Here is a 53,012-nt window from a genome sequence, read left to right on the forward strand (position 1 = left end):
TTTGTTTGTTTTTTGTCTTCCAGTTATTGCCATGTTTTAAGAGGACTTACAGATATAACAACCTGGTATTGGGGCGCCTGGGTGGCTCCGTTGGTTAAGCGTCTACCTTCGGCTCAGATCTTTGAGCCCACTCATGCTCTCTCTTGCTGTCCCTCTCTCTCAAATAAATAAATAAAATATTTTTTAAAATGGGAATAGGGCTCTTCCTTGTTGTACATTTCAGATTTTTTAAAAAGATTTTATTTTATTTATTTATCTGAGACAGAGAGTGCACATAAGTGGGGGAGAGGGACAAGCGGACTCCCCGCTGAGCAGGGAGCCCGGCATGGGGTCTCCATCCCAGGACCCTGAGATCATGCCCTGAACTGAAGTCAGACGGTGACCAACGGAGCGATCCAGGCGCCTCACATTGCAGATTTTTGGCCCCTCGAAACACACCCCACCTACTTTACATTTCAGTGGGCTTGTACTGGACCTTCCCTGAGGACCCTCCCCGCAGACAGTGTTCTCACTTTCCTCCAGTATCGCCTCCAGTGAATTGAAATTCCTTTGGCCTCCATTTCCTTGGCTAACAAGCAAGGCTGATAACGGGAGGGGTGAAAGTAAGAGTGGAGAGACTCATGGAGCCTTAACTGGACCTTATAAAAAATAGCTCTAACTGCCCCCCCCCCCCGCATACTCACTGTTGTTTAAGGATTTTTACTGAGTCTCAGCCAAAATTGATACTCCCTTCGATTAGACGGCTGAGTGACTCTCTGCAAAGGAAGTGAGATATGGGGTGCTTGGGGTCCCCCGCTTGCGAAATCACCAGGACCCATTCTTCCAGCATGTTGTCTCCAGGCCGGCTCCGACACATGAAAAGAGGCCTGGGAAGATGCCTGGCTCCTGCCTTCCCATAAACTATTGAATTTGTTTGACACCTCTTACTGCTAAAAGCTCAGGTGAAGGGATTCTGTAGCGGGATGAGGGCTGGGATCTCTAAATATGTTGAAAATGTTATCTGTTTTTTCTCAGATACGTCTCTCTCATTCGGGTATTTGTTCTGTGATAGCCTTTTACCTTGACAGCCGCCGAGTCCCCGAGGCTTGCCTTGCCGATCCCCCCCCACCCCCAGGCTTGCCTTGCCGATCCCCCCCCATCCTGCTCAAGGGGAGCACTGGGGGAGGAGAGGCTATATGTGATCTCCGTTGTGCGGCCTCACTGCCTGTGCTCACCCACGTCCCCCTTGTTGTGGACGCTTTACGCATCTCGAGAAGAGGGAACAGAAAGGAGAAAATAAGTGGGTTTTCGCTGAGGGGCTCACACATGCCCTCTCTCATCTCCTTATCTGCAGACTTGGCAAATTCTTTACAACATGTGATCAAGGAAGGTTTTGTGTGTGTGTGTGTTTTCGTTTTTGTTTTTTGATGTTTCTGCATGCCCTTATCAGGAGCCCCTTCGGAGCTCTGCCAAGTCTGCGTATTTTTAAAGAAACAGCAAGCTAGTCCCAGAATGCAGCTTCTTTGGGGCTAAAGCAGCATTTGCATAAAGCAAGAGAGTAGATGCCAGACCCAAGTGTTCTACTGCCCCTACTCTGGCTCTATGTCCCTCAGGTCTCCGCTTCCTGTCTCGCTCCAGCCTCCCCATCATCCTATTGTCAGGACTCCTCCATAGGTCCCCAGGACCAGGGCTGAGTTCTAGGATAGGAAGCTGCTCATGGCCTCCGGCTTTCTGCCTTCCATCTGCTTCGTGTCTGCGTCTGCAGACTGGTGCCCAGAGGCTCACAGGTGGAAGAGGTCGGAGATTTGGACTTTTGATCAGCTTATTCCTCCAAGTCTTCAAAACCCTGACCTGTATGTCTACCATGTCTGGGGTCTCCAACAAGGCCCCGGGGGAGGGGGGCAGCAGGAAATGGGGAATGTGGAAGAGGTCTGATTCAAATGAGAGTAGGCGGGGTGCCTGGGTGGCGCAGTCTGTTAGGCTAAGCGTGGGACTCTTGGGGTAGGCTCAGACCCTGATCTCGGGGTCATGAGACTGAGCCCCGCTTTGGGCTCCGCGCTCAGCCTGGAGTCTGCTTGAGATGAGACTCTTTCTCACTCTCCCATTGCCCTTCCCGCTAGTGCTCTCTCTCTCTCTCAAATAAAGAAATAAAGAAATAAAGAAATCTCTTTTTAAAAAAAAAGGAGAATAGGCAGCTGGGCAGTGCTATTGTCTCTGACTCCAGGACTAAAAGTCCCTTCTTCTTAACCATCCGTGTATCATGACTCCCATTACCTGGGAAGTCATAGCTCCCATAGGCCCATTATAAGAATTTGGAAAGTTACGGCCTCAAAGAGCTCCCTTCCCAAATTCATGTTAAAACCCCCCTTCCCATCTTCCCCAGGCTTGCTGTAATATACCAAACCTGAATCTTTCAGCTTTGAGATCAGTCATGTTCCAAGTGTCTACATCTTTCCAAACTTGGAGAAGACCGCTCGAAGGGGAAGATCCCTAAAGCCAAACCTCCCATCATGGCCAAACCCTGGACCATCAGAAGTTTTCATGGAATCTATGAGTCAACCAATATTTGACTTGGATTCTATTTGCAGGAATTTTCAATCTTTAAAGGTTATGCGGAGAGAGAGATTCCCTAGTTGAATCTGGTGATCTTGTATACGTGGGTAATCTGCTTGATTCCTGTTCCTTAAAAGGAACAAAAGCAACGACCTAAGACCCTGAACAAGGCCTGGTGGTCTGATAGCTAAGGGTGCGGCTGGGGCCAGATGGGGTGGAGTAAAGGCCATGATCCCAAATGCATTGCATATCCCAAATATGTGGACTTACATATGAATTCTTGAGGGCCAGAGGCAGAAAAAGAAAATCAGGGGCGCCTGGGTGGCTCAGTCGTTGAGCGTCTGCTCTCGGCTCGGGGCGTGGTCCCGGCGATCTGGGATCGAGCCCCGCATCAGGCTCCTCCGCTGGGAGCCTGCTTCTTCCTCTCCCACTCCCCCTGCTTGTGTTCCCTCTCTCGCTGGCTGTCTCTCTCTGTCAAATAAATAAATAAAATCTTTAAAAAAAAAAGAAAAGAAAATCATACGTCGCTTTTCAGATATGCAATCTTGGGTATAGCGCTTATTTTCTCTGTGCCTCGGAGTCCCCATAGGTGAGAATAGCGACCGTACTAACCCCCCAGAGATGCGGTGAGAAGTAAGGGCTAATAGCAAAGTGCTATATGAATGTCAATAACAACAACGATAACAAAAACCATAACTACTGCCCTCGAGAAGGGAGGTCGGGGTGAAGCACCATGAAAGAGAGTTACCCGGACAGCAGTGGTAAGGAAGAGCCGAGCTGGACTAGCTGGCTGGCTTCGCCCGGGTCATCTGCGCTTCCTGCCCTTGAGATAATACGGCCTCTCCTTCTCACCTGTCCACCTTGTTTCTCTACCCCAGCACCCCTTTCCCTTCTCACTAATGACACAGGTTCCGCTCAGCAAATGTTTGTTCCCCACAAATGGCTGCCGGTCTGACAGCGCTCACCCTCCCAGAGCTTGGGGATTTGTATGGATTATGGTTTTGATGACTGATGCAGCCCTAGAGGTCAAGAAGATAAACACAAGTGGCAAGAGATAAAGGATTCCTCTCATTTCTCACCAGCCACCAGCCTGCCCCATTGGCTTTCCTGCTCAGACCCTGCTCCCCGTATCAACAGAAATATAGTGACCAGGACAAGGGATAGGATATTCCCACTCTACTTAGAGCTGATGCGATCACATTTTATATTTTCTGTTCCACTCTGGGCGTTTCATTTTACAGAAATATTAACTAAGGAAAGAAGAGCAGGATGGGAAAAGATCTGGAAATCTGGTCTTAGGAGAAACGAGTGAAGAAATCGGGAATGTGTATCTTTCTAGAGAAATAGCTAGGGACACACGTGACGACTGTTTTCAAATATTTGGAGGGGTAGCATGTGGAAAAGGAATCCAGAGTCATTCTGTTGAGTCCAGAAGGCGGCAAAGAAGTAAGATCGATGGGTTCAAGTCCCAAAGAGATGAGCTCCTAATCCATACAAAGAAATAGTTCCTATCATTTAGAGCAATCCAACATTAGAGGAATCTTCCTTACAAACAGGATTTCCCCATTGCTAGAGGCATGCGAGCCCAGCACGTTGTAGTAAAGATCCCGGGAGGGTGTAAAGATAAAGTCTATACAGTCTTTCCCATCACCAAGCTTTTTATTGTTCTTTTGCTTTGATTTGCCCTACCCTCGTTCCCTAAGGCCATCTCAGGTGGGCCCTAGTGACCCTGAGAAAAGACGGAAGTTCCCAGCAATTGTCAACTTCAGCACTGATAGGTGTCCGGAAATTCACTCATCTGACGGAGAAATAAAAGGCTCGTGGACTGTGTTCAGTGGTTCAGGGGGAAAGACGAAAGGGAAGAGAAGAGAGCTAGACAATGCAGATTCCTCAGTTCTCTCTGTGGGCCAGGAAGCAGCTAGATGGGCATCAAAATATCCAAAGGCAATATTATTCTGAAAGCTGGAGTAGAATCTCATTTGGGGGCAGGAACTTCTTTCCACATCTGCGAAAGGCCAGGGGAAAATACCTCTCCCTGTTACTAGAAGCAAATTTACAAGTAATTTACTCCTCTGTCTCTATTCCCTTAAACAAAACTCCTCTGATGAGCTTACAGAAGTGTGTGTGTGTGTGTGTGTGTGTGTGTGTGTGTGTGTGTGTGTGTGTTGGGAGAGAGGGAGAGTCCCTTCTCTCCAGGCACAGGTGGGATAGCACCTGCTTTAGAACCATCAGGGACCTGTGAACTTTTCTCTCCTCGTTGGGGAGTGGACCCTGGAACTCAGAAAACTGCTCCCAGTTCCAGACTGAGGTGGGAAGGGACTCTGGGGGTGCTGAGTCAGACCCTCTGTGACAGCGGGGAAAATGCTCTGCATCTTAAACCCTGCCTCAGTTGGAAGGAGAGGCTGGAAGAAGACTCCCCCAGGCTTCAACTGACCTAAGAGAAGAATGGAAGTTCTGTCTCAGGAACTGAGCAAACATTTACACTTGTCACAAAAATAAATTTGAAAACTAAATTTAAAAGATCTGGGGAGGGGACAAAAAGAGAGAATCAGGTCTTTTCTTGTTTTCCAAAGGAGGAATCTGACATTCAGCTCAGCTCAGCACCTGGCCAATGCAGAAGACATAAGAGCGAGAGATTTGTATCCTGACGATATTAAATTCAAACCTAGGATTTTATTTCCCGCCCCATCTTGGAGATTTGTGGAAAAGAGAGCTGGAGGAAGAGAAGGGAAAAAAGCAAAATTTGCTTTAAATTTTTTCCAGTCTCTTATATCTATTTGACTTAGAACGTAAGAAAGAAGCAGTAGGGGATCCATAGTTATTACAGATAAACCTCTTGTTCAAAAAGAGGAATTTTTAAAAATGGGATTTTCTCTGGTGAAATAGAGGGAGTTTTTCATAAAGGCGGGATTTGGAGACACACTCATTATTTTTGTTAGATTTATATAAAACACATTTGAAAGTTTGATTTTTTTTTTTTCTTTCCAAATAGGTTAGGGTGTTGAGGAGCCCAGATCTGGGGTTGGTAACAGACACTAACTGGATGCTACTTTTCTTTTACTTTTGTATCCGTCGCTTTGTTCCTCATTATTAAATTCTAAGGATAAGCACGAGCTCCTTTTCCTTTTCCTAGTCAAGGCAGGAAGATGCAGAGCAAGTCTACTGCATTGTCGGTCCAAACCCCCCCGAAAGAACACCCAGGAAAAAAAATCAGCTTGCCGATCTTCGGTATTCAATGAAGATAATGTAGGCGCTTGGGCACATTTGGGATGTTTTGTTTGTTTGTCTGTTTTGCTTTGTCTTTATTTTTGCTTTCCCTCTGAGTGCTTAGCCACGCGCCACCAAACTCGGAGAGCTGATTCATTTCCCACCCATTTCCTCTTCGCTTCCTTTCTGGGAATTCTGGAAAGATAAATGTGATTGAGGGATTTTTAGCAAAAGGCCCTCCTCCTTTTCACCTCTATGCCCAGAACCCTTCTGTTTTCCACTCACCCTTCTCAGAAGTGTTGCTTTGCACCACTTCAGTTAAAATACAAACTCGAGGAGCGGGAGAGAGAACCTTCCCGCGCAGGTAACAGCACCTGTCTCCTGGGGAGCCCACCTTCTCCAGCCCTGGCAGCCACGTCTGCAAAGCCGGGTGCTGGATTTTCGGTCGAGATCACACGTGACCACGCTAGTTTATAGACAGGTCTGCGAATGTGTGAGGGGGGCCAGCACGACTGTGGGGGATGTATCGAGGTGTGGATTTCAGCAGGTTTCCAAAGTTTCGCCCTGTAGGTGGGAGCCTGTAAGCCTGCAGAGCCTTTCAAAGGCAGCTTTGCAAGTCCCCATTTCCAATGCACCTGAATTACTGAATTTGAATTGCTGAATAGAGACCCCACGCTGGATTCAGCCCTTGGCCCCCACCCCCACTCCACCCATCCGCTGGGGTAGATGTTGCCTTCCTGCCTGACTCTGGCTCTTTGTAGCTTCAGCCCCCTGGGTAGGATCTCTCCAAACCCCAAAGGGTGGGATTGAACCTTGAGTTCCGGAAACTGATGGAGAGGAAATAAGAGAAACTGGAGGCGGTGGAGGGGGGAAGGAAGTTCGGGCCGAAGAAGAATGTGAGAGAGCTCTTCTACCACCTGCCAGCCTGTTTGCTTACATAGAGTTTGAAGACTTCCCCCCACCTCCGAATAGCCTGTAGTCCAGACTTTGCCTCTTCAGACTCCCCGTCCTAACAAACAAGATCACCAGGCAGAGGCTGCGGCCAGGCCGAGGTGGGGACGCAGAGAACCTTGGCCCAAGGCCTTAGAGCCACGCCCAGGACCCTTGGCCCTTTGCGTTCCTGCGGGTCGCTGCTGAGGAATTCCCTTCCCCCCAGCTTTGTTCCTCCCGATCTCGATCTCGAAGCCTAGCCCCAGACGAGCAGAGGGTGCAGGGGACTTTTCCTTCTCCTTGACAGTTTTCCCTTCCCTTTTCCTGACTGGTCAGTTCCTGTTTCTGTGGTCAGGATCCGTGTGTGTAGGTCTGTGATAGGAGTAAGCAAAAGGATGTCATCAATTGCCAACAATTTGCAGTGATGGCAACTGACCCTGCTGGACTGGGTGGTCCTCCCGAGGGCTCTGCGACCCTTCCAACAGGTGGCCATCCTTGCCCCGAGTTCCATTAAGCACTGAAAGTAACGCTTTCCCTCGCTATCCCCTTTCAGACCCAAGGAGCCCATCCACCACCCTGTGCCAATTCACCATATTGGCCCTAGAACGGGAAGACATCCCAAACATTTTTAGAAAAGATGAAACCTAGGTCCACTCGTGTATGGATGACCCTAGACTCCATGGGGTTGAGCTGGGAGATGGAGAGGGGAAAGAAAGGCTTAGGATCTCCTCACCAGGATCGCTCTGCAGAAGAACAGCTGCCTGTCCCTTTTCTACCAACATTTGTACCAATCTAAACACCCGGGGGCGCCTGGCTGGCTCAGTCAGTAGAGTTTTCGACTCCTGATCTTGGGATGGTGAGTTTGAGCCCCATGTTGGGGGCAGAGATTGCTTTAAAAAAAAAAAAAAAAAAAAAAGCAGCTGGGCCTTCAAACCCCTTACATTTCCAACGTTGAGTCTTTTCTTGAGTTTATTCTTGCTACGCTAAAGGAAGCCCGGACAAACCTCTGCGGGGGAGCCCTGGGGACAGACTCGCCCTGAAGCTAGGAAGGCAACGCACTCTGTCATTTGCCAGAGATCGCCACCTTAATGCAGGGGGGGTCGGAGAAGCAAATGCCTCCCAAGTCCCCTCCCACCCTTAGCCCTGCTTTCATTACCTCCACAGTAGGACACTGATTATGATAATACTGGTGGACTAATCAAACATCTGAAACTGACACCCTTCCAGAACACCATCTTTGGGGCACCCGCCTTCTAGACAGGAGCATTCTGCTTCAATCTTCACTTTACTCAACCAATATTTACTGAGCATCTCCTACGTGTCAGGCACCGTTCAAGGCACTAGAAAATAGAGCCATGAACACAACAGACAAAATCTCAGCCTTCATGGACCTTACATTCTAGAACGTTAGGAGGTAAGAGACTGTTTTCATAGACGGTTGCTGGGAATTGGTGTCACCTCTTGATTGTATGAGCTCTTTTAGTGTCTTTGGAAAAAAGAGTCCAAGCTATCACAACTTGGCCAGTGTCTCTACAATGAAACATAGTCTATAATACTAATAACATGCAGCTACGTGACCCTTTGCAGTCCTGGATCATCTCCACGACCCAACAGTTCCATTTTAGTCAATCTCCCTCCACTGCTTCCCCCAAAAGACAATCATTTGCTGAGTCGTCTCTCCTCTGGGAGGCCAGGGCTGCTTGCTGGTCCAGCAAGAGTGGAGAGACCAGGGCATGACCCCACGACCCGGGCCCTTCCCCCGCCCCTCTGGCCTCAGCAATCCCCTGGACAGGCGGCTCCAGCCAGGGCTGGGGGTGGGGGGCTGCTAGCCATTTTAGGGCTGAACTCTCCATGAACCAGGAAGGGAAGGGGGGCCGGCAGAGCAGAGCCAGTAGGAGCAGGCTAGGGAGGCCAGGCTTCTGGGCAAACCTCTCTGGCTGGGTAAATATTGAGCTGCCTCATCTCCAAGGTGGGGGTTGAAACAGAGCTGTCAGAGCAGAGTAAACTGAAGGGAGCTTCAGGCCCCTGAGGAGCAGAGAGCACATGCTTTGTGGGGCTCCCTCCCTCCCAGGTTCCCTTCCAGGCAGAAAGGGCTGCAGGGCTCGGAATTGTCTGGACTCAGGCCAGTGATTTTGAGAGCTTAGAGGAAATGGACTGGGGGTAGGAAGAGAAAGAGTGATTTTAATTAGCTCTAACTAGGCCAGTAGACTATATCCAACAGGATGCTTCCCCCACCCCACCCTCCCACCCTCCTATCCCCCACCAAGTTTTAACATTCTTTCTTACTTATGTCTTCTATCTCAGATGAAAGGATGAGTCAAGCTGCAGTGGGATAATTCAATTTACACGAAAGACTGGGAAAGCAAGCCCAGAGAGATTAGGTGACTTACCTGAGGACACACAGGAGTCACTCTGGACAGAGTAAACTTGGGTCTCCTGACTTCTTGCAGAATGCTTGCTTTTCTGAAGTGTCTGATCCATTTATTTCCTGATGAAGAGAACAACAGTGGACAGGCGCCAGGAGGCCTTTGAGCCTCTCTGTTCTCCCAAGAATGGACATTAAATATTTTTGCATCTCCAACTCCTGTCCCACCCAGGCCTCACTGTGATCATGGAAAGCATTTAGAGAGCCAGGGAAACAGCAAAAGCTGAAGCATCTGGAATATTGTGACTGAGTCATGCAAAAGAGGTCATCCAAGGGAGTCCTTAGAGTCAGGACTGAATCATCAGAAAAAAAAAAAGAAAAATCTGGTACAACTGCAGGGTGCGCCGATCTCATGGACAATAGTGAGAATGTGCTCGCAGACTTATGCAATGAGCCTGTCCTGCCAAGAGTATGTCTCATCATGACACGGTACCAGTATTCTGTGGGACTACCCTGAATCTTTTCATTCAGAATTATTTTATTCTGTAACAGCAAGTCCCACGGGTATGGTACCAGCTGGGCCTGTGGGTGCATTGCAGGAGGACCAGGGCTGAAGGATGTCTGCTTCCAGCATGCCAAGACCAAGAACAACTCAGTGTAAGAGAGTAAGAGAAATGTCTTATGTGAATATACATATACAGCAGAAAATCCCTACCAAATGCACTACCAGGCAGTGTGCTGAGCAGGTCTCGTGTATCTCATTTATTCAACACCCTCCATTGTATATCCGAAGAGCTGGAAGCACAGGGAACTTGAGTAACAGGTGTAAGCTCACCCAGCCAATACGAGGGGGCAGCCCTGAAAATTCAGTTCCACTTTAGAACCCTTGGCCTTCACCCCTCTAAGTCAGGAGCTCAAAGGGTCTGCCTTCAAAACTTCCTGTCCATCCTCCCATAATGGAGAAGGGAGGAAAGCGTGGGAGGCCCAGGTCCGCAGGTGAGTGCGGAGACCTGCAGGAAGTGACGGGGTCTCGGCCAGACCCACTGGAGCTGTTCTCAGCGTGGAAGAAAGGAATCCCTTCTGTAGCCCCATAACCTGCCACTAGTCCCATACGCTTATCAGGGATCAAACAAGTTGTGAGTGTGAGAAGTTAAGAGTGTGTGTGCGTGCCAAAAAGTCCAGATGTGTCCTGGAATACATTAGGGACCGAAGAAGTGGGAGGGGACATGTGCCTCCTATAATGAGAATTATGATTACAGCTCACATTTATTTATGAGAGACTGTTCCAAGTATTTTACACATTTTAAGTATTTTAATCCCAACATCAACCCTATGACAATAGGTACTATTACGATCCCCATTTGGTAGGTAATGAAACTGGTCGCAGGGAATTAGACAGCTTGCCCAAGGCCACCAGGCTGTGACAGACAGGGTTTGAAGGAGTTGAACCCAGGTATCCCGGCCGCTTCCCGAAATTCTCAGTCTTCCTCTTAGGCTCATCTGGATTGCACTCCCCCACCCCCACCCAGATCTCAGTCACCCCAGAGATGCCCCCAGCCTCCCCATCCCAACTCCCTTCCGGCAGCCCAGAGGTATGGGTGCAAGGAATGTTCGTAACAAAGAAACTAACTTAAAAGTAAGAAGACCTTCAGGGTTTTTTAAATCTTTTTCTTGTCTCTCTTGTCCAGGAAATCAAAGGGCTTCACGTTGGGAGAACAAACGCTGAAGAAAAAGGCAAATGAAAGAAGAAAAGTTCACACTTCAGGCTGAGAAACAGATGGTGTGGAGGGTTGGGTGGAGTGGAGGCTTGACTGCCCCCCCATGGGGGGGAGGGGTGGGGGTGCTCCTCAGAAACCTTGACAGACTTGCAACCAGCCCTGAGAAGAATTCTCCCTCCTATGAAGATTCAAGGGGGAAAGAGTCTCTTAAGATTTGAATTTTCAAAACAGGAGATTTTTCTTGAGATGATCTTGTTAAACGGAGGTGTGGGGGGTGGAGGGTTTTTCCAGTGCTGTGGAAAATGGGCCATCAGATCTCCTGGGACCTATACTGCCCCTCCTCCCCTGCCCCTCCACGCTGTGAAAAATCCACCTTTCCAAGGGCCATGGTGGAATCTCTGGGGGAAGCAGTTTGGCTTCTATTCTGGAAAGCCGAACAATGAACACCATCAACTTAATTCAATAGCAGAAAAATGTGCTTTTGTTTGTTTGTTTTACCCTCCTCTCTTTTGTCGGTTATGATAGGAAAACACACAGTGATCTTTTCTTCCTCCAGCTAAATGCCTTCCGTGCAGACCAGTCTGGAGCCTGAGGTTCGAAGTGGCATTTAGGAGAGCACAAGGTGGGAAAGAGGTCAAGATCTTTGCATCTAAAGAGAGGGGAGACTCGGATTTTTTTGTGGATTATTTTGAGCCAGCCCCTCTGTTAACAGAGAATTGATTTGCCCCTCACCCATCCCTGGGGGAATCTCATGGTTCTTTCTGCAATGACCAAAATCAAATGGGCCAGCCTTCCCCTTTCCTCCTGTCCCCTCCATCGCACTTCCCCCAGGACCTGTCAGCCCCATTCTGAGGCCCAACTCCACCAGCCCTGTAGTCTTGCTCTAACCACTGCTCTCTCCTCTTCCCTGCATTCCTGCCCATTTGCTGGTCCAGAGGTTGGAGGATCCACAAATACCCCAATCAGAAGGTTCTACCAGCTTCCAGTAAATGGCTCCAAGCAAGGGGAGTTTGGTTTCCACAGACACTCTCTCTGTCCCCTTTGTCACGGTGACCCTTTTAGGGAAGCCAGTCTTGGTGGTGGTGGTGGTGGTGGTGGTGGTGTGTGTGAGACAGCAGCCTCTGGGAAAGCTAGGCTTCCTCTAGCAACACACCTCCCTTCCTCCCGGCGGCTCTGTGCAGTTACCGATAACGCTGCCTTTCCTAGAATGGCACCGTTTTCATTAAGAGGCAAATGCTCAGCGTTTCTTACGTACACTCCTCATCCTTTTGACCGCCTCTCTTCCTTCGAGGTCAAGAATGAACTAGCTGGGGGGGATGGGACACCCCTTGCTCTCGCGCCACCGCCCCCCCCCCACAGCTGTCGGGGCTCCGGGGCCTTTGGACTCCCCGGGTGACCGGAATCAATAACCGGGGCCGGAGCCCCAGGCCCGTGTTAGCTCGACGGCACCGCGGGGCGAGTGAGCGATGGCGGTTTGTTGGCCGTCGCGAAGCTTCCTTAGCCCCGGCCCCCCGCCTCCGCCGACCAAAGGTTTGCCAGTGGGACCGGCCGGGAGACAATAGCTGCCCCCGCCGGCTCGCTGTGGGCTTGTTTGGAAAGCCCGGAGGCGCTTGGAGGTAAAAAGGTCAGCGCGGGACTGGGGCTTACCCCGGCCCTCCCGGCCCTCCCGGCCCTCCCGCGTCCCCCAGCTGGCCCGCCGGGTCCCCTACCTGCCCGCCTCCCGCGCCCCGCCCCACCGGGCCAAGCGGCGGCCGCCTCCCCCCTGCCGTCCAGCGCCCGGAGACCCTGGACGTTCACCTTGAGCCCGGGAATGGCCCTTTGGAGGCGCGCCGGCAAGGGCCAGAGCGTCCCAGCTACTTTGGCTTCACTTGTCCCGACGTCCCGGTCCCCATTGCGTGGAAGAGCCCCGCTTTGGGGGCGGGAGTGGGCGGGACGGGTGGGGTGGGGGGTAATCTGTGTGCCAGTCTGCTGTTTGTCAGGCACCCAGCCTCTGCCATTCTCTGAGCAAGAGGTGGAGGGGACAGGGCACATTATACAGCCTCCCGACCCCCCCGGGGTTCACTCCATCAACCTTTATGGAGGGCCCACTTTATGCCAGGCCTGGCTTTGGGCCTGGGGGAGAGAACGGGGGAGGGGGCAGAGAGCCCTGGCGTTCCCCCCACACTTCCTCCTCTGTTAAACCTTTTCTCTTCTCTCCAAACAAGCTGTTTCTCTCTTTTCCTGCTTTCCTCTCAGGACCCTTTCTGGACCGTTTCCTTCCCCCCATCTTTTCCCTTCTCTCTTTCCTGGTTCCTCCAATGACCCAAGGACTGACCACTGTCAAACCTGGAGGCTGGAGCTCTGTTCTGCTTGGGACCCACCCAGTAAGTCCTTCCCTTTCTCCAGCTGAGATCTTACAGCTCAAATCTTTCCTGCCCAACCAGCATTCCACCAACTCTTCTCCCGTCTCTGTCTAGGGCTCTTGGCGTATGAAGCCTCCCCTACCCCGAGGTGGAAGAGCAGAAGCAGTCAGGAAGAGGGGAAAACACAGACTTTATTGAAATGAGGTAGCTGGAGGTACAGAGAAAACCCGGGTTGCTTGGGGCTCAGGTTTCTAGAGACTCGGGTGGCACCTCCACTGTTTCCAAGGTTCAGAGAAATGCTTGCTGCTGCTGCTGCTGGAAGGCAATAAATAGGGGAGGAACTAGTGGGGGCGTGCCTGCGCCTTCCTGGTAGAGGCTTGCTGGGGGCAGGCCTCGAACAACAACAACGTTCCAGAAGTCTCTGGAGTACCAAGTTCCAAAACACTTTGGTGGCTTAGAGATGAGGTCACTGGTGGGAGGAGGCAGGTCTCAGGAAGCAACCTCTGGAGGCTGCGTTAGTGCAATACAAATGTGCTGGAGGGGGTTAATAAGGTTAGATTGGCGGGGGGGGGGGCTTTTTGGTCTGTCACAAGGCAGCTGGTGTTATTGTAAGGTCTGTGGTGACTGGAGAGATTAAGCGTGGGTAATATGCCTGCACCCAAAAGCCTCCCCCAAGAGACACTCCAAGGCCTTCCCTCCGACTGGGCCTAGAAGGGGGGGAGTTAGGCTCCGAGCGCATGAGAAGAGTCCTCGCGGCTCAAAGGCACTGAACTGAACACAAGGAAGTTGGAAGGGAAAGGAGAATTGGGGAGGATGAGGCTTGCTCCTACCCCACCCACGTGCTGACCCCCAGATGAAAGGCGGAAGGAAGCCCTTCCCTCCAGAGCTGACAGTTCCGCGTCTCTCAGGCCTCTGGTCCCGCGGGGTCCCCAGCCAGCAGCACCCTGCCCAGACCAAAGGAAAGGGTTTCCCCGTTCTCCCCAAAGGCAGCTTTAAACTGGCGCCCCAGCCCTGGCGAGGGTCGCCGGAACAGTCAAGCCGAGGCCCGGGTTCGGGAGAGCGGAGGAGCGGGCTGGACCGAGGCGCTCTAGAGCAGACGGGCCCCGACGGTTGGGGACGTTTCGTTCAGGAGGTGATGGAGCTGGGCGAGGCCTCCGGGGAGGTGCACGTCGACTGGTCGGAGGCGTCTCCAGCCGCCTCCTTGGGACAGCCCGGAGGGGCCGGGGGCACCCGGCCTCCCTCCCGCTCGCGCTTCTTCTGCTTCATGCGCCGGTTCTGGAACCAGATCTTGACCTGCGTCTCGTTGAGCTCCAGGGTGGCGGCGATCTCCACCCTCCGCGCGCGGCTCAGGTACTTGTTGAAGTGGAACTCCTTCTCCAGCTCGGTCAGCTGCCGCGTGCTGAAGTTGGTGCGGAGGCCGCCGGGCGCGCCCAGGCCCAGCTCGGACACCTTGGCTAGGGGCGGGGCGGGAGAAAGGGCCACGTCAGTGCTCTCGCCCCCCCCCCTTGCTCCCTCGCCTCCTCCCGGGCCGGCTCCGCACCCCGACGTCTGTCCAACTTCAGCTCTCCATGTGCGCTTGGCTCGCCAGACCCCCAAGGGGGCCTCCAAATTCAGACGGCCCTCCCCAACGCTTGCATTACCCCCACCCACCCACCACCCTCCAGAACCGGGTACTGAGTCTGTGTTGGGCAGATGGATGAGGAAGCGGGGTGTGTGGAGACTTCCTCTGCGGGGTAACCACACTCACTGGGTGGGGAAAGCCCAGCTGACCTGAGACGGGGCGGAGTGCTCTCACCTGCCCCCACCAGGGCGGCTCGACCTGTCCTGCCAGCCCGGGCCCGGGACACCCTTTGTGCAGGAGGGGCAGAGCTGCTTGGAGCCCGGGGAAGGCGGTGGCCACGCCTGACTCATACCTGTCTTGGGTGGGTTCCTCTTAACCTTCATCCAGTCGAAGGTCCGGGCTGTGGGGGTGCTGGGTGCTGACGAGCAGGGCGACTCCTTGTCCTCCGAGAGGAGTTCAGCATAGGCAGATGCGAAGCTCGCCGTCTGCTCGTTCCCGAAAGGGGGCTGCGGGGGAGGGTACGGCCCCGGGCCCGCTCCACCGGTTCCATAGCCGTCGGACAAGCCCCCTAGCTGGGCCCCATAGCTCGAAGGATGATAATAGCCTCCGTCTCCTTCCGGTTGGCCAAGAGGGTAGTACTGAGAGGGCCCATAGCTGGGGCTGCAGGCGGCCGGGGCGTACCCCGAGGTCCCGGAGCTGGGGAAGGGCACCCCGAGCGCCGAAGGCGGCTGCTGGGTGGGATAGCCTGAGTTCTGCTGGAGCGCGGGGCTGGGCAGTCCCCCACCATAGCGGGTCTCGCCTGCGTAGCTGTCAACAGCCGGAGCCGAGCTGGGGGGGAAGGAGGTAGGGGCGCTGTGGGCGCTGTAGGCGCTGGGTCCCCGGTTACAGAGTGGGTACTCTAAGAAGGAGTTCATCCTATTATAGTCCATGCGTGGAGGCCGCAGGAGGGTCGGCCCGTTTGGGGGAGACACCCTCTTGCCCTACAACCTTTCGGCAGTATGTCACGGCGCTGAAGCTTGCATCCATGGCCCGGCCCAGCTCGCTTGGGCCAGGGCTCCCCCAGGAAGGGGGTAGGGAGTGGGGGTGGAGGGGCGCATGTGATCTCTCCCAGGCCAATGGGCGCAGCGGGCCAGAGTTTGGCAGCCCCAGCGCCCATCCATCACCCCCCAAGCATTAGCATGACAAAGACACTTCAATCACCCGCAGCCCATCCATCTGAGAGCGACGTGGAAGCGTCAAAAACATCTTTCTTCAAAGACTTTTGGAAAGAAGGGACCAGAGGGAGAGGGGGTAAAAGTTAGAGGAATATTCAAGACTTTCCCCCCCTCCCAACCCCCAAGGCCTTCAATAGGCTCCTGGGTTATTAGATTTGGACAAATTCAACCCAGCTGCCCCTCACTCTTCCCACCCCCAAAGGAGCTTCCCCCCACCCCAAGACTGAGAGGTGGGGAATCCAGCCTCCTTACTTTGCGCAAGACTCCCACCCCTGGTCTCTGTCTCCCAATTTACCTTGGGGTGATGGGCTAGGACAGCGGGGGGGGGGGTATGTTATCTCGGGCCAAATGGATACCTGTGAAGGAAAAGGGTGCAAAACACCCAAGGGTGGGGCAGGGTCTAGAGTCTAGTGGAAGAATTCATTAACCGAGAGGTGGGAAACGCATTTCAGGGAGAAGGCAGGACGACAGAAATGCAGAGAGGAGGATGAGAAACGCCCCATTTCTCTCTCCCCCTCTCCACAGAAGCGCTCTCTCCTCATTCACACATCCATTTCTCTCCCTCAGCCTCACTTTATATTCTCTGTCTCAATCCATCTCTCCATTCGTCCATCTCTCTCCATATTTATACTCGTTCCCGACCTATCCATCACCTCATCTCTCTGGATGTATTTATCCTCTCCCTAGCCATCCGTAGCTGTAGCTGGCTCGCTCACTCAGACTCAAATAACTCCTTGTATCTCTCCAGAGCCACAATGGGCGCAGAGCTCGGTGATGTTTACAGGCGCAGAAGAGGGAAATTTTATTCTCTTTCTCCAGTGTTTAAAACTAGTGGAGCTAACTCTCGGAAACAAACTGAGGGTTGCTGGCGGGGAGGGAGGTGGGGAGATGGAGTCACTGGGTGACGGGCATTAAGGAGGGCGCTGCATGGGTGTTGTATGCAACTGACGAATCACTAAATTCTACCCCTGAAACTGATAATACACTACATGTTAACTGAATTGAATTTAAATTTTAAAATTTTTTAAGTAAAAAATAAATAAAACTAGTGGAGCTCCTGTATTCCCCTGGTTGCCTCCTACCCCTCTCTCCCTCACCGCCCTCCATCTCTTTCCCCTACCTTTCCCCCAAAAAAATCCCAAGCCTCAAATTCATAAATTCAATACCAGTTGTGTCTTAAAGATTAGTCAACTTTTCAATGAACTTTCTAGAATAAATTAAGGGAGTTTGCTTGGAGACTGGGAGAATCAGTTTAGAGGTCCTGAGGTTCAGGAGTGGAGCCTCACCGGTCTCTGCCCTGTGTGAATGTTGGGTTAGGGGTTGGGGGAGGGGAGGGGAACAGGAAGTGCCTCCTTCTCTCTCTTCAGACCTGGATGGGACTGGAAGAGAAGCTCTTAGGTAGAGCCCATTGATTCTCCTCCTCCAGACTCTGAGGACAACAAGAGCTTGGCGCAATCCAACACCCACACTCATTTGTAACCTGTCAGGGTGTCTGCCTGACCGAGGCCTGGGGCCGGGGCTAGGGCAAGTCCAGGAGGGCAAGAGTTCAGGGAGGGATCTCTGTAAACAACTGAACTCAGGAGAGGAAGGGAAGCAAGCAGGTGGGACAAGGACCGAGAGGACTCTCAAAGCTTCTCAGGTTTCCCCACCCCTCAAAGGGCAGGGTGAGTACTCCTCCTTTGCAAAGAACCCCAAAGCTCGCTCTCTCTTGCTCTCAGTCTCTGTGTCTCTCCATGTTTCTGTTTCCCATTTCCCATCATTTTCCTGTCCTTTAGAGTCACTTCTCTGGCTTTCTATCTTTATCGCCAGAATCACACAGTCTTTCTCTTCTCTTAATGACTGCGATCCTCGCTCAGCCCCCCAACTATGAAAGAACTCCAAGCTTTTCACAGGCCCCTTGCCCCTTTCCCTCCCCACGTGTGCTCTGCTTTAGACCCTGCTTCAGACCAGACCAAGTTGGGGGGGAAGGGGCCAGCTGGTAACTTCTTTAAGGGAGAGACAATAGGGGAGGGTGAGAGAATGTTCACTGCCAAAGGGATGAGGGCAGACAAAGGAAAGGAGAGTTGAGATGGGGGCAGGGGTGGCCTGCAGAGGGGTTGAAGAGAAAAGGAGTGTGGAGGTGAGAACAAGCATATTTCTTTCTATTTCCCCTGCTAGGGTTCCTAGATGTTCCTAACTTTTTCCTCTCACTTTAAGAAATTCTCCATGGAGGCCTTTGGAGAACAAGGGTTTATTTAGGGTTAGGATTTCTCTTCTAACCCCACATCTGATTGAGGCCTGTATCGGACCTGGCTGCCCTGCCTCTGAGAGACTTGAAGCTTCCTTACTCTCTACCTTTCCCTCAACCCAGAAAGAACTCACTTACCTCATCTGTTGCTTTTCCAATTAAGGCCACAATTTGAGGTCTAAATGAAGAAGTGAATTCCAAACCAGTTCCTTTGTTTTTAGGGGGGGGAGGGGCAAAGGAAGAGGGAGTGAGAGAATCTTAGGCGGGCTCCACTACCAGTGAGGAGCCCGATTCAATCTCACAACCCTTTGACCATGACCGGAGCTGATATCAAGAGTCAGGCGCTTAACCGACTGAGGGACCCAAGTGTCCTGTAAACTACTGTAATGAAAGAGCAGAAATGTGTTTGGGAGTTGGGGAAATGCAGTCTCCCTTGTAACAGCTGAAGTCACCGATACTCTATTATTAATGACTAAGATGCAAAGGGCTGGGGAAAAAGTGTCTTAAGGGATACTGTTGATTACAGGGATAGCTTTGGCCTCAGCTCTCCAAATTCCCTATAATCCTTAATGCATCCCTGAGTCTTGCTCCCTTCCCTTGTGTAGCAGAAAGATTAAAACTTCCCCAAATTCCTGTTGGCTCTCCCAGCCCCAGCAGAAATGACTGGGGAGAAAAAGTAACTTGGCTCTCTACATTCCCAAGTCCCTTCCTCCTTAGAAGAAACTTCCCAGCCTCTGGCCTTAGGAAAGAGTCTCTGGAGCCTGGATTCCTTGCTAAATCCACAGCTGAGGGGCCCCTGGGTGGTTCAGTCCTTATGGTCTGCCTTTGGCCCGGGGGGTGATCCCAGGGTCCTGGGATAAAGCCCCACATCAGGCTCCGTGCTCCGCTGGGAGCCTGCTTCTTCCTCTCCCACTCCCCCTGCTTGTGTTCCCTCTCTCGCTGGCTGTGTCTCTTTCTGTCAAATAAATAAATAAAATCTTTTTAAAAATCAATCAATCAATCAATCAATCCACAGCTGAGTACAAAACAAAACACAAACAAAGCAACCAACAGCCAGAGTAACCCATGGGCTATAGCATTTTCTGGATGACCAAATAAAGTTCACCAGAGAAGGTCTGGGTGGACCCAACAGCAAAGTGAAATAAAGTTGATTGATTTCCTCTTTTATATAACTTATTTAGATATGCAGGAGAGCAAGGACACCATAGGCATGTTTAGAACTGAAATTATCTTGGAGAGGTGCTAGTCCTTATCACACTGAGAATGCGGGGGGGAGGGGGAAACCATTCTAATCAGAATGGAGATGTGTTAGAAGTTTACACCTGATTCTGGCCTTTTCTGTGGTGGAAGCTGCTTCTGCTGGGGGCGGGGTAGCAGAAGCCAGCCGCACAGCTCCTTCATGAGGTCCGCAAGTGTCTCTCTGTCTGTTCTCCCCAGCCCACTTCTTGGTACCCAAGACCAAGCCCAAGATCAAAGGTTGGAACGTAAGAATTAAAAGCGCCATTCAGGGTTATAATTTTTTCTCCATAAGAGATAGCTATTTGAGAAGAGGATGGACTCGGAGTTCAGTGGTGTTTCTTTTAATACAGGCTGAGTAAACTGTCAAAAATATGGTTGAGAACCATAGACTGTGGGAAGACTACCAGTTTGGGAGCCAGAATACTTGGATTCAAATCCTTGCTTGGCCATTTCTTAGCATTTTGACTCTGGACAAGTTTCCTGGTCTTTCTGAATCTCGGCCTCAGAGAAGAATGGGTTTAATTCTACTTACCTCACTCATTGTTAGTAGGATTAGAGCAAACAAGAAAATATAAACAATAGAGAACTCTATCAAGGTCTGATTTTAACATTACATGCGCATTCTGAAATAGTATGAGTCAGTCTTCTGTTTTTTAATATAACTAGCATCTTAAAATATGGAAATATGTGATGGGAAAATAGCACATGTGCTATATTTTCATGTAATATATCACCATACATTATACAATATGTATTTTATCATATGCATATTTCATTGAGAATTGAGAAGTTTGTCTCTGTTTAGACAAAAGATTTTCTTCTAAGCTGCAGAGTTCTTTGGGAACTAAAGCCTAATATTATATCATCTATAAAGAACCCAAATGATTAAAATTGTAGCCGAAGGGTAAGGTTAGATATTAGCAAGAACTTCCCGATCTTCCAAATATTTGGAAAAAGTTTTCTAGGGAGGATGTTGTCTCTCCTTCCTTGAGGAACTTAGCTTAGAAACCGTCCTTCCTGGGTGGGAATAGGGGTTGAGCCTGACTTCTGTTTCTAGAGAGATTTCATCTGGACTGAAAGGTAAGTCAGAGAGTTGGAATCTTTCTAAAAGGAAAGATTAGAGTGACACGAAGAGTTGAAATAATTTTCTACTCAGTTGGGTTTCTCCGAGTGGGTTAGTTGTGGCCAAAATACACACTTTGGAAACTTTATAGAACAATGATCAAGATGAATTTGTACCCGGATGACTGTCCAGACTGCAATTTTTCTGTGGTGTTTGGAACTTAGAGAAGGTTTTAGGAGGGTTCTTTCACTGTGGTCTCTCTTCTCAGGAGGAAGCAGTCTGTTAGATCTCCTTCAGGCACTAAATATCTGCTTCCCAGCTGAGTGTGAAGAGGGGGATGGGGTGGGGACAGGAGGGCAGAGCTGAGCTGGAGAGGTCAAGGGAGCATTCAGGCCACCCCAGCCACAGCAGGTGGAGGGGATGACATGGGGGCCAGGGCCACTCTCTGCAAACCAAGGACATGTATTTGATGAGAAGGCTTTCAGGAAGATGTACAGGAGGGCCACCGATGCTTGTCAGAAACTTAGGGGGAAGGTGGGCAGGGGAATTCGGCAGGGCTGTTTAGGGAGACCCAGAATTTGGACCTACGCTCAGCAACCAGACTAAAAGGGACTTTTAAGGTCTAGTACACTGTGTCAAAGCAGTTTGGTGGCTCTTTTTGTATCAAATGCCCTACTGTTTTTGACACAAGAGGGAACCTAACCAAATGTTGGGGAAGGTGACGAAAGATGAAAGTCAGAGGAAAACTTGGTCGGGACACTTCTGAATACTCATAGCTACTGAATACCTGGCACATAACCCTACACCCAGTGACACGTGTGTTGGAAAGCTTTCTTTCCCTACTAGTTTAGATAGTGATGGGGGCATGATTGTTGGTATAAAGATACAAACTAAACCATGTTAAAATGGCTCTACCAGGTACTTGGGAGGTGGGCTATTGTCAAACATCAAAAGTCACCACCCCCATTTAAAGGCACAGGACACCAGCCATAATAAATATTTCATACGTTGTTTGTGAAGACTACCACGTACGCTTTGAGCATATGCTGATGCAGAGGACATTAGAGGCTTTAGTTCCTCCATTTGTTTTACAGATAGAGAAACTGAGGTCTGGAAAGGAGAAGGGACTTGCCCTGTCATGAGTTTAACTTTTTTTTTTTTTAATGACTCAGGGTTATCATGATGGCAAATAATTCCTCAATCTAATGGTCTTCTGCTTTCACCATAATATTAATGAGCCATCCTTCTTAAAAGATGACACACCAAGAGCAAGGCAGACTGACCAGCAGCTTTCAGGACTGCACTGAAACCTTCCCACTCCAACCACAGCCAATTTATAACCAGCCTGTGCTACAGACCACTCACACTTGGTCCTGACCCAAGAGGAGCCCAGGCCCCAGGGGGGGTGTCTGCTGCCTTATCTGGGAACCCCTTCCTCTTCTCCTTCCTTCTGCAAGGCCAGCTGGGAAAACTCAGGCTAAAGAGGATAGCCCCAGAGATGAAACAAGGAAAAAGAGCTGATTTGGAACACAGGCATCCCAAGCACCAGTCCTTTATGAATCCCAAATTACCAGGCATTCCTTTGATTTTGAAATTCGGTGGGGAGATTGAAAACAGGAGTTCTTTCCTTCTGGAAATGCATTGGCTCTTTGTTTTGCTGTGGTGGCATTGGAGATGGTGAGTTTTGTGAATATGGAAAAGGAGAGACCAAAAGGTTGGTGTGTTGCCTGTAAGAAGGGCTCCAACTCCTCTCTAATAATCAACCAAGGGAAATGCTGGAAAGGCTCCTGAGTCCCTGGATTGATTGCTTCCCACCCTCAGGATACACAAAGTGCCTTGATCCGAATAGGTAGTTTAGCCTTTGGCCGGACCCTCCTGGCCCCTCCACTCACTTTGGCAGGGAGGAATCAGGACTGGTGCAGCCTCAGGAGGGAGCTGAGATTCCCTGTCCTTTTGGCCACTAGTTTGAGTTGGGGAGGATTGGAAGGGAGCAGCCAGGTTAAGCAGGTCAAAAATTCTTAAGCATGGAGGGAAGGCAGGAAGCAAGGTGGCACTATGATCTAGTGGTGCTGCTCAAACTTTAATGTGCATATAAATTACTTGGGGATCTGCTAAATTGAGATTTTGATCTAGTAGACTTGAAGTGGGGCCTAGGAGTCTGCATTTCTAACTAGCTCACAGGTAGTGCTGATGCTGCTGGTTCCAGGAGCAGCAAGGCTCTTAGAGAACCGAAGCCTCAGAGGCCCCAGAGTGTTGCAGACCAAGCCATGATCCCGGGATGTGAATTCTCTCCAGCAGAGCAGATCCTGTATTTTTGGCATTGATGAAGGGTGCTCTCCTTTTGACCAAAGAAAGCTGGAAGGTGGGCAATTAGCAAGATCCTTCTGGTATTCTTGATCTTTGTAACAACCTGCTATAGCTGAAAGAGCATTTTTAATCAGACCAAATTATCTAGTTTGGCTGTCCATAGAAATCAAAGCCCCAGCTGAAATGTCTGTTTCATTTTGTTGGTGTAGAGATGGCTATGTGCTGTGATTTTTAAGATGTTAAGCACTGCCTATGGGCATATTTTATGGAGAAATAAACGCACAGCCCAATGAGATGTATAGTGCGGTTTTAATATATTGTATATTCGCTTATTTATGGGGAAAATAAATACACAAGCCAATAAGCTGTGTATTATTACTTTAATATATTGAATTTATTTCATACCTATATATTTTATGAGGGAAAATAAACTAATAAGATACATGATATTATTATAATAACACATCTAATTGTTCTATATTAATTTATTTATGAAAGAAATAAGTGCAACTTAACATGACATAAGATTATTTAATGCAGGAGATGAATTCTATATTAAGACAGTTTAAGGGATTAAATTCCAGCTGAATAAGATGTGTGCGTTTCCCACACTGAGGGACCAGTGAAAAAAATATGGGCGAGCCTGTCTAGTCCTATATGTCATGACCTATGTTGGCTCCCGGCTCTTCCTGACAGTTGTTGCCTCCCAGTGCCTGGTACTCCAAGTCCCCGTCCTGCTGGTCCAAGGGAAAGTCTGGGAGGCCTAGGAAACAAACTGCTTTCCGAGAATGGCAGCATCTGCCGGGGAGGTAACCCTGCGGTGTCTGTTTCTGAGCCAGAGAAATATTAAGTAAACCTAAGGAGGATGGATGGCTTTCCAGGGCCCTTTAAATCTCCGCGTTCCCCGGAACAAACCAGGAGGCAGATGGGGGAGATCGATCCTCGGCTTCCCGCGTTGCCGGGTTTGCGAGGAGCCGGGCACGGTGCGGTGGGGGACGGGAGACAGTGCGGAGAGATGGCAGATGAAGTTGTTGGTAAGACAGGTGGACTGCATTCGGAGAGAGCTCTGGCCGGCCTTCGGATCCAGAGCCAAGGACCCAAAGTCAGACCCGGCGAGGCCGACCCGGGCCTGCGCGCCCGCCTCTCGGCCCCTGCCCTGCCCGCCCCCGCGGGCTCCACGTCCACCTCGCGTCCTCAGCCTCCGTCGGCGGCATTTGTCTAACTAAAACACAAACCAAAAGGAGGCTCCCTGGCTCCCTTTCTTCCGTGGCGTCTGGAAGATCCGGAAAGGGGAAGGCGGGCGCGGGGACCGAGCCTCTCGAAGCGGCTGTCATGGCGGCCACAGCCTCTTCCCTCGCCCTCCCTGCAGCCCGGCCCCAGCGCCATTTTGAGCATCTTCCCCGCTGCCCCGTCGCCCTCGCGCTCTCCTCGCTCCTCCTTCCCGCCCCCGCCGGCCGAGCGCCTCCCGACGCAGCCCCGGCCTCCCCGGGCTCGCCGCTCCGCCGGCCGTCGGACGCTCTCCCGACCGCGAGGCCCTGGACGGGCCGCCCCGGTGTCCCGCCCCGCTCCATGCTTCCTGCGGCCTCCTTCCTTGCGCACTTGGAACCTGCTTCCCGAGAAAACCCCCGACCCCCGCTCGACGCCTGGGCCGGCCCACGTCCCCTCGCCTCGCGTCCCCAGGCTTCCTGCGTCCCCGGGGGGGGGGGAGAAAAAAGCCTTTCGACCCCGCTTGGGGCACTGAAGCGAGAAACCTGAGAAACCCGAGGACCCCTCCAAATTTGGCTAAACCTGTGCGCCTCCTGCCACGACCCCGAAGCCGTCCCGAGGCCTCCTCTCCTGGCACCCTCCTCTGTACCTTCTCCCTTCACCCGCCCACCTTTATTTCTAAGCAGACGCCCGGGAACACCAGCGCGGGGCCAAAGGCCGTCCTTTAGGAGTGTCCAGGTGACAGAGCTTCCAGCAAGCCCCCCACCCCCTCCTCCCGAGCTGCGGGCCAAGAAGCGGTGGCCAAACAGGGTTACTTTTGTACCACCCGGACTTAGCGGCCCAGGTCGGGCAAGCCGCGCACGGGTCCTGAGGGAGTGACGGCCGGCCAAGGGGGTTGCAGGGAAAGGGGCTGGGTCCCAACACAAACACTCATTTTCGTATTATAAAGACATTTATTTAATCTATGAAAATAATGTACAATAAATACTTTCCCCTTTTCCTATTATTAAAGAGTTTTAATAAATAATCTACGGTCTAAAACTTAAAAAGAGAGAGAGAGAGAGAGGAAAACAAGTTCCTCTTGTTCTCTTTTAAGAAAGCCCCCCTAGAGTTTAATTATTCCTGAGATTTCGTTGGAAGGAGTCTACCAAACGGAATTTTCCTGGGTGATTTTAAAAAGACGCCCGAGTGCCCGGTATTTTCGAGAGAAAAGAAAGGAAATGGATTAAACGCTAATTCAATAATACCTGAATTTTAGCAAAACACATAAAGAAGTCTACGCAACTTGGGGCAGGGGGTCCTCGGGTTTTTCCGCAGACGGCCGAGGGGACGGGGGGGGGGGAGGGCCGGGAGGAGGAAACAGGTTAGGGGAACTGCAGGTCGATGGCACAGAGGGTGCTGGTGAAGAAGTCCAGCTCCTCCTCGGAAAAGGGAACCGGGCTGTCGAGCGAGCCCCGCAGGCTCGGGGAGAGGCCTCCGGACAGATGGAGACAGGAGTCGGCCGCGAAGAAGTTGAGGTCGGGCAGGAAAGGCGAATCCTGCAGCTCCGGGAAGGCATCTTCCGGCAACGGCTCGGGCTCCAGCCTGGCGGCCGCGCGCAAACCACCCCCCACGCGAGCGGTCAAAGGCTGGGGGCCCTGGGCGCTCGGGGGGGCCGGCGCCACCTCGCGCGGGTGACAGCACGCTTCCCGCGCCGCCTGCGAGGCGGAGGGGCGGCCAGGGCTGGCCACCGGCTCTTCGGCGGGCTCGCCGGTGTCCTCCAGGACGCCTGCGCAGGCCGGCTCCCCGTCGGGCGGCTCTCGCTGCTGCGTCTGCCGTTTGTGCTTCATGCGTCGGTTCTGGAACCACACTTTGACCTGCCTCTCGGTGAGGTCCAGCAAGGCCGCGATCTCGACGCGGCGCGGCCGGCACAGGTACTTGTTAAAGTGGAATTCCTTCTCCAACTCCAGCAGTTGCGTGTTGGTGTAAGCCGTGCGCAGCCTGCGCGCCCCGCTGCCGGCGGGCTCCGGCAGTCCCGGGCCATCTGCAGGGAGAGCGGGCTGGGCGTCAGAGCGGGCCGGGTCCCCGGCCCAAGCTCATTCAGCCGAAGTGAAGACCACCCCATCCGCCAAAAACAACATCAGCAGTACCCCCCCCGCGCGCTTCCCGCCTACCCGAGCCGTTCGCTCCCACTGCTTTCCCGTTCTTTCCCGGCCCCCTCTCGGCGGCAGCCTCGGCCCGGGTCAGGGCAAAGCATTCAGAGAGCCGCCCACGGACCATGCAGGGGTTAGGGAGCGGCTCCCTTTTGCCCCCAAAACCTCAGAGCCTCCCTCCTGAGTCCTTGGAGTAGACCCCTCAATTCAGCACTTTCGAGCTCAACCCAGAGAGAGGGTTCATTAAGAAAGATTGTTCCTCGCCTCCTTTCCTCCCTTGCTTTCAAATTCCCCTCTTTTAGAGTTGGGGGAGATGGGGCCGAACCTTTTCCTTGCCCCCAGATTCAACAATCCAGTAACACCACTTTCATTCCTCTACACAGATAAAGGTGAAAACCTAAATCAAATCCTTTTCTTCTGGCAGAGAAAAAGCTCTTCCCCAACCAGCTTCCAGAATCTGCTATAGTGGAAAAAAAAAAAAAAATGCTGGCAGCGGCCAGGCCTGAACCCCAGCAGTATTTTCCGCTTCCTCTTCCCTGGAATCAACGGGGTAAGGATCCCCAACAAGCTGGCCACCTTTTCTACCTCCCCCATTGCTCCTTCTCCCTCTCTCTTCTAGCTGCCCCTCACCCCACCCCTACCCCGCTAACCGACCTGCTGGCGATCCGACCCCCGAGGCCGAGACGGAGGAGGCGGCCGGGGGAGACGAGGCGGATTGGCTGGGCTTCTTGGCGGATTTCTTCTCTTTCATCCAGGGGAACTCGGGGACCAGGGGGGCGGCGGGGAGCGGCGGCGGCGGCGGCAGAGCGGGCCCATCTTCGGCTCGCTTTTGGCTCCCGGGTCTCTGAAGGGTGGAGGCGCCGGGTTGGAGGCTGGGGAAGGTTTGCTCGAAAGGAGGAGGAGGAGGAATTAATGTCGACTCCTTGATTGATGAAGTTTGAAATGTCTCCAAGACAGCGGGGAAGGAAGTCAGACACTCGGCGAGCGATGGCTGGCTGTTTATAAACCCAATCTCCCTCTCAAATTCAAAATTCATGGCTTTCAATGGTGGGGGAGGGGGCCTGCTGGGGGGGGCGTCAGGAGGGAGGATCGGAAGGGACCCCCCCTCCTGCCCCCCCCAGGTTTATGTGATGGAGCGATTTTGGGAGGGGGAGATTTCGCTCTTTCTCTCTCTCGCTCTCTCTCGCTCTCTCTTTTTTTTTTTTTTTTAATTTTGGGTCTTTATAATTGTATATTGCTGATAAATACAAGCGTATGGGGACTCTCTCTATTAAACCCAGGACTCCGGCGAAATTGCAGGGAATTCATGGTCACGGGACTGGCCTCGGCCAATCGCTCGTCTGGGCCTGGTGGAAAACAGAGAGCATTATTTGCTTTAATTGATTCAAAAACTCTAGAGGACCACGACCTGGACACTGTGAGCCCCAAGTCCTACACTCCCACTCCCCAAAGCCTCCCTTTCTCCAGAAAAGCTAGAGGAATCTTTCTCTCAACCCCTACAGAGGATGGGAGGTTCCAAAGGCGGGGAAACAAGAGAATATAAGGGAAAAGTCTTCCTCTTTTACAAATATTTGTAATAAAATACATTAATGCTTTCTTTACAATGCCAGCACCGTTTTCTTCCCCACCCTTCCCCCGTTAAAAAAAGAAAAAAGAGGGAAAAAAGAAGGAAGAGAGAAAGCTGAGTACGGATCTCAATGTGGGAGGAAGAGGTATAGAAAGAGGCTTCCATCCTTTGGGAAAGGTCAGTGTTAAGGTGCAATAAGGAAGAGAAGAGATTTACAATCACCAGCACCACCATCCCCATCCCACCCCCCAAAAGCAACAGATAAATCTTGGAAAATCGACAGGCACTCCCAGGCTGACACAGAGGAGTGAGATAGATGGTGAGGGGCCCTTTCGGGCCTCTGGCCGCCATAGCTGTGTGGTCCCAGTTCCCTCCTCTGCCCAGTGTTTGCAGCACTGCCCCCTGCTCCTATGCCCACCTGCCTTCCTCACCTGGACTCACCATCTCACTCCTTTTTGATACCCCACAACGGACAGGGTCTAAGGTGCATGGGCTCCCATTCAAGCCCCAAGGCTGTATCTGCATCTATACCCAGGGACATGAACGAAAACGGACATAGTCCGATTTAACTTAGAGCACTCTCAAACTCAGGTCAATTTTGGGGGGCAGGATTTCCCTCCCAGGACAAAGATTATCCCCCCTCCCATTTTTGCCAGTGTGCTAGTATTAAAAAATAATAATCATCCCCAGCAAGAAAGAATTCTCTGAGCATGGAGGGGGTGAAAACAATGAATAAGGAGATGATGTTCCATTTCTGGCCCCCAGGGGAGATTTTTTAAAAATTTATTTTGAGGGGATCAGGGTAGTCTGAACTTTAGGGAGTGTTGTGATTTGCTGCAGAGAGGGGACACAAAACTCAGGGCCCCGAGCAATTGGTGGGAAACTAGATCTCAAAGCAGAAAATGAAAAGTCGATCTGGGGGAAGATTTTTAAATAAGTGGGTCAGAGGGACGGAGAGGAGATGAGGCGATCAATCTTAGCCCCCTGACAGCTCCCTCCGAGGGCATCAAAGAATTCGGCTCTTTGGGAAAGCAGAGGGAACAGCCGAAATTCCACATCCCTTTAAAAGGCCTGGGGGTGGGGGTGATAGCAAAAGAGAAAGGTGATTCCGGGAGAGTGGGGAAACAGATGGGAAATGGGGACAGAGGGAAGGACGCTGAGTTGGGTGGAAAGTTTGGAGAACTCCCACGGCTCTGGCCTCCCCTCCCCCTCCTCCTCTCCACCGCCCGGCAAGGAGGAGAAGGCTGGTTAGCAGAGAAATGGCAACTCAGCCGGGAGCTGGAACTAGAACCTTTCTGTCAATGTAACAGCCGCGTGGGTGGCGGTGAGTAGACATGCGCGTGGGTGGCAGTGAGTATTTAAAAAGGCCAGAGGAGAGCCAAGAGGGAGAAAGGGGATTTGTAGGTGGGGGCTGCAGGGACAGAGGGTGGCCGGCTTTGGAGGGTTCAGAACAGAGAGAGCTGCTCTGAACTGGGCAAACTGGCCGGAGACCGTTGTGTCCCACTCCACTCCTAAGAAGACAGTTTTTGCCCTTTGGGGGTGGGGATGGGGTGGCGTGGGGTGGGGGGAGGGGCACAGAAGAATCCGAGTAGAAGTTGTCTGGAAGTTGTGCAGTGAGGCCTGAAAGAGGGTTCTCCCTCCGGCCACCCCCTTGAGAAGCCCTGGAAGTTTCTTCCACAGCCTCTCCAGCTGGCTGCAGGGTGGAGCGCTTCTCTAGGCACCAACTCCGCCGAGTCTGTCCCTGCAGGAAATACGGCTCTCTTTAACCCTGCTGACAGATTTTACGGCCAGATTAGAGAAGAGCAGAAAAGTTGGGTGTTAAAAGGGGCCAAGAGAGCCCTCCTTCCCAGAGACGCGCCTTCCCGCCGCCTGTTGTGCTGTGAGGCTTACAGCACAGATACTCCCCCCTCCCCACGACTTTGGCTGCTTCCCTAGCGCCTGGAATCTCGCAGAAAGAAGCGTAGAAGACACCAAGCCAAGTGGGCCCTCATTTTTCGTTTGCAATTCCAGCTTCAAGCCAAAGATCTGTTTTTCAAACTCAAGCTAAATTCCTTCCCTTGGCCTGCCTCTCTCCTGCTAGATAAATAATCATCCCCTCCACCCCCAGAGCCAAACATGGCGCTTCATCTAGTTACATCATTCAGCAAATGTTATTCAGGGAAGAGGAAGAGGCAAAGACAGAAAGAAAGAAAACCCTTGAGCGTTATTTGATCCCAGTCAAACTTTGCACGCTCTACGCCTTTAAATTATAGCCTGACCCGATGCTAAATTGCTTGCTGCATGGATGAGCCGAGTCCAGTTAAAATCCTACTTGGTGGGGGGGTGGGGGGGAGGGTGTCGAATTCAGGTTGCTTTTTTATTGTTATTTATTGTTGCATAAAGACTGTAATTACTAACCTTGGACTGCCAGGATGCAACATAAAAATGAAAATCAGCCCTCGCTTTAAGGCTGAGGGCCTGGAACGAGTCTTCACTGACGCTGCCCCCCCCCATCGCTACCACCAAATATATGCTCCTAATTAAGCAGTGCGGGCGCATCGCTTACAATTAGAATTATGCAACTCTTCAGCGCAGCCATCGCTTCTCTTTCAACGAATTAGCTCCATATTTCAGCCGCCCTGTCTCTTCGCTCTTATCGGCTCCAGCGACGCGGCGGTGACATTTCATCTTTGACAGACCCTCTCTATCCTCGCTCCAATGTGATAAAACTTTTATGGAACCACGACTAAGAAATGAAGTTTTCCCAAGGATCGTGGAAACGGAGCTGCACATTAGCCTGGGGACCATTTTATTTACGCTTGGATCCAACCGCTTCTCCCACCCTCCTCCTCTCCCCCTTCCTCGGCAGGGGAAATCAAAGGCGTCTCCTCTCCCTCCGCCGCGAGTTTTATTTAGTGATTTAATTTCACTTTAGTTTTAAGGTTTGACCTGAGAAGTCTAGGCCTTAGATTTTTTTTTTTTAAATCATTTTCCTTTGTTTTCATTTTAGACCCAATGGTGGTTGGGCTTCGGGTCACGTGACTACTTCTTTGTAGCTCCGGAAGAGAACTGTGAAGTTTAGGTTGCATGGAAGAAGCAGTAAACGGCCAGATTTTGTTGCTGTGGTGGTGGTGGTGGTGGTGGTGGTGGTGGTGGTGGTGGTGGTGGTGGTTGGGTAGGGGGTGGCCAGGAAGTTGTGGCCAAAGGAGCAAGAAGACAAAAGGTCAATGAGAAAAACTGAGAGGCAAGGAAGCCAAACAGAAAGGCCTCAAGAGAGCACCCAAGGGTCCTCCTCCCCAACCCCTGCAACTTGTTACCTAAATCTTAGCTAAAGAAGTTGGCAGAACGTTCCAGGCCCGGGGCATGGCAAGGGGCGGGGCAGGGGGGTGCTGCGCCGTGGATACAAAAGCCAGGATAGGGTCTTCACCGTCCTTCTTTCCTTGGGGGAAATTTGGCAGTCAGCAGCCTAGCTCTGCTATCTAAATTGGACCATCAGGACAAGATAAAATTGATAACAGAAAGTTTATTCAAGAATTGTTTGACAGACAACCCTTTCAAGTAAGGAAAAAAGTAACTACGGAAGACCAAAGAAAGTTCCAAGAGGGAATTAACTCTAATTCTACAAATTCAGGACTATACAGTGACAATAGGAGCTGAGTTCATGCCTTTTAGAACTAATTACAATTGCTCATAAGTACGAGTTTAACATAAATCTACAGCTCTTTTCTAGAGTACAATAATAACTAAAATAGCTGGTTTTACATGACAGGAAACACAATGTCCTTTATAACAAGTAAATACTAAAAAAGTACAGTTTTTCCTTTTTTTCCCTCATATAAATACATAATGTAGGGGGATAAATAATACAAAAAAGAAAATATTTTAACAGGCTATAACCAATAAATATATATGAAAATGTTCACTAGAACACACACTTTTTGAGCGATGCTGGATTCCTGCAGGCCCGGGCATCTCTCACGGTTGTTTTTATATCCATTAAAATGTAAACTCTAAGTGCAACAAAAGTGTCCTGTCAGGGGGTTGAGCAAGGCGCACAGGCCTAGCTGCAGCCCCTGCCTGGGACAGTTTGTTAAAATATACCCTGTTTTCACGTTAAGTCAAGAGAGCAACAGAAGAAAAGAAAAGTGTAGAACCTGGTGTCACAGATTGCTTTCTGTGGAGAGAGGGGGATGGTCCTGGAGCTGAGATGGGAGGCAGCAGAATGGGCAAACCTTCGGTCCTGACACCTTGCCTGCTCTGACCTCCCAGTTTCCATAAAAGAAAAAAATATATATTTATAATATAGACAGCTCTGACTTTTCAGGATCTTTCACCATCCCTGAGCCCTCTGGAAACTGTAATAGATGGGGGCGGGGTAGAGATATCAATGTCCTAAAGCAGAAAATATGGGCTCCAAATGGAGGGAATGCCCAATAAACCTCAAATAGATGGGAAGAAACTTGAGGCTTCGTGGAAGTGAGAGGGGAGCGTGCTTTGTGCCCTTGGTTTTGAAATGCGCTTTTTTTGTTTTTTAAAGGAGAATTGCAAAGGGAAAAAAAATCAAGATTTGGAGGAATTACCCACAGAGATGGAAGGTAAGTTGGTTGGTTGGTTGGTTGGTGATGGCCTAGCCATCTTGTCTGTCTGTGTGTGTGTGTGTGTGTGTGTGTGTGTGGTTTTTTTTTTAATGTGCTTCTCTGCCTTGTTTCCCTATCCCCTCTTCCTCCACGCCACTCGGGAGTGTGGAATTCCAGCTGGGTCTTGCTGGAGGCCTAGGGCCCATGGGGTCACCTCCACAATCTGCTGTGGATTCCTCTCCACCGGGTTGGCAGGCAGATGGAACAAGGACTGGGGGACCTTAAAAAAGCAACTTCTCAGGCCAGGGGGAGGGAAAGGAGCTCCAGGCCTGGTCTTCCCAGGAAGCGTGGCTATCACCTCCTGGCCTCCTCTGTCAGACCTCCAGGCTGCCCTCCCAGCGCTCCGCGGCCCCGCGCCCCTTCTGGCTCTTACCCACCCCATGCCCTCGCCCCTCCGCCCTCCCTCTCCCATCACAGGTGTGTTAATTTGGGCGCTTCTTGGATTCTACCCTGAGGAGGAGGCGCGTGGTGAGAGGAGAGGTCTGTGTAGGTCGGGTGGGGATCGCAGGGTCCGTGGTGCTGGTTGGGGGCCATAGGGGGCGCCCCATTGTAGTCCAGGTTCCCCGAGGGGTGGTGGGAAAGGTGGTTGAGGCCGTAGAGGGAGGGGCCGGCAGGGGGCGGCAGCGGATCCGCATAGCCGCCCCCGCCCACGTACACGGGACTGCCCTGCATGGTGGGCGTCCCGTAGGCGCCCCCATTGGCTTGGAGGACGTGGGGCTCGTAATCGGGCGCCGGGGTCGGGGGGTACTTCTGCGGGGCGCCGCAGCCTTTGAGAGGGGGCTGGTAGTTGGAGGGCAGAGCGTAGGCATTCTGGTGGGCTTTGCCGAAGGCGGGCGGGGACGGGCTCTCGTAGCTGGGGGTCATGGGGTGTAAGGCGTTCATGAAGCCGGCCGTGGACTGCATGGGCTGCGGGGGGCTGCCGGCGGGGGAGGGGCCCCCGGACGACGAGGCCAGGCCCTTGGCCTTCTGGTCCTTCTTGTACTTCATGCGCCGGTTCTGGAACCAGATCTTGATCTGCCGCTCGCTGAGGTTCAGCAGGTTGGCCATCTCCACGCGGCGCGGCCGGCACAGGTAGCGGTTGAAGTGGAACTCCTTCTCCAGCTCCACCAGCTGCGCGCTCGTGTACGCCGTCCGCGCGCGCTTGACGCGCGACCCGGGTGTTTGTCCTCCCCGTCCGCTCGGCCGCAAGCCAAGCGCCCCGCCGCCGCCGCCGCAGCCCTCCGCTGGATCCGAGGGGGAGGGGTGGGAAGGGGACAAAATGAAATAAAAGATAATTACTGAACACGCCGAAATTGAATGCATGGTTTCTTAATAAATCCAGGCCTGGACTCGGAGCCCCCGCCGCCCTCCCCTTCTCGTCTCCGCCTCCTCCTCACCACCCCCCCCCAACGCCCGTCGCATTAGCGGACACTCTATAATAGTGGCATTTATTAAGAGACCTGTTCTCCTCTTGCTGCCCCAGCTTATGAAAATTTGATCATGTCACGCAGACAGAGCCGCATGGCCATTTATTTAGAGCTGGATTTTCTCGCGCACGCTTTCTCCCCCCATCCCCAATTCCAGGGTCTGGGAAGACCTCCACACCCCCCCCAACACACACACACACACACACACACACACACACACACACACACACACACACACTTCCCGCCGGGTCCTGTGGACAAGGTGGGCGGCCAAGGAGAAGCCCTGGGGGAATCTGGACATTCGGGGGCAGGGCGCGGAAGTGTGGCTCCAAGAGGCTGCTTTGCCTGGAGGCCGGGACCTCGGGCCGCCCGAGCGATTGTGATTAATACCACAATAATCATACTTAATAATAATCAATCGTCGACGACCCTGCATCTACCGGCAGCGTCTCGTGGCTCGGCGGCCTTGCGAAGGGCTGAGGCTAGCGAGCACCTGGCCTTCTGGAGCGCTCAGCAGCTCAGGTGGAGGGAGAGGTGTTGGCGGGGTCAGGGGTCATCAGATGGTGGGGGGTACGGGCAAAGCGCCGCCGCCGCCGCCACCTGATACTGTTCCCCGGCCGCCGCCCGGGCGCCTAGGGGCTGGGTGCTAGAATAACAGTGACATTCCTGGCCCTGACAAAAGCTGACGACGAGGAAGGCAGAGAGCCGGTACCTGTGCCGGGGGAGCTGTTTTTCAGCTTGGACGTTTGCCTTGACTCTTTCATCCAGGGGAATATCTGTTTGGTGAGGGTGGAGTTGGAGCCGGGAACGCACTTGGGGGTACCGCTTTTGCCGGGCCCGCCCCCATTACTGCTGTTGCTAGTGGTACTGGTAGGTGCGGCGCTGGGCGGGGGTGAGCCGGGCGGGGCGGGCAGGGGCTCGGGGGCCAGGCCGGGCCTCATGCAGCTGCCGTTGAGCTCCTTGCTCTTGGCATGCGGGGCGGCGTTGCCCAGGGACTGCAGCGAGCACGCCGAGCGCTGGTAGTCGCCCTCCAGGTGCGTGGCGGCCTGAAAGGGGGGTTGGGGGGGACCGTCGTAGCCGAAGCCATTGCTGCCAGGGTACGAGGAATAGCCTCCGAAGAGTGCTGCCGCGGCGTTGTCGTAGTAGGTGGCTTTCTGCATCGCTGGGCGAGGCCCGGGCAGTGGGCGGCAACTTGCAAGAGCCTGATACCCTCACGACCGGACATTGGCACCCGCGGGGGTCACGTGAGGCGCCGGACCCCCCCCCCCTCTCCTTTCTTCCCCCCTCCTCCCGAGTCCGTTGGGAGCGGCTGACCTGCGGGGTGAGAGAAGAGACACAAGGGGGAGAAGAGGACTGGGGCTCGAATCCATCTTAGGAGCTGAAAAGGGAACTGACATCAATAGGGTTTTTTTTTTTTTCCTTCTCCCCCACCCCAACATCTTCAAAGCAGATGCTGAGGCCACTTTCTTGACCTGAAATGGGTTTTTCTTATTTCTTATTTTAATTTTAAAGAAAAAGCCCACCAGTTTTTATTTCCACTTCTACTCCTTTGGGGACTGCCTAGGTATAGAATCTCACTACGGCAAAGGCCATGGCTTCTCTCGCGCCTCCGTGCTAGCCCCTGACCTCTTCCTCCTCCCTCTCCTAATCCCCCCCCCACCAACTCTGGGATAGGGTGGCTCAAGGAGGGGGGGACTAGGAGACTCCAAATTAAAAGCATCACCAACACCCTCCTCTGACCTGAGAGGCCTCCTGCCTCCGCCTCCCTCCATGTCCATCTAGGTCTCTCACCCAGGCAGAGTTTAGCCTGGAGAAAAAAAACCAGAGGATCTCCTAAAGAGACAGGAAGGAGAAGCAAGTTGCACAGGGAACCTTCTCCTGTGAGGAGCCTTCTCTTTCCCCTCCCACCTCACGAAGACAACAACAGCCTGACCTAGAAACTTCCTGAAGATTTTGAACCTCCAGAGCCAGCAGAACCGAGCCTCCTCCATGGCCCTGCAGCAGGTACCATCACCTTCAGTCTGAGTCTCTGCTCAGCCAAGTCTGGGACCCAGCAGCTAGCAGCCCCTATGGGGCCCCCAAATGGAGCAGGATTGTTTCCATTTCCCTGGCCCGACTGATGGGTGCAGTGACCATTTGGCCCAGGTCTCTCCCCGCTCCATTTTTTTTCATCAGACCTAATTTTTTTTCCACCCTTTTCCTTGACAGTCCGAGGGTGGCTGATTGCTCTGTTCCCTTTGATTTCTCCAAAAGAAGCAAAGAAGAGAGAAACTGGATAACTGCTGGACTTTTCTACCAAGAGATTCGAAAGTGCTTCCTGAATGAGAACATCTTTTCCCAGGGCAAAAAAGAAAGTCAACAGAGCAATCAGAACAATATTATTCTCTGGGTTGGAAACAGGGTACCTTGTTTACTGAAGTTTTCCAAGGCAAAAAAAAAAAAAATCATTGTTTTAATGCAGACTCTTCAAACTGCAGAAAAAATAAATCTTCAAGCTGTCATAGGATTTTGTGTATTTCTTCTAAAACTTCTGACTGCATTTTTTTTTCTCCCTGTCTTCCCGCATCTCTCACCATCGCATTTCATAAAACCTCCAGAGTGACCCTGTCTTCTGACATGTGAGTTTGGACTACTTAAATCTCATTCAGCCCAGCTGGTCAACTCCAAAGAAAACTAAAAATAGGAAAATAAAATAAAAGGAGTGCAGGTGAAGGAAGTCCCTCCCACACATAAATCCCCTTCTTAATGGCACAGATTTACACTCAAAAGGGAGCCAGGGTAGACCTGAGTTCCGATTGGTTTCTGGGAAGAATTTGTTTCTGGGAAATACACATGGGTCCGTAAAGCAGCAGGTCCTTGCAGGGAGGAGAACTGGAGTTCAATTGACCAGGCTGACCCAATGCCTTTATTATTATTACCATTAGCCTCTGCTGATTTAACCAAAATTAGCTCGGAGCAGCCCTGGATGAAGGGGGAATTAATTAACAGGCATCAGTTGAGTTTGTTATTAATAGATAGAGAAGAGAATGAAATAAAAACGTTGGAAGGGGTTGGCTGGCTGGGCCCTGGCTTTATTTAGTCTAAATGATTGTTCCAGCAGTAATGATGATGATGATGATGATGATGATGATGATGATGATGATAAAGCAATAATCTGACTAGACGCCTGGGGCCGAAATTCCTGTCGTTCCCCCTGCAATAAACCTGCAAACCATCTCAGGACAGAGGCCAGGCGAGTGTGGGAAGCGGAGAGGCCAGAGACGTAACAGGAAAGAATGGAGACTCCGCCGGCGGCGAGAGACGGCCCGGAGGTTTGTGGACCGAGCTAGCCCCTGGCTGCCGCCTCCGGGCTGTCTCGCTGCTGCCGCGGTGGCTGGAGACTAGCTATGCTGGCCCAAGGAGGCGAGGAGAAAGCGCCCAGGACGCCTAAAGGGCTCGCAGCGGCAGGTTCCAAGCACACCGGGCCGAGGGCGGCAAGTTTGGGCGCCGGAGGTAACCGAATTAAAAGGCGCCTAGCAACTCCGCTCCGGGACTTTCGCAGGCCCGGATCGGCCGGAGGGCGCAGAGGCCTGGCTGATGGGACAGTGAGAAGCGGTTAAGGTGTGGAGGGGATCCGAGATCTAGGGATCCAGAAGAAGAGGGGGTGGGGAGCAGCTCTACTAAGCCAAACATGTCTATTTCCCTTGCCTCCATGTTGGAAAAATCCAGGCTCCATATGGCTTCTCGGGAGAGAGGGAGGGAGGGAGACGGTGGCTCCCGGCTTGCCCCCAGGGCCTCCTTGGAGAAGGGCGGGGAGCCACCCCAAGAACCCCACCTGTCCAGGCACACCCCTGAAAAGAGCCAGGGAAAGTAACAATAGCTGGGGAAGCCCGGAGAGAGGGGACAGGCCACCTTCCAGGACTTAAAAAAAAAAAAATAGTGAAAGGAAGAAACATAAAAGAGCAAGAAAGGAAAAGAGAGAAAGGTTAGGCTCTTCTTAGCAGCCGGGGGAAAATTCAGCCCTGGATCTGGCTGCTGAAAGAAAAGAGAGGAGAAAGGGAGAGAAGCAAGAAGGGAGAGGGAGAGAGGGAGAGAGAGAGAGAGAGAGAGAGGGAGGGAGGGGGAGGGAGAGAGAGAGAGAGAGGAGAGTAGCTGCGTGGAAGGAAGCTTAAAGCTTGTGAACTCTTCTTGAACCGAGATTGGAGTCATATGGGCCATAAATCATTGAGACATACTCTCCGCCATTCACAAACTGATAGCCTATTTCAGTCCAGCTTACCTTAGCCACCGACGAGGGGAGAACAGGCAGACATAATATATATTCACATCGAGCCCCAGCGCGAGCGGCAGGCGAGAAATCTCCCCTCCTTGAAGGCAAAGGAAAAAAAGACCACTGTTTAAAGCTGCGTCGCCCCCCCCCCCAATAGCCACCCCGGCTGGGGAGCCCGAGGGGCAGAGCGGCCGGAGGAGCCGCGCGGCGTCCGCTTCAATTCACTCGGCTTAGGAGCGGGGGTGCGCAGGCGGGAGGGGGTGGGGGAGCGGGGAAAAAAATAGAAGAAGACCGAAAGGTGCTCGGGCGGCTCGGCTCGCGGAGAATCCAGCTGCGGGCTCCGGCTCGGCCAAGCCGCCACAGTGTGGTTGCCCTACAGGACTGGTACGCCCTACTCTCCGTAACAATGGCCTCTGCTTTTGCACAGGGAAAAAACCACACAGACACACACACACACACACACACTCACTCACTCACACACACACAAGCTCACACCCCCCCACCACTCCCCCTTTAGCAAGCTTAGATGCCTGATAAGGAAGGAAGGTGTTGGTGGTGATGGGGGAGGGGGACGTTTTTTAAACCCCCCCCCAAAAAAAAAGTGAGAAAGGAAAGAAGATAGAGATTTTTGTTTTGGGTTTGTTTTTGTTTTTTTTTTTTAAGGACAGGTAAATTTTTAAATTGAGATTTTGGCGGGGGAGGAAGAGGAGAGCACAGGCAAGGCAAAACCAGGGGAGTTCACAGCTCCCCCGCACCCCGCTGGTAAACCGGGATGCTGAGAAATAGGTGGGGAGGCCTAGTCAAAGGCACCCAAGGCGTCTGGGGGTGGGGGTGCTGGGTGCCCCTCTCCATTCATTCACAGTGGCAACACTAGGGCTTTTTTTTTTTTTTTTTTTTAAGTAGTTTCACTCCTCCGGAACTGGTGGCTGCGTCTCCCGCCCTCTCGCCCTGGCTCCCCCCTCCAAGTCTCCCAGTCTGTTTCTTCTCTTCCCCCACACCCTCCGTATTTCTTCTCTCTCCCCGCAAATCTCCAGGCTCAGTTTCCAACCGGTAGGGGGGACAGCCAGACCTTTTTTTTTTTTAAACACCCCCCCTTTTGAGAACAGACAACAAGCGGTGAGTGATTATTTTAAAAATCCAGACCATCTTGCAGGAGGAGGGGGGTTGAGGAGAGGGTGACAAAAGGAGCACTCTGTTTAGCCTGAGCTCCAGACACGGCTGGCAATAGAGAGGCTGTAAGAACTTAACGGAGAAGTTTCTGTTAAGATTCTCACCTCGGGATAGGCAGAAGGGGCTAAGAGGTGATAAGGACATTTGTACTTCTAAGAAGGTGAGAAGAACTACCAAAATGGCTTCATCTTAAATGCGCTGGCAGAAGAGAAAGAGGGTAGTTATTATTATTATTCAGAACAAACCTGTTTCTCTTAGCTCTGCAAGATTTATGACTCCAGGCAGAAGTGAGGAGGACTACAAAAGCTAAACTTTTCTTAGGGTGTGTTTGAGAAGGGCAGGAAAAGGCGAGGAGGCCTGTAGGAGGGAGCCAAGAGCCAAGAATGTAGGTGTCTGCGGATTTGGGACGGGGGTGGGGAAGAGCCACTCCCGGTGGAGGAGAGACAAAAAGAGGACCAGGACATCTCCCAAAACAGGAGTGTTTGCAACCCTGCCTAACTGCTGACTCGGGGCTTAGGGGACAAAATAGAAGGCAGTCTCTCTTTTCTACGAAGGCAGCTTGGAAAACTTGTTCTCTTAACTTTGAGTAGACAGAGCCAGCCACTACCCTGTGACCTCCCGGTTAGAATGCCTGGCTTTGCCTTCTCCCATCTGGATGCACCAGAAGAGATGGGACTGGGAGAACAAAGGTGAGAGATGGTTCCAGCTATTGTCTCCCCTCCAGGGAAGGGTGGCTGTGTCTGGTAAAGCTTCCCTCACATCCCCACTCACAAGCTCTGCTTTGGGCTGAGAAAGGGTCCTACTCTCCTAAAGAGTGTTCCCGTGGCCTCCTCCAGCCCCTAGTGCTTTCAGTCCCACTAAGTCAGTGTTCATGGGCTGGAGCAGCGAGTTTCGTGGGGCCTTGCTGAACAGAGGGTGGGTGGGACCCATGGCCTCTCTGCCCTCCAGCAACAGGAACCACGTGCAAAACCTCCCACTGTGATGTCCCAAGGACCCTACCACCTGCCTAGAGAGCTGCTGGCTGAAGGAAGGGGGGGGGTGGGGAGGACAGAGGGTGGGAGCTATTTTTCTGTTTATTAGTAGTATCAAGAAAAGAAAATGCCCAAGCCCAAGCCTGTGTCGCGACTCAAGCCAGGACCCTCAAAGAATGCCATTACGGCTGCCTGTGTATGTGGCTGCAGATTGCTAGACCCTGAGATTGCTAGACCCTGGTTAGGTGTTGGTTCCTATGTAGCTTTGGGCCTGGAGGGTTGGGGACTCAGCCCATGGAGGCTTCCAGAGGCTTAAGGGAAGGAGCACCTTTGGGTTTTTTCTCTTACTCCCCAAAATTCAAAGTTAAAAATGTACCTCGGACCCTCCAGCTCTCCTAGCTGTTGCCACCACCAGCTAGAGACGGTCATTGCAAAACTGAGGGGAGAGGAGAACCTGGACGCTATGGGGCTGCACAGCATTACCTCAAGGAATTAAGAAAGCCCAGAGGGCACCCAGCCAGCTGCGGGCCTGTAAGACTGGGCTGCAGGAGGGTCCGGCCTGGAGCGGAGCTGAGGGAGGGTGGAGGGGCTTTCCAAAGACAGAGGTGGACCCCTCCCCTCCCAGAGCCTCCTCAACTCATTGTGGTCCCTTCTGGTGACACAAGGAGCTGGGGCATGGTGGGGTGGGGGTGAAAAGAAAGACTGGGCATCCAGAAAGCTAACCTGGAGAAAAATTTCAGAGGACACGCACTCCCAAATGCGGTAGGAGAAGGAGTGGGGTTTCTTACTAATTCTGGAGAATCGAGCCATTTGAACTGTTTGGGATGCAATTAGATTCCAGTTTGGTTTCTTTCTTGTCTTTTTTCTTCCCTTGGAGATTTCTGGCTGGCCGGTTGCCCCTGGTTGGGGCTGGAAGGGTGGGAGGTGGATGGGGGAGCAGGCAGCTTAGAGGGTGCCTGGCTCCTTTGAGCTGTTGCTGCAGACTGGGACCTTTCAAACTTCAGGGGACAAAGGTGGGGCAGTGAGGAGCCTGGCCAGCGGACTTGGAGTAGAAGACATCACAAGGGTGTGAGGGAAGACTTGGGTCTGGAAAAAGAGGGGGAAGAGGAGTTTATTACTCCTGACAATGAAGTCGTGATTTAGGGGCAGACCACAGAGAGGAGTGAGCAATTTCTTCCTGGACCCAAGTAGGGAAATTTGGGCAACCTTACTATATGTGTGTGTGTGTGTGTGTGTGTGTGTGTGTGAGAGAGAGAGAGAGAGAGAGAGGAAAAGAGAGAAATTGAAAAAGAAAAATTGAGAAAAGATTAAGACAGAAACTTTAGGGTGCTTTAACAAAGGCAGAAATTAATAATAAAGGTAAAAATTAGAAAAAATGGCCCCCTTCTGGGCATATTTTCCCCTCCCACTCGCTAAAGCACTCCCCTCCCCCACTCCTAATCCGTACCCAGTACCAGGGGACAAGGAGTGGGTTAAACCTTTTTGAGCCATTCCTGGCTGCCCACCCTTCCAGGCCTTGGAAGGATCATGTCTGTTTTCCCTCCCCCCCAAAAAAAAAAAATCCACCAAAGAGCAAACGAAAATTCTCCTCTCAATAAGGACAAAATGGCTGGCTCCTTTCAAATCGATTTCTGATATCAAACTTGGGGTGACCAAGGATCTGGCCCCCAGCTCAACCAACCCACCAGCTCACTGAGAAGCTGGGACCTGGGAGCGGGGTCCGAGGCGATTAGAGAGCTGTTTCTTCCTGGTCCTGCCTGGGCTCCGGGCCCCACACTCTTTTCCAGCTTCCCCGCCCAACTTTGTGGCCGCTGCGGAGTCGTGGGGAGTTCACACACGCACCGGATTGTCCATCGCTTCTTACATATTAATAAAGATTTGCAAAGCTGGCGGTTGTAAAATTAAATTGCTAATGTAGATGGCTCTTGGAATCTGGATTCCCAACCCCCACCTCTCTAAGACGTCCATGCGGGAGGAAACAAAGGGGAAGCGGGAAGGAGAAGATTCCGTGCGGCCGCGGAGGCCGGTGTAGACCCGGCTCAGCGGAAGCGGGATCGAAAGAAGACAGAGGGCACCACGGTTGGAGAAGAAAAATGCAAGCTCTGCTCTCCCCCCACCCAAAGTGGAGGGGCGCGGGAGGGAAGCAGGAAAAAACAGGGCAGCCACGAGGGTTCGCGAAGTGTCTCTCGGGGACCACGGAGGCCGCCTGGATGCGCTGACTGAGCGGATGGCGGGGCCGCGGGCCAAGTCAGGAGTCAGGGGCAGGCGGGCGCCTGGTTGGCGCTGGAGCCGCTTCTGAATCCGGGGCCGACCGCATCAGGAGACTCAGTCCCGGCCTGGCAGACCCCCACCCAGGCGGCAGTGGAGACAAAGGTGGGCAGACTGGCGAGGGCAAGAGGGAGAAGAGCGAATCTTGGCCAGCCTGGGGAGGAGGTGGGTGGCTGGGGAAGGGAGGGAGGAGCAGGCAAGAGAGGAACAGGGGCCCAGCCTCTGTGAGTGACTGGGCAGGTCTCTCCTGACAGATTGGATGTCTCTCTCCCAGTGACCTCTGTTTAGCAGACAATAACTCACCGGATTAATGACCAATCAGCGGAAGGCCTTCCGAATTGCCTCCAAATATAAAACCCCAGAGTCAGAATGGGATAGGGCCAGAGTCTGGACTTGCCAGCCCTTTGAGTGTTTTTCCCCCCTCTGTCTCAAAACAGAGACTGGTTTCCAGAACCTCAAAGATGAAGTTGTGCCCATCTCTTCCCACTCCACCAGAACTCATGTACCTGACCACACTTCCCAAGGCATTCTGGAAACCTCCGGTCCCCTAGTGGCCTCCCATATCCCTGACCCTACAAGAAATCTCGCTCTCACAACCATGCAACTTCTAAGAAGCCCCCACTTCTTTCGAACTTTCTCTACTTCCAGTTGGGAAAAGAGATGAAAACAAGAGCAAGAATGGGGGCGGGGGTCATCTACCTCATAGGCCTCCTGTCTTAGCTGCCCTGGGAGGACACCTACAGTGCTGTGCTACCCTGTGTGTGTCCTCCCCCAAAAAGAGAGGGCTCAAAGGCCCTGGGGTCAGGGTGAGGCTGGGGGACAGGCAGTGGCCTACCATTACAAAATCCAAATTCTGAAACCACAATTCAGTCCCTGGGCTGGAGTAGGAAGAATTTCAAAAACTGAAATTTGGACAACTCCAGCCTCAGCCCAGTGCCTGGCAGGGAAAATGCCTTGCTCTGTGAGGGGGAATCCCCCTTTCCTTAGCGTTCCCCCTCCAAATGCCAATCCCAGTCCAACTCAGCTAGCTGGCCCCTCTCCACTGACTTCTAACTCAATTGCTCTCCGCCTGGGCTTCTCTGCTGAGAATAAAGATGCCTCCAAGAGGAGGAATGGTCCAGATTCTAACAGATTTCCTAGAGCCAGTCAGAGTAACCATCCGCTGCTCTGGGCACATACGAACTCCCTGTATATTGCAAATAAGCACATGGTAACTTCTGTACCCAGATGCCCTCAGAACTCCAGGACACACAAGAGAGCTGCTCCCAAGCACTAGAGAGTTTCCCAAGGTCAGACCTAGGAAGAAACTCAGACACTGTCCTCTCCAACCCCTGCCACTGTTACAGACAGAGAAACTGAGGCTCAGAGCCAGGAGGTGATTTGTCTAGAGTCATACTTGGCTTAGACTCAGCAGTCGGGAGGCTTGGATTCTAGGCATTCCAGATTGGCTGTGTGATCTGAAGTAGTGAAGTCCTTGGGCCTCAGTGTCCCCTCTGTAAGGCCAGAGCATGTACGTGGAGGGGAGGGCTTGGCCTAAATGAGCTGTAAGGTTCCTTTTTGGACTGACAGCTTGCAGTTCTCTGTGTGCTATGTAAGAGTGAGTGACAATATACAGTAATAAACTGAGTTCAGACAATAAAGGGCACCACCTCTGCCAAAAGCAGAATATTTCTTCTTAGGATTTGAATGTGTACAACCCCAATCCTGGTTCTCCTTGCCCCCACAGAGGCTCATACACGGATTTTTACCACCCTTCTGTGTGTGTGTGTGTGTGTGTGCGCGCGTGTGCACGCACGCGTGTGTCTGTATGTGCGGGGGGGGGTGTTCTCTACCTCCATCACCAAATCAAAAGTGCTATTTTTGGACACAGCAACCTGAGCAGTAAATAATTAATTTGTATAATTAGAGGAGGAAGGCTTCAACCTAGCAATTTTTAACCAGGAGTCAATGCACCCATTGTACCAGCCTGGCCTTCTCACCCGACCCCCAACTCTGCCCACACACCTACCAGCTTCCCCAACTGCCTCCCCCCACTCCGAGACCAGCATTCCCAAGATGGCCAGAAGGGTTCAGAGTCAGACTCTGCTCCCTCCCCAACAAAGTTCCATTCTTTGCCTGGCTCCCCCACAGAATCCGGTCTGCTTGCAGCTGCCCCTCACAGCTTGCTTTCCCTACCCCCTAACGCTGTGCGGGCTCCAGGTCCAGGCTCTCTGCTCTCGGGACACATGAAATCCACCTCCCTAGTTCAAGATGCCCCAACAATGCAGCGAGTTTGCATTTCAAGAAACTCCCATTAATATCAATTTACTTCACTGAAACCTCTGGTTCTTCATCAAGTTGATGATTTATGATAAAATCAATTAAATTACGGCCACTTAGGGCCCAGCCGCTTCCTCTCAGATTTCATTGGTGCGGGGCCCAAGTGTCTGGTGGAAAAATGCAAGTTTAGCTGGAGGCGAGGAACGATAATTCTGCAGCTGAGAAAATTTAATGCAAAACAATTTCCAGGCAAAGCCAGGCTTCTAGACAGAAATGCAAGAGCCACCAGTTGGCCTGAGGAAATAACTATCTGGGGTCAAAATATTTCTCTCCCCACCCCCCAGCATCCTGCATGGCTCCCTTGCTCTGTTCCCCTTTGTGCTCACTTGCCCCTTCCCAAGCAGAGACTTTGGGGAAAATTCGAGCAGTAATGGTGGCGCCCAAGCCTGCCAAGGCCCAGTGTCCAACCACCGATTTCTGCTACCACCTCAAGCCTTGCCCTCCTCTCCTCCTCCCCTCCCCACTCAGCCAGGCTCACTAATCCCTTAACCTCCCATGGCAAAGTTAAAAGGTTCAAAGTGAAGACCAGGCAGCAGCGTGGGCAGATGGCACAGAGGGCCCAGGGCCCAGGCCAAGTGGACTGTCTGCATGTGGCTGTGGGAGGAGAGAGAGCACAGCCGGGACCAGCACCACCCCACGGCGAGGGCACGGGGCAGCAAAGCGTGTCTAGAGCTACCAGAGCACAGAGTACCAAGACCAGAGAACCTGAGCCTCCCTCGCAGCTCCCTGTGTGCCCACTCACAAAGCGATGCTGCACCCCACAGACCCCAGCCCGAGTGCACGTGTGCCCTGGCGTGGAAACGCTCTCACACAATACACAAACACACCTCCACGTGTGCATGCTTGCACACCCTCCTTATACATCACCCAGACCCACCACATCCTGCGCCTGCAAAGGGACAGTTCCCACCATCTCCCCACATCTGGGAAAATAAATCCCAGCGAATGAACCTGGCATCACCTCCCTCTCCTAGGAGAGGGGCTCCTCCTGCCTCTGCTCTGTTTGGTTTTTGGTTTCCAGAGCAGTCTGGGAGTAAACATAGCTTCTCTGAAGCCATAAATCACCCCCCTCTCCTACCTTCTCAGTTTAACACCCGGCCTTGTAGTTTCAGCTTCAAATAACCCGCCAGGTGCTAAAAGGCTCACTAGGGTGGCAGCTGGACTGTAGGAGCGGGGCCCAGCTGCCCCCCAACCCCAGGAGATGCCCCCACATTTCCTTCATAAGGCACAGCTTCCAACTCCCTTGGAAAGCCCTCCAGAGCCTCCAACACCCTTCCTGAGCCAGAGAGCTCCCCCAACCCCTAACCCGGTCCCCGTCCACACACCGGGGCATACGGCCCCACATTCCTCCACATTGCCCCGCACACCCGGATCCCTCCACTCCCTCAGCACCCACCCGCCTCCTTAAGGTGCTCCCATCTCTGTCTTCCACGATTCGGATTCAGCCTCCTTCCTGACCCAGGACAGAGACCCCGGGGCGGGGGTCTCGGCCACTCCCCCCACCCCCGCACACACGCCCTGGCCGGACCCGGGCGGCTCGGCTCCGCACCCCCACTTACCTGTGCGGACTCCCGCTAGCGCGCAGGCCGCGGGCAGCCGGGAGCAGCGGGCGCGCGGGAGCCGACTGCCAGGCCCGGGTCCCTCGGCCCCAGCGGGGGCGCCCCGGCCGCAGCCCGCCGCATCGCTGGCCAGGCAGACCCCAGCGGCTCCCGGAGGCGCGCGCGCGGGGAGACGCCGAAGCGCCGCTTCCCGCCCCCGCCCGGCTTTGTCGCCCCCGAGGCCGCGGCGGCTAGGCGCGCCGGAGGCTGCGCTCGGGCGCGGCTCCGGTCCCGCCGGAGAAGCCGGAGCGCCCCCTCGGCGAGGGCCCGCGTGGGACTGCGGGCGGCCGGGCGCGCCTGGCACCCAGCCGGGTCAGGGCCGCGAGAGCGGGCCGAGCTGCCGGGCGAGAGGAGCCGCGAGAGACAGGGGGCACGGCGAGCGCGGGGAGCGCCGGGGGCGCCATGGCGGAAGGCGGGCGCACGGGCGGCTCTTCAATGTCACCAGCGAAATGGGTTCCATATGTCCGGCCCAGCGGAGAAGGGAGGGGAAGGGAGAGAGTTCTGGGCAGGACGGGACGCGAGGATGGGGGTGGGGGTGCGCCGTGGAGGGAGAGAGCAGGGGCGAGGGGGGAAAGGGACGGACGGGAGAAGCGAGAAGGTTTGCATTTTCCAGGTTCCCTGGCGTTTTCTAAAGCTGCTTAGGCTGGTAGGAACTTTCTTTCCCTTTTTCCTTTTCTCTCCTGAAAGATGGGGGAGGGAGGAGATTAGTAAGGGTAGCATCCGTTTGTTCCTGCTGGGGGTTCTAGGGAGGAGATGTGGATTGGAGGTGAAAGGGAAAGTTCCTAGGCGGCTGGCAGATCAACTTCTTCTCCCCGTCCCTCAAGAGGGAAAGAAGAGACCAAACCCGCCAGGGGGAAGAGAGGCCAAGGAAGGATTCCAGGGTCCAGGTGTGAGAGCCTGACCCCAAATCACCACCACCACCACCACCCCGCCACCCCCGTGGAATTCTGTTTTGGGAGATTCCAGCCATTAAGTTCCTGATGGTGGTGGTGGAAGGGGAGACTGCCGGGCTAAGACAGTCTTGGCCATCCCTGACATTTGGGTCCCTACCCCAGCTGCCTCACACCTGGTTTAGCACCCCCGAGGGTCTACTCTAGAGGCAGTTGCTTCTGGGACGGCCGGGCTTTGGGCAGCTGCCTGGAAAGAAAGCACTGAGTCTGGAGAAGCTTCCAGACCCCTGCAGCCCTCCCCTCTCCCCGTGCCTGCCCTCCCGAAGGGGTTGGGCTCTTTCAACATGTCTCTCTCTTCTCTCTCCCTCTCTTTCTCTTTCTCTCTCTCTCTCTCTCCCCCTCTGCCTTTTCTAACCATGTCTGTTGTCCCTTTCTCACGGCCTCTTTGTCTTCACATACTCTGCCTCTCTGTCTTCTGTGAGTTTAAACTGAGCCCGTGAAAGAGCAGTATCTCCAGAAATCACTTCTGGGCTCACTTATTAGGCTGCTCCTCTCCTCGGGGCAACTGTGGAGCCCTTGGCCTCAGGGCCCTTTCATCTGCAGGGAACACACATCCTTCCATCACAAAGGCATTCTCTTCTACAGAGAAGGGGGCAAAGTCAGTGGTTTCCTTTCCAGTTCCCTCCTCACTTAAGTGTGTGTGTGTGTGTGTGTGTGTGTGTGCGCGCGCGCGCACGCCCATCCAAGTTGTGGGGGTTCCTTGCCCCAAGAAAGCCTCCCTGCCTCTCTGACTGGCCTTTGTCTTTATTCTCCCTGTCATCCACTCCTTGGGCTCTGCCTTAACTTCTCCCCTCAGAAAAGGATCCTGCTGTTTGCTCTCTCTGGGGCCCTCCCTCTTTCCTTCATCATCGCTCTCCTCGTCTTTTTATTCAATTCTTCTGATCGCTAAAGCGCTGGCAGCTCAGCCTCTTAAAGCCATGGTGATCACCACTATCATTACTAGAGAAGGACACCAGTGGAGTCTGGAGGGAAGATGGACTCAGCAGCTTTCCAAAAGCCCCTCCGTCAAATACGTTCTACCTCATGCCCTGAACGGCACAAAAGCAAATGGGCTGCATATGTGCAGAACGGATAGAGGCAGGGTGCTTCATGGCTAAGTAAACCAACTATTTATATATCTAAAACAACAACAACAAAGTCCTTCCAAACTTGCTGATTTGGGGGTAGGCCTATGTGCCTGGATGGAGGGCATCAGGCCTCACGTGGAGAAATTCTGCAAGGAGCCAGCAACTACAGGATAATGGTGGAGAGGGATGGTCTCCCCGCTTTTGTCTCTCCAGAGGGAAGACTCTGAGTGTGAGTTGGGGAAAGGAAAGGGGAGGGGGTATCCCCAGGGCCAGAAGAGACAAAGACCTGAAGGGGGCTGAGAGAATGGAGAGGAGAACAGGGGGGATCAGACCTCCATGTCACAGACAGGCAAAGGCAGCAGGGGGAAGGGAGACCGAGAAGGAGGCATAGTTGGTAACACAGGGGTAGAGGTCTGGAGGACCGGCTCCCAGCTCACCCCCAGCTCTGACCTGTCCCAAAGAGCAAACCCTTCAGCCTTCCCCTTTTGTTCCCATCCTCCAAAACAGGCTGGATTCAGAAGCTAATAAAACACAGGGGTCTACCCTCTTCCTTCTCCCCTGTGTCCCTCCTCCTCTCCAAGGAAGAGGTAATCCTTCCCCCTTCTCTCAGGGATTCCAAGACTTTGACCTAAGTTCTGGAATGCTGCTTTGGGGGTGAACTCACCCTCTCCACATTTACATTTCCCCCCCAACTTCCCAAGTGAGGGAGAAATACATACTGGCCCCTCACACCCAGTGTCTGTGGGATCATCCAACACTGAAAGAGGGAGCCTGAAGGGTTGGAGCCCCCATCCCTCAGGTCTGCCTCCCCCAGCCTCCCCCCCCCAAGTCTCCAGTCCCGTCAAAGCTGCCTCTGAGACCACACTCTCCCCGGTTCCTTTTATCCAGACTAGGTAACACCACACCCATCCCAGCCTAGGGTCTTGACCTCTCCTCTTTTTCCCTGAACCCTTTTCAGCCCAGACTCCCAATCTGGGAGGCCGCCTCCACCACACACCCACAAATCTGCCCGTTAACAAGGACGGGGCTCAGCGCCACTTGGAACAGAGCAGGGGAGTGAGCGTCTGGACGTTCCAGGACCGAGGCCTAAGCCGCCACTCCACGAGGCTGATGCTATGAATAATTAACACCTGGGTGTGGCGTCACTCTAATTTTTCTCCTCGAAGGTTTACACTAGCAGGCAGAGTTAAATATCACAGATAATAGTGGCTATAAAGTCACTTGGCCGGGCTCCAGCCAGAAAAGGAAAAGCCAGCAGCCCAGACCACTTGGCAAAGGCTCTGGCCCTCTGCTCCTCATCCATCACAACTTTGGGGTGCAGTGTAGAATGTCCCCAGAAGCTACCTCTGGCTTTGCTCTTGACCCTCAGGCTCTTCCCTAATGGGGAGGGACTGAGACCCCCACATGAAACCCAAGGGGAAAGTTGCCAGCTCTCCCCCTCCCAATCTGCACCCCATTTGCTCCCTCTTTGGAGGGGGGCTTAGGGAGGGGAACACACCCTACGTCCTGGAACCCTCACCAACTTTCTTGGGACGACCTGATTCCTGGCATATTTCTTTTCTAGAAAAACTTAGAGAACTTCTCCCTGCTTTAGCCCCAAACACACAGAGTCCCTCACTGCTGAGGAAACTTTCTTTGTTTCAGGAGGTCGAAGGAAGGCTACTGGGGTGTGAATTCATTTCCTTGTTTTGTTAGCCAGGAGGGTGGGGAGCCAAGGCTTTCAGCTTCTCTCCCTGCCCTTCACCCTCTGCCCCCATTGTCTCCCCCAATTTGGGGAGCTCCTTCTCCACCCTCGATACCCCGCCATACACATCGATCCTACAGATGACGCTTCAGGACTACAACCGAATCCTTCCAGCCCCCTTCCCATTGCACAGGGCTTCAATTTGGTCCCCATCGATTACAAAAATCTTTGCCTCCAACTCCAGCCATTTCTCCCTCCGCCTCCACCTCTCTTGCCCCCAGGCTCCTTCTGCTTTCAGAGTTGGGTTCTCTACCCTGGGCTGGAGTCAGAGCAGCCAAACTCCTGGAGGGGAACCGCTGAAAAATGAAGCTCTGTCTGCTGCTTCAGGAATGTTGGCTCTATCGGGTTTGCAAATATAATTTTTATATTAGGTCGTGGTCTTTGACTGGGTTTATATGCCAATGAGGCATTTCTGGTTTACCAAATTTATACAAATCTCGCCTTAATTGATAATCACAGATGCTGTAATTTAAGACCTCCAGCCATAGAGCTTTCATATTAACTGCTGATATATTACTGTAAATCGTCTGAAATAACCAACTCCTGGGAGCAGAGCAGAGAGGGAGGAAGTGGCTCCGAGAGCGAGTCTCTCCCGGCCACAGAAATAGCCTAGCTTCCACATCATTTTCCGTGAGAAATGATTTATCGAAGACATGGCCATAAACAACACAACTCGCTCACAAACACACACAGATGCGTGCACGCATGCACACGCACACACACACACACACACAATGGCTGGCATGCCGGTCGAGAAGCTGACACCCATATTGCTATAAATCAAGAAAAAGGTTGGAGGAGAGGGAGAGAGAGAGAAAAAGAGAGGGGGAGAGAGAGAGAGAGAGAGAAGAATATTCCTAAAATCTCTATGCAATGCCTCAATGGGTATAAACACACAGAGCACCGTGTGAAGAGAAATGGCAGGAAATGAAGATGGCAATTTGTCACATTTTACGACAATAACATTAATAACAAACAATAAATTTACATGGACATATAAGACGCGGTAGGTAGTGAGAAATCCCTTCTACTTACAATACCCCAGCCCGCGGTGTGGCTCCGGCTGCGGGGCTGTTTTATTGCTGCCTCCCTCTCTTTTTCTCTCTCTCTCCCTCTCTCTCCCCCTCTCTCTTTTTTTTTCTCGGGGTACAGGCTTGTTTTTCAAAGGACAGTTGAATTGCACGTCAGAAACAGGGAGACCGAGCCTGCGATTTTCCTGACGAATACATATCTATTCTGCAACCTCGGCATTAATTATTTAATGAATCACGTGACCAGGAGGGGGAAGGGGGTCTTTCGATTTCAGGCTCAAAGGACCACTATGACCTTCCCCTTCAGGAGGAGAAATTTTCCTGCAAAATAGGTTCCCCCCAACCCACCAATGGAAGAGTAGTGAGTTCTCCTTCTCTCTCCCACATTCACATCTATACGTACTCTACCTATAGGTCCCTAACCTCCCCCCAGACACACACTTACCCACAGCCCACCTCTCCTCTCTCCCTTCTCCTCCTGCTTCTGCTTAGTTCGTGGAGGTGCAGAGATAGTCTGCAGGGGCGTCTGGGGGGTGGGGGTGGGGTGGGCACGGAGCCCTGCTCCAAGCCCCTGGATTTCTCAGCTTCCAGTTCTTCTCTCTGCATCCTTTCAGATCAAGATTCCCCCCCAACTCCGTTCTCTCTCTCACTCCTAGGATATTGATTTTAGTGGGACCCACTCCCCTCTTCCTAAAAAAGCAACCACATTTCTAAAGGGACCGGCTTCAAAAGAAACACTTCCTAAGTCCAAGTTACATATGTATAAAGAATGGGGCTTCTGGCTTTAATTCTCCTTCTGATCTTTTGTGGCACCTTTGGAAGGGGCAGAAAAGGGACAGCGTGAAGAGATGACTCTGGAGCTCCCAGAACTGAGAATAACCACAAGGGGGACTTTTTCCCCCCCGTTGTGTTATTATTACCATCACAGGGAATCAAATTCTAGTGACCCACTGAGAATACGCTCTCAAGACAAAGACCCCAGACTAAGGTATTTACACAAAAGAAATGGACACTCAGTGTCTCTCCACCTATGTCATACCCCATCTTGGTGACCCCCTTCACCCCCAACACACCAGTGAAGACAGCCGCCGAAGATTTGAACTAGAGGGGAAGAAAGAGGCTTTGAAGTCAGCCTGGCAGCCCCGGGTCCCTATTTCCCAGGTGTTAGTACCCTGAGCTCCCAATCAGCAGACAATGGAGCCTGATCAAGGGGGAAAGATTGGGGGGTGGGGGTGGATCTCATAATAAAGGGTTAAACACAGGGACGACAGGAGCAATCCATTCCCTAGGCCTAGAGAGAGAAAGGGACACATATTCCTTCATCCCAGATGTAAACAAAACAAAACAAAAAATCCCCCAAACCTTCACTTACAGCTTGGCCCCCGAAGGAACAGACCAGTTACAACCAGAATCGGAGTCCCGGGCCACCATGAGGGGTGGGAGTGCAAAGGGGAGCAGAAAAGACATTCCTGAAGAAGCCCCGCTCGGCACATTCCCAGCCTTATCTTCAGCAGCTCCGGGCGCAGCGTGGCCTCCGCCGCCAGAGCAGGCGGGATCGCAGAATACAGCAGAATACACTCGGCTGAGGCTAGGGGAGCAGGGGCCGAGGGGTCGCCACCGGTTTGTCTGGAGAGGTCTGAACCACAAACAACTCAATGGGGAGAAGGCTGAGGACCCAGATGCCTTAACAACCCCCAGAGAAATAGCCACCCCGCCCGCCGGCCCCGGTAAGTTCCAGCTGTGGCGGCCGGGCGGCCCCTGCCTGCTCCTCGGAATCCCCGCGCCCGACGCACGGGTGGGGCGCCGGCGGGCCCCCGCACTCTGTAGGGGGGTGGTCGGCTTTGATTGTCCAGATACAAAACACAGACTGGTATTGAATTCAGCCTGCTCCCGATGTGGGCCCTGCGCCTGGCTCCAGCCAGGGCAACTTCTCGCAAGGTCCTGGCCACAAATCCATGAAAAAGGGTCCCCTATAGGAAAACAGTCCACTAGAGTCTGAAAGGAAAAAAAAAA

The 53,012-nt window shown here is 52.7% G+C and overlaps 3 protein-coding genes and 2 long non-coding RNA genes across 6 annotated transcripts; 2 read left to right on the plus strand and 3 right to left on the minus strand.

Moving 5' to 3' along the window:
- Nucleotides 1–14,219: 14,219 nt before the first annotated feature.
- On the minus strand, nt 14,220–15,584 carry HOXB1 (homeobox B1). The gene is made up of 2 exons (XM_008688313.2): nt 15,008–15,584; nt 14,220–14,548 (listed from the first exon to the last, which is right to left on the minus strand). Exons 1-2 carry the CDS (start codon nt 15,582–15,584, stop codon nt 14,220–14,222), a joined length of 906 nt encoding a protein of 301 aa, XP_008686535.2.
- A 9,266-nt stretch (nt 15,585–24,850) lies between these two features.
- HOXB2 (homeobox B2) lies at nt 24,851–27,274 on the minus strand. The gene is made up of 2 exons (XM_040640751.1): nt 26,698–27,274; nt 24,851–25,934 (listed from the first exon to the last, which is right to left on the minus strand). Exons 1-2 carry the CDS (start codon nt 27,077–27,079, stop codon nt 25,276–25,278), a joined length of 1,041 nt encoding a protein of 346 aa, XP_040496685.1. The 5' UTR covers nt 27,080–27,274; the 3' UTR covers nt 24,851–25,275.
- LOC121105014 lies at nt 25,738–27,627 on the plus strand. Its single transcript, XR_005837435.1, has 3 exons — nt 25,738–25,824; nt 26,468–26,593; nt 27,324–27,627. It is a non-coding gene; the product is annotated as an uncharacterized LOC121105014 (long non-coding RNA).
- A 955-nt stretch (nt 27,628–28,582) lies between these two features.
- LOC121105013 lies at nt 28,583–33,319 on the plus strand. 2 transcript variants are annotated; one of them, XR_005837433.1, is made up of 5 exons: nt 28,583–28,934; nt 30,600–30,688; nt 32,127–32,184; nt 32,644–32,706; nt 33,233–33,319. It is a non-coding gene; the product is annotated as an uncharacterized LOC121105013 (long non-coding RNA). The 2 variants fall into 2 exon arrangements; XR_005837434.1 differs by lacking the exon at nt 30,600–30,688 and having other exon boundaries at nt 28,584–28,934.
- Nucleotides 32,638–35,371, minus strand: HOXB3 (homeobox B3). Its single transcript, XM_040640752.1, has 2 exons — nt 34,345–35,371; nt 32,638–33,449 (listed from the first exon to the last, which is right to left on the minus strand). Exons 1-2 carry the CDS (start codon nt 34,790–34,792, stop codon nt 32,638–32,640), a joined length of 1,260 nt encoding a protein of 419 aa, XP_040496686.1. The 5' UTR covers nt 34,793–35,371.
- Between the last annotated feature and the right edge of the window lie 17,641 nt (nt 35,372–53,012).

Source organism: Ursus maritimus, unplaced genomic scaffold (genome assembly GCF_017311325.1).
Source record: "Ursus maritimus isolate PB19 unplaced genomic scaffold, ASM1731132v1 scaffold_24, whole genome shotgun sequence".
Classification (NCBI taxonomy): Eukaryota; Metazoa; Chordata; class Mammalia; order Carnivora; family Ursidae; genus Ursus; species Ursus maritimus.

What these genes read in the sequence shown, in the direction of transcription:
- HOXB1 (XM_008688313.2), bottom strand. Translation starts at nt 15,584, where the DNA reads ATGGACTATAATAGGATGAACTCCTTCTTAGAGTACCCACTCTGTAAC. An exon ending in GAGGAACCCACCCAAGACAG is followed by an intron (nt 14,549 to 15,007) that starts GTATGAGTCAGG and finishes CCCCGCCCCTAG; the next exon opens with CCAAGGTGTCCGAGCTGGGC.
- HOXB3 (XM_040640752.1), bottom strand. Translation starts at nt 34,792, where the DNA reads ATGCAGAAAGCCACCTACTACGACAACGCCGCGGCAGCACTCTTCGGA. An exon ending in AAACAGCTCCCCCGGCACAG is followed by an intron (nt 33,450 to 34,344) that starts GTACCGGCTCTC and finishes CCTCGGATCCAG; the next exon opens with CGGAGGGCTGCGGCGGCGGC.
- HOXB2 (XM_040640751.1), bottom strand. Translation starts at nt 27,079, where the DNA reads ATGAATTTTGAATTTGAGAGGGAGATTGGGTTTATAAACAGCCAGCCA. An exon ending in GGGGGTCGGATCGCCAGCAG is followed by an intron (nt 25,935 to 26,697) that starts GTCGGTTAGCGG and finishes CTCTCCCTGCAG; the next exon opens with ATGGCCCGGGACTGCCGGAG.